Raw genomic sequence first — 72,089 nt, 5'->3', positions numbered from 1 at the left:
GCTTAAGAGCCTAGTGCCTCAAGTGTGACACCTCAAATGGTTCACACAACATCAAATACACTTAGAATAACTTAAGAGAAATGAGACACTTCATGAAATCGGCTAGCCCTCACCATTCCTTCATAAGATTCTTATATAGTGTGTCACAATTAGGGTTACACCATGTAAACCCTAATTGTCATGGCCTTTCATTTCCATGATCCATGGGTACAAAAACACCATGGAGCATCCTATGGGTTTTAGCCCAACTTGATAATCCATGGAGCATTAGCCCACTATACAAGTATGGATGATTTACACAATCAACCCATATATTTAATTAGTCTCCTTTTGATCACTTAATTAATTCCAAATTAATTCTTGATCAATACTAATTAAATAATCTTATTAATATATTAGAACTTATAATATATTAATAAACCTTAAGTGTTATTTCTCTCATTTTAGTCTATCCAAATGCATGATGCCATGCAACCCAAATGGACCATGCCAATCGGGTCAAGTACATACCAAATAAAGTTATGGACTTAGACACTAATCCAACACCTACGTCATTGATACCCGAGAGGAGGGCAAGGCGACTGTGAGTGATGTGCCAGTGGTGAGAGAGTACCCGGATGTGTTTCCAAAGGAGTTGCCTGGGATACCTCCGGAGAGGCAGGTGGAGTTTAGGATCGACCTGGTCCCCGGTGCGGCCCCGATAGCCAAGGCACCATATCGGTTGGCTCCTCCTGAGATGCAGGAGTTGTCTACATAGCTGCAGGAGCTGTTAGACAAGGGATTCATCAGACCGAGCAGTTCACCCTGGAGAGCCCCGATTTTGTTCGTGAAGAAGAAGGACGGGTCGCATCGTATGTGTATAGATTATCGGGAGCTGAACAGGGTAACAGTGAAGAACCGTTACCCACTCTCGAGGATTGATGATCTCTTTAACCAGCTACACGGGGCATCTTGGTTTTCCAATATAGATTTACATTCAGGCTACCATCATATGAGGGTCAGAGACGAGGATGTACAGAAGACGTCATTCTGAACTCGCTATGGCCACTACAAGTTCGTGGTGATGCCCTTCGGGCTCACCAATGCTCTTGCCACGTTCATGGATCTCATGAACCGCGTATGCAGACTGATCCTGGATCGGTCTGTGATAGTTTTCCTCGATGACATCATGATTTACTCCAAGACACAGGAGCAGCATGAGGATCACTTGCGGGAGGTGTTGGATACCCTGAGGATGGAGAGCTTGTATGCCAAGTTCTCCAAGTGCGAGTTTTGGTTGCGCGAGGTCCAGTTTCTGGGGCACCTTGTCAACCAGAACGGGAATTTGGTCGATCTGGCCAAAGTAGAGGCTGTAATGAGATGGGAGGTTCCGAAGTCTCCATCTGAGATTCGGATTTTCCTGGGATTGGAAGGCTATTACCGGAGATTCATTCAGGATTTCTCCAAGATAGTCGTACCCTTGACCCGACTGACGAAGAACGCCGTTGTATTTCGTTGGGGGCCTGAGCAACAGGTGGACTTCGAGACATTGAGGCAGAGGCTATGCGAGGCGCCGATCCTCGCCCTGCCAGAGGGCATGGAGGATTTTGTGGTATACTGCGATGCATCCATTTCGGGTTTGGGCGCAGTATTAATGCAGAGAGGGCATGTCATCGCCTACGCCTCGAGGCAGCTGAAGCCTCACGAGGCGAACTACCCGACACATGATTTGGAGATGGGGGCGGTCGTCTTCGCCCTAAATATATGGTGACATTACCTCTACAGGGTCCGTTGTACCATTTACACGGGTCACAAGAGTCTGAGATACCTCATGGATCGGCCGAATCAAAACATGAGGCATCCTCGGTGGCTAGACGTGGTGAAGGATTACGATTGTGAGATCCTCTACCACCCGGGGAAGGCCAATGTTGTGGTCGATGCTCTTAGCCGCAAGGCTGCCCCGATCAGAGACGTTTTCTTGCGGATGACAATGGTGACTCCGCTTCTGGAGCAGATCCGAGAGGCCCAGCAGGAGGCTATGAAGGAGGAACATCGGAAGAGCGAGCGTATAGTAGGACAGGTTTACTCTCTGGACTACCATAGCCGTTGGTTGTTGACACTACACCGTAGAGTGTGGGTTCCATATCATGGAGGGGTACACCAGATTTTGATGGAGGAGGCGCACAAATCCCGATTCTCGATTCATCCCAGGGCGACGAATATGTACAGAGAGCTTCGTCCTGATTACTGGTGGCCCTGCATAAAGCGAGATGTAGCCTGGTACGTCGAGAGGTGCCTGACTTGCAGGAAGGTCAAGGAGGAGCACCAGCGGCCTCACGGCAAGATGCAGCCGTTGGACATCCCCATATGGAAATGGGAAGATATTACCATGGATTTCATCACCAAGCTTCCCAGGACCACGTGGGGAGTGATTCCATACGGGTCATCGTGGATAGGTTAACCAAGTGTGCCCATTTCATACTGATTCCGGAGAGCATTTCGACTGAGAAGTTGGCCGACATCTATATTCGAGAGGTTGTAGCTCGACACGGAGTGCCAGCCTCCGTGATTTCTAACAGAGATATGCTGTGACAACCCGAAATTTCTATCTTGAATAGTTGTTCAAATCAATCAAGGTTGAACTCGTTTTGCTATCTTCTAGCATTGTTTAGAGTCAATTAGAGCGTTTTAAGCCTCGTACATCCAAGAAATGAGTGTTAGGAAATATCTGCTTGAGTCCATTGTGCACCAAGCAAGCCATAAACTTCATCATGTGGAGTTTACGGCCAATTAGAGCGTTTCAAGGTGGCCGTAAACTCATGCCATAAACATGATATTCCATCATTATTCTTCATTATTCACCATTGCAACCTCAAGAACTTGATTTGTCTCTCAAGTATCATAAGGATCTTCATTTTATTCTTCAAAAATGTAAGTGTTTCATCCTTTGTTTTGTTGATACATCTCATTATCTAGTATCACCCTTTGATTTCATCCATTAACTTCATCTTTTGGGTTTGATCTTCAATATCACCAAGAGCACCAAGAACACACACTAGTGTTTTGGGCCGAAATCAACTCTTTTTGCTTCCATATTGTAAGTACCCTATTCCTATACTTGTTATCTAGTAGGAACCCTTGATTTTCACCTTGAAAACATCCATTTCCCTAGAACAATAGGATTTTATGGCCAAGAGCATCTCCCTTGGCCGTAAACCCTTGTTAAAGGTGCATTTGTTGGCCACAAACTCCCTAAAGCTAAGCATTGAACCTAGAACACTTCCTTGATGCTTGAAAGGACTTTAAAACACTTTTTGGAACAAAACTTCATGATTTTACGGTCGTAAACTCATAGGGCCGTAAACCCTATGGCCGTAAACTCAAGGGTCGTGAACACCTTGGCCGTAAACACCATTGTGTGGCCATACACCCCTTAAATGCAACCCTTTGTATTTCTAGCACTTCAATCTAAGTGTTTTCTATGTCCTAGGGTGTGTTTCCTTACATGATTAGTTGTATAAACACTAATTATATACATATATGTGTCATTATATGCTTATTAGGATCCGTTGTGCTCAAGGTTTCACTTAGCACTTAGCATCCTAAAAACCGATCTTTCATTCATATCACTCACTGCAGGTGAGTTTATACCCCTTAATTTACCTTTTAAATGATTTTAAATGCTTTTATGGTGGGGGGGGGGGGCGGAATACAAGTACATACATAATTGTTATTATATCAATCACATGTGATTAATAACTATCAAACAAATGGATTTCTTATACTTCAAACTATGTTATCAATCAAATTGCTTCAAATCGTTTTACAAATTCTTTTATATGCAAAACTCTTTATCAAACTTTTTTAAACTTATATTTTGTCAAAAGCATATCTATATAGATATAGTTATATAAGTAGGATTGAAAGGACTTAGGACTGATAGCTCGCCTTACTTCCTGTTCCTTGTTTGGTTGTGGACTTAGGGTATCAGTTGTTTGTCCGAAGGTCGTTTGAATCTTAGTTATATATTATGTGTATATATATAGATATAAAAGTTTTTCATTCAGTTCCATACCTTTGGGTAGCAAAGGTGTACAACCATGTTCATACATGCAAACAACATTGCTAGTAAACTATAATAGGTATAGTTTAGGAAGTCACTAATACTATTACTAGAACAATGAAACATACAAAGAGTCAGTTCATACATGAGTCAGTACATACTATAACGAGAGACAATACTCACTATAAAGAGAAATAGATAGAGAATATTATAACGAGAGACAATACTCACTATAAAGAGAAATAGATAGAACATACTATAACGAAAGACAATACTCACTATAAAGAGAAACAGACATAGAATACTATAACGAGAAACAATACATACTACACACTATACACTAGAGAACATACTACATACTAGACAGAGAGAACACTACACTAGAACATACTATACAAATACAAGAATACTATAACATTAATGTGAGATTCTACTTCATGGATCGGCAAGATACTGCTGCGTCACGTTTTGTACCCAGAGTCTCCTAGAGGGAGAGCGTGAATTTGTGTATTGATCTATACGGGACTGACCCTCCTACACCTTGCTGCTAGCTACAGTGGGACCTGCAGGTCTACGGGTGACGAATGTCATATCAATTCGACGTCTCGAACGTCGTGGTATACTAGTCAATCAAGTATGGTTACAATCATATCACATTTTACCTTAATTAACTAACAAGTTTAAAGGTAGTTAGTACATTAGTAGTTACCTAGATAAAACTACAGTACATCTTTATTTTTTCCCAATTCATTCACATTGTGATCTTCTCACATAAACGGTAATGAAAAACTATATTTTGGTAATGATAGTCATATTTTGGGAAAACGCACACTTTTACAAAAGAACAAACATAGAGAACTGTTGACTCTTGGTAGAAGACTACTTTAGTGGAAATATAGGATTTTCTAGGAAGCTTTCAAACATTTACATCAAACACTTACAAACTTTTACATCAAACATTTACAAGCACTTCTTCAAACTTATACAAACAATGACACTAAAATACTTATGAACTCACCAGCTTTAATGTTGATCTACGCTTTCAAAATAACTTGTATTCTCAGGTCATCAGTAGACAGGTACATATGATCAGGCTTGAGAAGATGAAGCACATTCAAGACTCATTTCTTATTTTGATTATTCATTTTGGTGTCTTATAAACTTCAGAACACACTTGTATTAAAATTATACTATTAATGCAATGGATGATGTTGTTGCTTGTTTACTATTGTGCATTTTTGTGATACTGTACATGACGTCCTCCACCCCCAAACGTTTGCGCCGTTCCGGTTTTTGGGGTGTGACAGATTGGTATCAGAGCATTGTTTATAGTGAATTGAGTATATCAACCCATAAAAGATATACAACTATAAACACAACGTGATTAAATACTCTGACCAAGAGTTTATACTTTTAAATAATAAAATATTTAACCTAAGTATAATTACCTGCATTCATACAAAAATCAGTGTCACTAGGAAAGAACAAAAGTATTACGATTGTTGGACAGCACGAGTAGTCTTGGGGACATATAATCAGATATGGGAGTGATATAGCCTGATCAACTATATTTCTCCGAGAAGTGATTAGCATGTGTCCAGGAATGTTTGTGATGTTGCAGCAAGTCTAAAAACTTACCAACACTACTACAATGAAAACATTAGAACAGAACATCAACTTATAATACTATAGGAGTATTTTGTGTTACTATAATTACTTATGTGCAAACTAAAAAGGTCTTTATTAGTATGTCAATAGTTGCGGAGTGGATACGCTAATGTTATATGTGACTAGGGTGTTTTAGACTTAGAATCTATGATATTTGCTTTACTTCCTGTTCCTTGTTTGGTTGTGCACTTAGAGTTAGGGTCACTTATTCGAAGGTCTATCCTGTTTTGGTTACATATGACTGGTATGCACTACGCAAATGTTGGAGTAACTGGTAAGGATCATCTTATAATTATCTACATTATTACGTCTATTAATTATTTCTTTTACGCCTATTCTCACGTAGATAACATGGCTGGATTCCATATCCCCAGAGATCCGTACTTTCCCAACCAAGGAAACGGTGGATGGCTCGATGTTGAGCCAGAAGAGGAACCTGCAATCCCATTGGACGATGACTTCGCAGAGAACTTCCCGGAGGATTCTGACTCCGAGCCCGAAGTCAATGATCAACCCCTGGTGCCTCCAAACCCAAATCCTAACCCTCGTCCGGCTTTTCAAGGCCCGACGCCTCTGTGGGTGGAAAGTTTGGAGACATGGAGTCAGGAACAGGGTCAACCCATTCCATACAACGGAGACCGAAGCTTCTACAACATGAGTGAAGGAGGCTCAGCGGACAGATTCCTGCCTATTCTGGTCCGCAGGGTTGCTCGTAATGAGATACAGGGTAGGACAGCCCTCAACCGAATTGCAGAACTTGATGCCAATACAGGGATCAACACTATCCACATTCGTCGTCTGGAGGATGATCGCGATAGAACGGCGAGAGACCATGAGTCTCTTTTGCAAGAGCTAGCTATGACTCGAGCTGAAGTCATAGAACATCGTGTGCGCCAACGAGTGTACGAGCGACACCTTCTTGACTTGGAGCGTTAGATGGATGACTTAAGGGTTCGTCCAAGGGGTTCCCGTCGCCAGTAGGGAATGCTCTGCTCAAATTTCCTTCTTATCTAAGGATTAGCCTTCTTATCTACGCTCTAAGTATCACTTTTCCCTGTAATTTCCTGTTATCTTAAGACTTTGAACTTTCGACCGATAGGTCTTTATTCTGTCAAAATTTTCTTATCTTGGTTTGATGTAGGACCTACTTCTAGGTCATTTTCCCGAACATATTACATCTGTAATACCAAAATTATTGACAGATATCTAATTTCATGGAAATTATACAAATGCTTTCATCTTTCTAGTACTAGATTTCTATTCGATCGTACTTTCATCTGTGTTGTTGGGCTATGGAGAGTTAGTCCATGAGTCACTCTCATCATACTCTTTATTAAATTCTTACCAAAATCTTCATCTTCGTGATTTTATACCTTCAAGATGCCTCCGCGCAGATCGAACAGGCGCGCTACTCCAATAACTCTGAATCAAACTTCACCTCCTCCTCCTCCTCAATACAACCCAGCAGCTATCCAAGCTGCTGTGAATGCGGCTGTTACGGCAGCCCTAGCACAATTCAACTCAATCGGTACAAGCGGGAGTGGAACGAATGTGCCTCCCACCCCAGTTGAAACTCTAGTGCGCTCTAGGGAGTGCTCGTACAAGGACTTCACCAGCTGCAAACCCAGGGCCTTCAAAGGTACTGGCAGAATCATTGGCCTCTCACAATGGTTCGAGAAGACGGAGTCGATCTTTGAGATCTGCTCCTGTCCAGAAGGGAGCAAGGTAAAATTTGTCGCCTGCACCTTCGCGGACCGAGCCCTGACGTGGTGGAACAGCCATGTCAAGTCACTCTCCCTTATAGTGGCGAATGCTATCGGCTGGGAAGCTCTTAAGGAGCTCATGATCGAGGAATACTACCCGAGGGGCGAAGTTTAGAAGTTGGAGCAGGAGCTCTGGAGCCTAACCATGAAGGGCTCCGACATAGTTTCCTACACTGCCAGATTCAGCGATCTGGTGGCGCTATGTCCGGGAATGGTCCCTTCTGAAGCGAAGAAGGTGGAAAGGTACATTTGGGGGCTGGTGCCTCCATTTCAGGGGAATGCCCTGGCTTCAAACCCCACTACCTTCGATAGTGCCAAGCGATTGGCACAAAGGCTCATTGACCATGGGGTCCGAACCCCGTCAGCAACAACAACCCTAGCCATCTTAGAACCCTCCAAAGCCGCTGACAACAAGCGGAAATTATGGGATGACAAGAAGAAGAAAGCTTCCAAAAAGCAGCAGGTCGTAGCTGTTCATGTTGCGATAGCACCTACTGCTGCTGCACCGGCGAAGCAGTATGCTGGAAGCTTGCCAAAGTGAAACAAATGCAGCTTACACCACAATGTACCCTGCCGGGAAATGCAGTGCTCTAACTGCAACAGGAAGGGGCACACTGCCCGTTTCTACAAGGCTCCGACAAAGCCAATTACCCAATTCCCCGGCATTGGTGTGGGCCAGGCTTGCTACGCTTGTGGCGAGGTGGGCCACTACAAAAGGAACTGCCCGAAGGCAGGAAATGTCGGCAGAGTGGGAAGAGTTTTGGCTATAGGCCACGAGGAAGCGGTTGCCGACCCCACAGTGGTCACTGGTACGTTTCTCCTCGATAACTCATATACATGCATTCTGTTTGATAGTGGAGTGGAGAGGATTTTCGTGAACCAGAAATTTGCTCACTTGCTTAAACATAAATTGCATGCAACTAAAGAACCATTCATTGTAGAAATGGCTAATGGGAAGACAGAGAGTGCTAGCTGCAAATACATAGGACGTACACTAACACTAGATAGCCATTCATTCCCAATCGACCTCATGCTGGACTCAATTAAAAGTTTCGACGTCATTATCGGCATGGATTGGTTGAGTTCTCATCGTGCCGACATCATGTGTTATGAAAAGGTTGTTCACCTTAATCTGCCATCTAGCGAAACCCTAGTGAGCCAAGAGATTCTTGCGAAAGGAATTTCGTGCATTCCTTGCTCATGTTGTCGATGTGAGCCAAGAGACGAAGGACCTAAAGAACATTCAAGTGGTACGCTATTTTCCCGACATCTTTCCAGAAGAACTCCCAGGATTACCTCCGCAACGTCAAGTCGAGTTCAGAATCGACTTAGTTCTAGGGGCTACCCCAGTAACCAAATCGCCCTATCGTCTAGCAGCAGCTGAGATGCAGGAGCTATCCAGTCAACTTAACGAATTGCTCAGCAAGGGCTTTATCAGACCAAGCTTCTCACCCTGGGGAGCACCGGTCTTGTTCGTCAATAAGAAAGACGGATCGTTCCGTATATGCATCGACTACAGGGAACTTAACAAGATGACCGTTAAAAATCGTTACCCTCTGCCTCGCATAGACGATTTGTTTGACCAACTTCAAGGGGCGAACTTCTTTTCAAAAATTGGCCTAAGATCCGGGTATCACCAATTACGATTGCTTGGGGAGGATGTTCCGAAGACAGCCTTTCGAACTTGTTACGGACACTACGAGTTTGTAGTGATGCCGTTCGGATTGACTAATGCACCCGCAGTATTCATGGATTTAATTAATAGGGTGTGCCGTCCTTACTTGGATCAGTTCGTCATCGTCTTCATCGATGACATACTTATCTACTCTCGTAGTAAGGAAGAGCATAGTCAACATTTGCGACAGGTCTTGGAAACGCTGCGATCAGAGAAGCTTTATGAGAAGTTCTCGATGTGAATTTTGGATCCGAAGGGTCGAATTCTTAGGATACGTGGTTAGAGAAGAGGGAATACACGTAGACCCATCCAAAATCAAGGCCATTGAGAACTGGTCAGCACCGAAGACGCCTACAGAAATTCGTTAATTTCTAGGCCTCGCTGGCTACTATCGCATGTTCATTCAGAACTTCTCTCGGATTGCGAAGCCTCTTACAACATTGACCGAGACGGGCGTGGCCTTTGACTAGGAAGAGAAACAAGAGAAAGCGTTCCAAACGCTAAAGCGAGCCTTATGCACCGCACCGATATTGTCCCTCCCCGAAGGGATAGAAGACTTTGTGGTTTATTGTGATGCATCCAATCAAGGGCTCGGCTGTGTCCTGATGCAAAAAGGTAAGGTCATCGCCTATGCCTCAAGGCAGCTGAAGACACACGAGGTCAACTACACCACACATGATCTTGAGTTAGGAGCAGTAATGTTTGCTTTGAAGATCTGGAGACACTACCTGTATGGTACAAAAAGCACTATCTTTACAGACCACAAAAGCCTACAACATATATTCGACCAGAAGGAGTTCAACATGAGACAACGACGGTGGGTCGAGCTACTCAGTGATTACGAATGCGAAATTCGTTATCATCCCGGCAAGGCCAACGTAGTAGCTGACGCCCTAAGTCGGAAAGAATACTCTGGTCGTAGAGTCAAATCATTGACTATAACTATCCATTCACACTTATCCACAAAAATTAAGGAGGCTCAGCTCGAAGCTTTGAAAAACCTGAAAATGTGGCGGGTGAATCCCTGAGAGGGATGGATAAAAACTTGGAAGTCAAGGGTGGCGGAGCGTTATATCTCATGGATCGGATCTGGACACCGAAACACGGTGGATTCAGAGACTTGGTCATGACCGAAGCACACAACACTCGATATTTCGTCCACCCAGGTTCAGATAAGTTGTATCTGGATCTTAAAAAGTTATACTGGTGGCCTAACATGAAAGCAGAGATTGCTACCTTCGTTAGTAAATGCCTTACTTGCGCCAAGGTTAAGGTCGAATACCAGAAACCATCAGCTTTACTTCAGCAACCGGAGATACCTGAATGGAAGTGGGAGCGGATCATGATGGACTTCATAATCAAGTTGCCCAAGACTACGGGTGGTCTCGATACCATATGGGTGATCGTAGACAGGTTAACAAAGTCCGCACACTTCCTGCCGATCAAAGAAACTGACAAGATGGAGAAACTAACAAGAACATACATTAGGGAGATCGTACGACTACATGGTGTTCCCATATCCATTATCTCTGATAGAGATAGTAGATTCACTTCGAGGTTCTGGCAGTCGCTACAAAGTTCTCTAGGAACTAGGCGGGACATGAGTACACCCTACCATTCGCAAACCGACGGACAAAGTGAGAGGACTATTCAAACTTTGGAAGATATGTTGCAAGCCTGTGTGATAGACTTTAGGAAGGCATGGGATACTCATTTACCCCTTGTCGAGTTTTCCTACAACAATAGTTATCACACGAGCATAAAGGATGCTCCAATTGAAGCCCTCTATGGCCGTAAGTGTAGGTCCCCTCTGTGCTGGGCTAGGGTGGGCGACACGCAGTTAGCTAAAGGACGAGTTCCTGACAGCACTCTCACAGGTCCGGAGATCATTCGGGAAACGACAGAGAAGATCATTCAGATTCGTGAACGATTGAAAGCCTCTAGAGACTCGTTTTGCTATCTTCTAGCATTGTTTAGAGTCAATTAGAGTGTTTTAAGCCTCGTACATCCAAGAAATGAGTGTTAGGAAATATCTACTTGAGTCCATTGTGCACCAAGCAAGCCATAAACTTCATCATGTGGAGTTTACGGCCACATCACATGAGTTTACGGCCGTAAACTCAAGGTGGCCGTAAACTCATGCCATAAACATGATATTCCATCCTTATTCTTCATTATTCACCATTTGAACCTCAAGAACTTGATTTCTCTCTTAAGTATCATAAGGATCTTCATTTTATTCTTCAAAAATGTAAGTGTTTCATCCTTTGTTTTGTTGATACATCTCATTATCTACTATCCCCCTTTGATTTCATCCATTAACTTCAACTTTTGGGTTTGATCTTCAAGATCACCAACAACACCAAGAACACACACTAGTGTTTTGGGCCGAAATCAACTCTTTTTGCTTCCATATTGTAAGTACCCTATTCCTATACTTGTTATCTAGTAGGAACCCTTGATTTGCACCTTGAAAACATCCATTTCCCTAGAACAATAGGAGTTTATGGCCAAGAGCATCTCCCTTGGCCGTAAACCCTTGTTAAAGGTGCATTTGTTGGCCACAAACTCCCTAAAGCTAAGCATTGAACCTAGAACACTTCCTTGATGCTTGAAAGACCTTTAAAACACTTTTTGGCACAAAACTTCATGAGTTTACGGTCGTAAACTCATAGGGTCGAAAACCCTATGGCCGTAAACTCAAGGGCCGTGAACACCTTGGCCGTAAACACCATTGTGTGGCCATACACCCCTTAGATGCAACCCTTTATACTTCTAGCACTTCAATCAAAGTGTTTCCTAAGTCCTAGGGTGTTTTTCCTTACATGATTAGTTGTATAAACACTAATTATATACATATATGTGTCATTATATGCTTATTAGGATCCGTTGTGCTCAAGGTTTCACTTAGCACTTAGCATCATACAAACCGATCTTTCATTCGTATCACTCGCTGCAGGTGAGTTCATACCCCTTAATTTACCTTTTAAATGATTTTAAATGCTTTTATGGGGGGGGGGAATACAAGTACAAACATAATTGTTATTATATCAATCACATATTATTAATAACTATCAAACAAATGGATTTCTTATACTTCAAAGTGTGTTATCAATCAAATTGCTTCAAATCGTTTTACAAACTCTTTTATATGCAAAACTCTTTATCAAACTCTTTTAAACTTATATTTTATCAAAAGCATATCTATATAGATATAGTTATATAAGTAGGATTGAAAGGACTTAGGACTGATAGCTCGCCTTACTTCCTGTTCCTTGTTTGGTTGTGGACTTAGGGTATCGGTTGTTTTTCCGAAGGTCGTTTGAATCTTAGTTATATATTATGTGTATGTATATATATATATATATATATATATATATATATATATATATATATATATATATATATATATATATATAAGTTCTTCATTCAGTTCGATACCTTTGGGTAGCAAAGGGGTACAACCATGTTCATACATACAAACAACATTGCTAGTAAACTATAATAGGTATAGTTTAGAAAGTCACTAATACTATTACTAGAACAATGAAACATACAAAGAGTCAGTTCATACATGAGTCAGTACATACTATAACGAGAGACAATACTCACTATAAAGAGAAACAGATAGAGAATACTATAACGAGAGACAATACTCACTATAAAGAGAAACACATAGAACATACTATAATGAGAGACAATACTCAGTATAAAGAGAAACAGACAGAGAATACTATAACGAGAAACAATACATGCTACACAATATACACTAGAAAACATACTACATACTAGACAGAGAGAACACTACACTAGAACATACTATACAAATACAAGAATACTATAACATTAATATGAGATTCTACTTCATGGCTCAGCAAGATACTACTGCATCACGTTTTGTACCCAGAGTCTCCTGGAGGGAGAGCGTGAATTTGTGCATAGATCTATGCCGGACTGACCCTCCTACACCTTGCTGCTAGCTACAGTGGGACCTTCAGGTCTACGGGTGACGAATGTCATATGATTTCGACGTCTCGAACGTCGTGTTATACTAGTCAATCAAGTATGGTTACAATCATATTACATTTTACCTTAATTAACTAACAAGTTTAAAGGTAGTTAGTACATTAGTAGTTACCTAGATAAAACTACAGTACATCTTTATTTTTTCCCAATTCATTCACATTGTGATCTTCTCATATAAACGGTAATGAAAAACTATATTTTGGTAATGATAGTCATATTTTGGGAAAACGCACACTTTTACAAAAGAACAAACATAGAGAACAGTTGAGTCTTGGTAGAAGACCACTTTAGTAGGAAATATAGGATTTTCTAGGAAGCTTTCAAACATTTACATCAAACACTTCCAAACTTTTACATCAAACATTTACAAGCACTTCTTCAAACTTATACAAACAATGACACAAAAATACTTATGAACTCACCAGCTTTAATGTTGATCTACGCTTTCAAAATAACTTGTATTCTCAGGTCATCAGTAGACAGGTACAGATGATCAGGCTTGAGAAGATGAAGCACATTCAAGACTCATCTCTTATTTTGATTATTCATTTTGGTGTCTTATAAACTTCAGAATACACTTGTAATAAAATTATACTATTAATGCAATGGATGATGTTGTTGCTTGTTTACTATTGTGCATTGTTGTGATATTGTACATGACGTCCTCCACCCCCGAACGTTTCCGCTGTTCCGGTTTTGGGGTGTGACAGATTGGTATCTGAGCATTGTTTATAGTGAATTGAGTATATCAACCCATAAAAGATATACAACTATAAACACAACGTGATTAAATACTTTGAGCAAGAGTTTATACTTTTAAATAATAAAATATTTAACCTAAGTATACATACCTGCATTCATACAAAAATCAGTGTCACTAGGACAGAACAAAAGTATTACGATTGTTGGACAGCACGAGTAGTCTTGGGGACATATAATCAGATCTGGGAGTGATATAGCCTGATCAACTATATTTCTCCAAGAAGTGATTAGCACGAGTAGTCTTGGCGTTTTCATGATTTCGGAACTCGACGAGTTGTGGGGCCAACTTAGTGAGTTAAGTCATCTTGATGTTGACTTTAACCTAGAGTTGACTTTGACCAAGGTGTTGACCTTGACTTTGACTTTGACCTGAGTTGACCAGGAAATGGTAATTAAGGAAGATTGTTATGTGTAGGATCTGAGGGGGGTTGATTCCGGCAGCAAGGACAGTTTAGACACTTTACAACATTGAGGTGAGTTACCTTCGAGTAGGAGTGGGTCTACGGCCACAATGTCAGGCCACTAGTAGGAGTTGGTTGTTAGATGATTGTCTTTGTGATAATCATATTGGTTTGCTACTACCTTATATGTTTTATGCGATTAGCATGATATGATATATGTGATAGAGGTAGTGGCTATCGGTTGAAAGATACCGAAGGGGTCGTCAGAACCCATGCATGTCTAGTAGTATGTTCTTGATATGTTCTTATGTGGTTGTGGTAGGGGTGAAATAGTCCCCGGTTACCGGTTGAAAGATACCGAAGGGGAGGTCAGCTCCCGGTTACCGGTTGGAAGATACCGAAGGGGAGGTCAGCTCTCGGCTACCGGTTGAAAGATACCGAAGGGAAGTCCAGCTTCCGATTATCCCAGACAGATACCGGTTGAAAGATACCGAGGGATAGGCAGTATATGTTTATGTTATGTGGTATGATGGCGGAACTCACTAAGCTTCGTGCTTACAGTTTTCAGTTTTGTTTCAGGTACCTCTTCAGCGAAGGGGAAGGAGCCGGCACGGTAGCAGCGCATCGCACACATATGATTTCTGCATTTTGAGATCCATGGGATTGTACTCTGACATTATTACTATTTTGATGATATGGTTTGATACACGTAGCTATGATTTTATGAAACGATATGAACCAATGATGTTTATAAGTAAATTGTTTTATAAGTCTGTTAATTAAAAATGAAATTTTTGGCCTTGAAAATTGGGATGTTACAGTTCGATACCTAATTAATCTACTTTACTACTACATGACTAGATACACTTCCTATTGTATTTTAGTTGGTTAGAATAATAAAATTTATAAATTTAAAGCTTTTAGTGATATAAATAAAACACATCAGGTCGTGAAGTAGAAGACTTGTTTGGGTTTAGTGATAGTGATCATGGATGACAAGGTTAGTGGCAAGAGTATAAGTGAGTTGATTTTTAATCTATAAATAAATTCAATGACATGACAATCTTAAAAGGAAAGTATCGTTGCTTAGTCGACATACGAATCTGAGATCATGGCATCCATGACGGCTACATGTCAAGCCATTTGGCTTGGGAATCTTATGAAGGAGCTAATGGGACATCAAGTTATGCCTATTACTTTGTATGTTGAAAATAACTCAATGATTTAGTTGATGATGAATCTTGTGGTTCATAGTAGAAGTAAGCACACACAACAAGAAACAAGTCCTTTAGCGACGCCGTCTATAGTGACGACGCTACCCTTTAGGGATGAAGAATCTCGTTTGACTGGTTTTGAAGGGGGTGTGGAGGCAGCAGTGGCTCAAGCCCCTACGGGTATTGATCTGCAGCATTGGAATGCTGCTATTGACCACTTCTTAACAGAAAAGCTTCAAAAAGGATCCACTAGAAACAAAGAATGCCGGAAGAAGCAAGTAGTTAAGAATCGTGGAGGGACGTGCAGCTACGGTAGTGCTTGTTAGAACGTAAGTTATAATAATGTTTATTCATATTTAACATATTTTTTAATGTTTATTCAAGTGTAACATATTTTGTAATGTTAAATAGAATTTGATTAGACTTGAAGCATTTCATCGTGCACATGTGAATAATAAAGGGGAATTTGTTGATCGTTTGGTTGACGACCAATATGTAAGTTATTATTACTTAAAAATGAAGTAGATTTTTTTTGTGTTAGTTTAACGTATATTGACAATCTTTGTGAAATAAAGAATGCATTAGTTGCTGAGGTTGCTCTACAGACTCATCACATAACCGACTCCGATGGTGATCCAGACACCATTGATTGGTTCGCAATATTTGAGAAGGTGTTGGGTACTCATAGGGGGCATGTGAAAGGCATTGGGCCTAAACCTTCTTCAGCAGCGGGTACAAGTGCTTCATCTCAATGGCAGTCACAGTCACAAGCACCGCAACCAACACAGGTACTTGTTAAATTCTTAAAGAATTTTGTAGCTTTGCTATATTGTTAAGAACTTGATGCATTTATAGTAATTTTTGGTAGTGTGGTAGCTTGTTAAATTGTTAAATACTTAATTGATTTGGTGGTTTAAAAGTATTTTTAAATTATTACCGACTTAATTCATTTGATGGTTTGACAGTTTGTTAAATTGTTAATGACTTAATGTGCTTGTTACTTAATTCTAGGATGTTGATGTGAATGCTTTTCTTCAATACCCGGCGTTTGTGACGGCCATTGGAGACATTATCCGTTCGTTTAATAACCAAGTCAACAACGAGGAAAACAACGATGAGGAAGATGCAAACACATAGTATTTCTTGTTTTATGTTATGGATGATGTTATTTTGGATTTATTAGATAGTTTATGGATGACATATTAGATGTTTATTTGGGATTTATTAGATATTTTATGTAATGTGGTATATTTGATGTTTTATGTAATGTGGTATCTATTTTTATTTGTCGCTGAATTTTATAATATATACAAACTAATATCATAAATAAATTGTTTTTTTTTAAACCATTAGCAGCGACACCTTTAGGGACGACATTGACCAATTGCGACGACAACTGATTCCGGGAAGAGTAGGCGGAAAAACTCCGGCCGGTTGCCGGAAAGGTAATAGAGACGATTTCAACAACGACGACAATGACCCTTTAGCGACGACGGACATTAGAGTGGACTCTATTTGCGACGACAAAGGAGTATTAGCTACGAGGTAATAGTGACGACCCTTTAGTGTGACAACCTGAATCTTTATCCGTTAAAGTTAGCCATTTTCCGTTAAATGAATTTCGAATTTTATTTGTTCCGTCAAATTCTTATGGTTTGGAAAATCATATAAATTGTATAATTGAAATTTATATAAGTGTCGGGACCAAAAATCATGCGAAAAATCAAGTTTTCCTTTGAAAATCAGCCAAGTCTCGAGCAAACTCAGTGATTATGGCCGCAATCGTGTTCACGGCCGTGATTCCGATCACGGCCGTAAACCCGTTCACAGCTGGCCCCACCACCGACCATGAAAACCCCCCTATAAATATGTGCTCCTACCCCTTATTTACACTTTTATGGCCGCGAACACCCTCTCTCTCTCTAAAAATTGTCATCTGAAAACACTAGATTTCTCTTCATCTAGCACTTCATCCGCCTTAGAACTCGTTTTGGAGCATCAAAACATCCGTTTTTCATCAAATCAAGCTTTGTTGTTCTTGAGTTCACGGCCGTACACCCTTCAAATCTTCAAACCTTCAAGGGTCGCAATCTGTTCACGGCCGTGAACCCTTAAAACATTCATATTTCTTTCAAGAACACCGTTCACGGCCATAAACCATTCAAGGGGCTGTTCACGGCCGAGAACAGTTCACGGCCGCAAACCTTCCCAAGTCGTGAACTTGGCTGAAAACCTGCTTTCTCCGATTCAATCGAGTCCTGGTAACATTCTTAAACCAAAAGGCAAGTGTTTTTCCAACACTATAAATAATGGTTTCGCTAATAAATGCATATGTGTATTTAATTGATATTAGGATCCCGTTAAGTGCCGCGTACATCAACCCGAGGGTCTTCAATCCCAGTTTCGTTGTCCGACGCTTTCACGCAACTAACAGTGAGTTCATACCCCTATGATTTTATGATTTTAATGTTTTCAGGGTGAGAATACAAGCCAAACACAAATGATTTTGTGAATTTATACAAAAAAGGACTTTAACACACTTAAAACTGATGCAAATGATACAACCTTACGTTTTCCACATTTTTATAAAATATTTATAGATATTTTATCCTTTTGTAACATGCTGAGTATAAGGGAAGTTTTCAACTTACAAGCGTAATTACATAGTTTTTCAGATCAATAAATAACATACATACAAACTATAATAGGTATAGTTTGGGAATTCAATACACGGTTTTCCATATACAGGCATATAAACTATTATAAGAATATAGTTTAGGGAATTAACATATCTTTTTATAAACTTATCCGTTATATATAAAAAGGGTATTTCAAATTATTACTTGTAAAGTCGTTTATCTAGTTTGAGAGACACGTATTTGGGTACAATTACATGTACTAGTGGAAGACTACCCTTATGAACCAGAGTCTCCTCGAGGGAGAGCGTGAGTTTGTGTATAGATATATACGAGACTGACAATCCCGCACCTTGCTGTTAGCTACAGTAGGACCGGCAGGTCTACTGGTGACAAAGTCATAAAGGATATTGGCGTCCGATTCACGTCGTATCAGTTAGTATGGTCATAAAACTCACAAGTAGAGAGCAACGATATATTTACGTAGTAATATACTTTTCATGAACAATGCTTTAATAATATAAGTATGGAAAATACTTGTATTTTTCAGTTATGGAACAATTAAAGCAACAACATACATTCAGGGGCAAAATATAGGATTTTCCCGGACAAACATCCATATTTTTCAAACAATCAGTCTATCATTCAAGCATCGAATATTCATTGTTAATTCTATATTCCCTTAGTTTATACATTTGGGTCACGTATGAAGAATATCCGATAGATCGTGGAATGTGTGGTTTCCGCTCCATCTCCTGTTCCACGTTTGGTTGTGGGTTTGGGGTAGATCCATACAATTAACTGTCTGTTCGATATTGGTTTACACATAGCTAGTATGCATTAAGAGATTATAGAAGAAACTGGTATTATCATACTTATCTTGACTTTCATTATATCAATAATTATAAGGTTTTTCTTAAGAAACATAACACACTTGTCAACGAACTCAGAACCTGTTTTTCTAAATCAAAACGCTTATGAACTCACCAGCTTAAATGCTGATCTACTCTTTCAAAATAACTTGTATTCTCAGGAAATCAATAAACATGTACTCCCGCAGCTTTTGAGAAGACGGAGCATATAGAGTCACGTCTTTATATTTTTGCTACTTTTGATGTATATGTATATGAATCAAACAGATGTAAATACCTTTTATATATTCAATGTAATGGTTGTGTTTACTTTGATTACTATGATGCAATTGTTGTGATACTACACATGACGTCCTCCACCCCCGAACGTTTCTGCCGTTTCGGTTTGGGGGTGTGACAAATTGGTATCAGAGCTATTGTTTATAGTGAACTAAGTATACCGAACCTTGCATGGTATACAACTATAAACACTAAAGGGGCCGAAGCTCTCTGAAACTAAAAGTATACTTTAAAATTTAAGTATTTTACAATAGTATACAAGTATACATATGTACAAGAAGCTATAACATAGTAAGAACTATATAAAAGTATTTAGGACAAGTTGGACACTACGGTTAAACCTGAAGAGTTATATAGTCATATGTGTGGCCAATATAACCTGATCAACTATATTTGTCCGAGATATGACCAACATGTGTTTGGGAGTGACTGTGGTGTTGCGACAACTCTAAAACTCACCAAATCATATACTAATGAAGCACATAGTTAAAATAATATAGGAGTATTTTATGGTTCTCTAACACTGCACAAGTAGTACTAATCCTCACAAATGAAAGGCCGACAATTCCTTGTTTATGTTAGTAAACTTTTATTGTAGGTCTCTGTTATCGTTGTAGGATTAAAATATATCTTGTTCGAAAGTATCCGACTCATGATCAGTGTAGAAGGCTTATCGTCATTTTTCCCTTGTATCTTTTAGAGAAAGATGCCTGCCAAGAAGAGAGCCAATAGGAAGAACAATGATCCACCACCGCCACCACCTCCTCAGTTCAATCCTGTCATGTTCCAGGTGTTGGATAAGATGTCTAAGTCCATAACTTATTTGGTATATACTTGACCCGACATTGCACTTCACCCAAACTAGTTATGGATAATTTTATGAGAGTTGTATACTTACGATTTATTAATATATTATAAGTTATAATATATTAATATAAAGTCATGTTACTTAATTAGTTTTAATCTTGAATTAATTATGAATTAATTTAGTGATTAAAAGGAAGACTAATTAAATCATGGGCTATTATATTTATATAGTGTGGGCTAACACTCATTTGGGAATGGGCTAAGCTTATATGGAAGTCCATGGATGATCCATGGAGCTTTTACCCATGGATCCTTGGAAGAGGAAAAGACATGGGTTATTAGGGTTTCACCCTAACCATGTACACTATATAAACAAGCTTATGTTGCATGAAAAAACACTAATGTGTGTGTAAGTGTGGTGGCCAAAATCAAGAGTTAGTATACTCTCTCATACATTTTCCAAGTTTGTGGTGATTTGTGATTTCCATTTGAGGCATTCACATTATTGGTGCTTGGCTCTCAAACTCCAAGGAATCAACAATCAACAAAAGGTATGTAATTCATCTAGTTCTTTTATGGTTAAAAGTACCCCATGCCATGCTAGATAGGTTATAAACCTTGAAAATAATATTTTGCATGTATCTTAGACAAACATAGATCCAAGGTTTAATAGGGTTGCATGTACACTTAGGAAGTGTTAGAATGCTCAAAACCCAACAGTGGTATCAGAGCCTAGGCTTGTTTGTTTGATACTTGATGCAAAATAGTGATAAAAAGTCGATTTTTTGCTGTCTGACTGATGAACTCGCCGAGTCCATGGGGGGACTCGCCGAGTTCACGTGTAAACTCATCCTACTCGCCGAGTAGGTTCGTGCACTCGGCGAGTAGGAGCCTCAGAATGCAGATTTTCGACTTTTGCTGCTGGAAATGGACTAGAAACATTACCCTAAACTGTTTTGGTGTTTTAAAACTTGTTTTAGTTGGTGTAATGGTTGTTCTAATCCATTTACAATAGCTTATATCAAAATTTCATGCTTTGTATGTGTTCATATAATTCTTGAAACTTTGATGATCATGTTCATGTTCTTATGAATTTAGAAGATGATAGGAATTATTTGCTGAATTGTTTAGGATTAACTCTTGATCATTTATGTGTTTTAATGGAGTCCATAATTTGTCCTCAAGTTATGGATATCCAAAGGTCACTTCTTTTAAATACATACTTAAAACACATAAGTTACATGGAAATGAAGAGTCTTCATTTTTATGAACCTTTAATTCATAAGTTATGAAATGAAAAGTTTTGAATAGTTTCAAAACTTGTCCTCAAGTTTTGGAATTTGTATAGTTACACACACTTTAATATACTTTAATTCCAAACCCTTAGAGTTTTAAAAGTTAAAATTCAACCCTTATACTATTTATAACATTAATGGTTAATTATTATATATATGTATAAGTTCAAAGTCGTCTTACCGCTAGTACGCCTCATTCATGAAGCCAGTCTATAAGGTGGGTATAAGGTTGTTGCCTATAAAATGGCAACTTAATGGGTGTCCACTCTCACCCACCGCTTGCTTGACTGGTGGAGGGTCGTTAGCCGAACGGGTAGGACAAGGACTTATAAATTCTCATTAAAAGTATGATGAATATTATAAAGTAACTAAGCCTTTTATAAATTCCCAATCTTAGTTACTATAGTAAAATGTGAATATGGTGCTAACCCATGAAATTCACACTTTGTACCTTACCAAGTCGTTGGTGGAGCGTGTGTGGTTAACCGGCACACTAACTTGGACTAGTAAGGATCACGAAGGGTGACTTAATGTTTATCATAGATCGGTGGAGCGTGTGTGGTTAACCGGCACATTGATTAGGTGATAATATTAAGGGTACCAAGTGAATTTGCATGGTTATTCACACCTTGTTTTGTGATCCTCGGCATCCCAGTCACAAAACTTGAAGGGCACAATCGAGATTGAAACATGCCATTGAAAAGTTCAATGAATCTCAAAGGAATCTAGGAATTTCAAAACCAATTAAACCTAATAATTCATTTCGTTTTCATGGTGGAAATTGGTGAATCGTCATTCACCTACCTTCAAATATATTATAGCTTAGATTACGACATCCCTCTTCTAAGTTATAATATATTGTGTTGGATCCTAGCCTTAATATTACATTTGGGTGTATTATTAAGGATTCGATATATCTAATCTAAACTTGTTTTCTTCTTTTCAGATGTCTTCCAACAACAAAGCTTCGGGCTCTAACCCTACTGGCTCCTTTTCCCTCATGAACCTTTGTGGGAGGGTCATCTTTGATGGTTCCAACTTCATGGATTGGATCCGGAACATCAGGATGGTTACTCGTTACGAGGACAAGGAATATGTCCTCGATAAGGAGCTAAAGGAGCTTGATGAGTCCACTGCTACTCCTGAGGAGGTCGCTGAGTATCAGGCACATGAAAGAGATGCAACCAAGGTGGCATGCATCATGATGGCCACCATGACAGCTGAACTCCAAAAGTCCTATGAGGACTATTACCCTTTTGAGATGCATCAGGATCTGATGGAAAGGTACCATCAGAGTGCTCGTCAAGAGCGGTATGAAATAATCTCCTCCATGATCACTACCCGTATGAAGGATAGCGAACCAATCACGAGCCACATGCAGAAAATGCAAAGGTATGTGGACCGTCTAATGAAACTGAATGTGAACTTCCCTGAGGAGTTGGCAATTGATATCATTTTGCACTCCTTGCCATCGTGTTATGATCAATTTCGTATGACATACCACATGAACAAGGAGGAAGTCACACTCAGTAAGCTTCAAGGACTTCTGAAGACTGCCGAAAGTGGTCTTAAGAGTAAGTCGGCTGCTACTCCTACTCCTACTACTACCCCTGTTTTGGCTATCGGGCAAGGCAAAGGGAAAAAGAGGAAGCACCCTTCGAAGGGTACCGAGGGAAAGTCCCTTGAAGGCTCCTCATCTGGAACCAAAGGTGGTTCTATCACTCCTTCTGCCATCCCTAAGGATGTTGAATGCTTCTACTGCCAAATAAGGGGCACTGGAAGCGAAACTGCCCAAAGTACTTGCAGGATGTCAAGGATGGGAAAGTGAAACCATCCCATGCAGGTATTTACACTATATTGTCTAATAACTCACCATATTCTAATTCTTGGGTTCTTGATACAGGTTGTGGTATTCACATCTGTTGTGACTTGCAGGGCCTAAGAAGAAGTGAGGATGTGGAGCACGGAAAGATAAACTTAATCATGGGGAACAAGAAGGTTGCACCTGTTACCAAGATTGGAGTTTATACTTTGTTGCTAGATAGTGGGTTAAAGTTAGATTTGAATAAATGTGTGTACTCGTCTGAAATGGCGAGGAATATTATTTCCTTTCATGCTTTGTACAAACAAGGTTTTACCTTTTCATTTGATAATGAAGTTGGTAGTATTAATGCTTTCTTTAATAATGTTCTTTATTTTAAAGCATTACCTTGTGATGGTGTGTATGAAGCTGTATCGGTTGTAGATAATTTAGGAAATAATGTATTATGTATTGATTCTTCTACTAGCTTGGATAAAGCATCTTTGTGGCATTGTCGTCTTGGACATGTAAGCAAGAAACACATAGGCCAGCTCCAAAAGGATGGAGTCTTGGAGTCGTTCGACCTCAAGTCGGATGATAGTTGTGAGTCTTGTCTACTTGGAAAAATGACAAAATCACCCTTCACTGGTACTTGTGCAAGGGGTGAGGGTTTGTTGGACCTTATACATACTGATGTATGTGGACCATTCAAAACAGCCACAAGGGATGCTAATCGCTATTATGTGACTTTTATTGATGATTTTAGTAGATATGGTTATGTCTACTTAATCAAACATAAGTCAGAAACTTTTGAAAGGTTTAAAGAGTTTAAACAGGAAGTAGAAAATCAATTGGGCAGGAACATTAAGATGCTTCGATCCGATCGAGGTGGTGAGTATCTTAGTACTGAGTTCCTCGACTATCTTAAGGAGTGTGGGATTGTCTCACAATTGACACCTCCCAGGACACCACAGCTGAATGGTGTAGCTGAGAGGCGCAATCGAACTTTGTTGGACATGGTTCGCTCTATGATGAGTCGAGCTTCGCTACCAATCTCTTTTTGGGGGTATGCCTTAGAGACTGCCGCCCACATCCTTAATCTAGTCCCTACAAAGAAGATTGCCAAAACACCTCATGAGATGTGGACTGGGAAAGTTCCCAATTTGGACCACATCAAGATTTGGGGTTGCGAGGCTTTCGTGAGGCGCGAGACTCATGACAAGCTCGAACCTCGAAGTGAAAGGTGTATTTTCATCGGCTACCCACAAAAATACTTTGGTTACCTCTTCTACAGACCCAGTGAGAATGTGGTCTTTGTGGCTAGGAGAGGGGTCTTTCGAGAGAGAGAATTTATAAGCCAAGGAGACAGTGGGAGGCAAATTGACCTTGAAGAAATTCAAGACTCGATTGGTGAAGGAACCTCAGACACTAGCAATCAACTTGAGGAGGAAATTCCTGTTGATCCAGCTGACGAGTCTATACTTCCGAGGCGTTCCACAAGGGTTAGGAACACACCTGAGTTTTATTATGGATTTCATATTACTACGGAAGGTGATACATTTATCAGTGACAGTACACTGGTAAATCTAGATGAACTTACAGTGTTAAGGAAGCCATGGCAGGCCCAGAGTCTGCTAAATGGAAGGAGGCTATGGACAGCGAGATACAGTCCATGTATGACAATCAAGTTTGGAACTTGGTTGACAATGTACCAGGCCGTAAGACAGTCGGGTGCAAATGGATCTTCAAGAAGAAGACCGACATGGATGGGAAGGTGCACACTTATAAGGCTCGACTGGTTGCGAAGGGGTTTACTCAGACTCAGGGAATTGATTATGATGAAACCTTTTCACCAGTAGCAAAGATTAAGTTTATTAGGGTTATGCTAGCCATTGCTGCATTTCATGATTATGAAATATGGCAAATGGATGTCAAAACCGCTTTCCTTAACGGAAAGTTGGCTGAGGATGTTTACATGAATCAGCCAGAAGGTTTTGTCAGTGCAGAGTACCCCAATAGAGTGTGCAAGCTTGAGAAATCCATTTATGGATTGAAACAAGCATCTCGAAGTTGGAATCTTTGTTTCGATGAGAAGGTCAAAGAGTTTGGTTTCTCAAGAAGTGAAGATGAGTCATGCGTGTATGTCAGAGCTAGTGGGAGTATAGTTAGTTTTTTGGTACTGTATGTGGATGACATACTACTCATAGGAAATGACATCCCAACCTTGCAGGAGGTTAAGTCCTGGCTTGGGAAGTGCTTTGCTATGAAGGACCTTGGAGAAGCTACATATATCCTAAGGATAAGGATATTAAGAGAAAGGAGTAAAAGACTAATTGGACTTAGTCAGAGTATCTACTTGGATAAGGTGTTGAAAAGGTTCAACATGCAGAATTCCAAGAAAGGAGAATTACCGATCCAAAGCAATGCCAAACTGAGCAAGGCTCAGAGCCCGAGTACAGAAGATGAGATAGCTGAGATGAGTCGATTACCTTATGCTTCCGCTGTTGGTTCGATCATGTATGCTATGACTTGTACTCGTCCTGATGTGGCCTTCGCTTTGAGCATGGTCAGCAGATATCAGGGGAACCCTGGCAAGGCTCATTGGACTGCGGTAAAGAATATTCTCAAGTACCTGCGGAGGACTAAGGATTGGATCCTTACCCTTGGTGGGAGTGATGACTTGAGAGTAGTAGGGTATAGTGATGCTAGCTTTCAGACTGATAGGGATAACTTCCGCTCTCAGTCGGGTTGGGTCTTTACCTTAAATGGAGGGGCAATCACTTGGAAGAGTTCCAAACAGGAGACTGTAGTTGATTCGACTTGTGAATCAGAGTACATAGCAGCGAGTGAAGCGGCAAAGGAGGCGATATGGCTGAGGAACTTCATCGGAGACCTTGGAGTTGTACCAGCTATTAAGAAGCCTATGGAGATTTTCTGTGACAGCAATAGTGCGTTTGCCTTAGCCAAGGAACCAAGAGATCATGGCAGATCCCGACACATTGACAGAAAATATCACTTCTTAAGACACAAGATAGAAGAGGGACTCCTCGTGGCAAAGAGGGTATCGTCAGATGAGAACCCTGCGGATCCCCTTACGAAGGGACTGACGAGGGTGAAGCATTTGCAGCATGCGAGGCGCATCGGGCTGAGGGACGATATTAGTTTTATAGATTAGATAGCCTTTTTCTGAAACTTGTAAAATGTAATCGACGTTTGATGATGAATAAAATTTGTGATTTATTTATGAGCAAAGTGTTGCTATCATTGTCAATTATTTACTATTGTTTCAGTTTTGCATGTTTTGACTTCCAGAATAATTAATTTATTCAAACTCTCCACAGTCGGTCATATGTCGGAAGTAGGTATGAATCAAGACTGTCATGAATTGGGATTGTAGATGACTAAAGGTGTTTAGCCATAGAAATGGTTGCTACAACATTCATGAGTACTCATAAGTTATGAGTATTGGAATAAACCCACGCTCACTTGTATCACTTCATGGAATTTATCTCGAGTGATCGTGAGACGGTAATATCATATAAGTCTTCAAACCTAGAGATATGAGTTGTTACCTATGAGTTGGTTGTGCATTGATTGCATGTAAACGCATCAGTAACTTGATGTTATAAAACGTGCCTTTGTGTGCAATTCAATAAGTAGTAGAACAAGCATATGAGTCGAAGTTTATCTGTTCCTTCTAGAAATAGAAGCGATATCTGGGCCCCTCGATGATTTTGTGTTGACCCATGTACCGGGCCCGGTCAGAACTAAATTGATGTGTTCAGTTAAGTTCTTTGTCAAACAAATCGGAAATAGAGAAACAACTGCTAGACAATAAGTAAGACATTGTTCCATGTATTTGTCCGGCTGATATCATGAGAGCAGAGGATTATATGATCACTTATCTAAAATGGTGCTTCATAGTTCACAAGAGTTTTCGAGAGCTACGATTGCCGGTTGGTTCCTGAAGTAATATAGGCAAATACAGTTATTAGACTTATCCAAGTGGGAGTCTGTTGGATAAGATGTCTAAGTCCATAACTTATTTGGTATATACTTGACCCGACCCGACATGGTCCATTTGGGTTGCACTTCACCCAAACTAGTTATGGATAATTTTATGAGAGTTGTATACTTACGATTTATTAATATATTATAAGTTATAATATATTAATATAAAGTCATGTTACTTAATTAGTTTTAATCTTGAATTAATTATGAATTCATTTAGTGATTAAAAGGAAGACTAATTAAATCATGGGCTATTATATTTATATAGTGTGGGCTAACACTCATTTGGGAATGGGCTAAGCTTATATGGAAGTCCATGGATGATCCATGGAGCTTTTACCCATGGATCCTTGGAAGAGGAAAAGACATGGGTTATTAGGGTTTCACCCTAACCATGTACACTATATAAACAAGCTTATGTTGCATGAAAAAACACTAATGTGTGTGTAAGTGTGGTGGCCAAAATCAAGAGTTAGTATACTCTCTCATATATTTTCCAAGTTTGTGGTGATTTGTGATTTCCATTTGAGGCATTCACATTATTGGTGCTTGGCTCTCAAACTCCAAGGAATCAACAAACAACAAAAGGTATGTAATTCATCTAGTTCTTTTATGGTTAAAAGTACCCCATGCCATGCTAGATAGGTTATAAACCTTGGAAAATAATATTTTGCATGTATCTTAGACAAACATAGATCCAAGGTTTAATAGGGTTGCATGTACACTTAGGAAGTGTTAGAATGCTCAAAACCCAACACCAGGCAGCAGTTACAGCCGTTGTGGCTGCTGCAATGTCACAGATGAATCCTGGTGGCTCTAGCGGACCAGGAAGTGGTACCCATCCCCAAAATCTTGATGGTGGTTAGGGATACCAGAAGGAGTGTTCCTACAAAGATTTCATGAATGCGAAGCCCAAATCCTTCGACGACAATGGAGGAGTCATTGCCCTAACCCGGTGGTTCGAGAAAATCGAATCAATTTTCGATATTTGTGCATGTTCTGAGGAAAGCAAGGTGAATTTTGCCGCCTGCACCTTCACTGATAGAGCATTGACTTGGTGGAATAGCCGGGTCAAATCCTTAACTCTGCTGGTAGTCAATGCCATGGGTTGGGAGAGTTTAAAAGAGATAATGTTTGCTGAGTACCGCCCAAGGGGCGAGATGTAGAAGTTGGAGCATGAGCTCTGGAACCTAAAGGTGAAGGGTTCCGACATTGCTACTTATACAGCTAGATTATGCGATCTGACTCTTCTATGTCCGGGGATGGTCACCCCGGAAAGCAAGAAAATAAAGAGGTACATTTGGGGATTGACACCCCCAACTCAAGGAAATGTTTTGGCTGCTAAACCTCTCACATTCGACAGTGCCAAGTGTTTGGCGCAAACTCTTATAGATCACGGGGTTGATCTTGATGAAGTGACAGTCGTTTCCGAACCACCAAAGGCGAGTGGTGGGAAGAAAAAGTTTTTGAAAAAGCGTAAGGGCCAGTCTTCGCAGGAGCCCTCCAAGACACAACAAGTAGTAGCAGTTCATGTTGCTACCACTCCTGTCGCTGTTCCTGCAACTCAAGCACCAACCAGTAGATATGCTAGTACCCTTCCAAAGTGTGACAAGTGAAACTTTCATCATCATGGGCAGTGCCACGAGATGTTGTGCAATAGTTGTGGTAAGAAGGGACACACAACTCGATTTTGCAAGACACCAGCCCAACCAACCAATCAGGCTCCTAGAGCGGGCGTTGGTCAAACCTGTTATGGCTGTGGGGAGATCGGGCACTTCAAGAGAAATTACCCCAATGCAACAACTGCTGGCAACATAGGAAGAGTACTAGCCATGGGGCAAGAAGAAGCGGTCGCTGATCCCACATTGTTACGGGTGCGATCCTCCTCGACAACTTTTATGCATGCATTCTTTTCGATTATGGTGCGGAGAGAAGTTTTGTTAGTCGTGCATTTAAGCATCTTCTCAAGCATGAATCCCAACCTTTAACCGAAACGTTTATCATCGAGATGGCTAACGGAAAGAAAGAGAGCACTAACGACGTATTCATAGGTTGTACCCTTACCCTAAACGACCATTCCTTTCCAATCAACCTTATGCAAGTTTCCATAAAAATATTCGACGTCATCATCGGCATGGATTGGTTGAGCCCCAATTGTGCTGATATCCTTTGTTATCAAAAAGCCATTCGCCTCAATCTGCCATCTGGCGAGGCCCTTATAATCTATGCTGATAAACTCAGCTCAAACCTTCGTATCATTTCATGCATCAAAGCCCAGAAGTATCTGTGAAAGGAGTGCCATGCATTCCTAGCCCATGTCATCAATGAGAAGAAGGAAGTTAAAGACCTCGAGAGAATCCCCGAAGTCTGCAAATTTCCTGATGTCTTCCCCGAAGATCTCCCCGGAATCCCTCCCGAGCGCCAAGTCGAGTTCCGAATCGACTTAATCCCCGGAGCTACCCCCGTAGCTAAATCCCCATACCGTCTAGGGGCGGAAGAAATGGAAGAGTTATCCAGCCAGAACAATGTGCTACTCAGCAAGGGATTCATCAGACCAAGTTCCTCACCCTGGGGAGCCCCGGTCTTGTTTGTGAAAAAGAAAGATGGATCCTTTCGAATGTGCATAGATTATCGTGAACTGAACAAGCTTACCATCAAAAACCGTTATCCCCTACCCAGAATCGACGACCTCTTCGATCAACTTCAGGGAGCCATTTACTTCTCAAAGATAGACCTGAGATCAGGGTACCATCAGTTGCGATTCCATGGGAGTGATGCTCCCAAGACAACATTCCAAACTCCCTTTGGTCATTACGAGTTTGTAGTAATGCCCTTTGGTCTAACCAACACACCCGCAGTATTCATGGATCTGATGAATCGGGTGTGCCGCCCTTTCCTAGACAAGTTTTTGATAGTGTTCATAGATGATATACTTGTCTATTCTCGGAGTGAGGTATATCACATACATCACTTGAGGCTAGTGCTAGAAACCCTAAGGGCGTAGAAATTATATGAAAATTTTCTAAGTGCGAATTCTGGATCAGAAAGGTAACTTTCCTCGGTCACGTGGTTAGCGAGGAAGGCATACACGTGGACCCAACCAAAATCAAGGCGATTGAGAATTGGTCAGCACCAAAGACACCTACAGAAATCCGTCAATTCTTGGGTCTCGCTGGCTATTATCGCAGGTTTATCCATAATTTCTCCAGGATTGCTAAACCTTTAACCACTCTAACGCAGAAGGGTGTACCCTTTAGTTGGGGAGAAAAGCAAGACATTGCGTTTCAAACATTAAAGCAGACCCTATGTAGCGCACCTATCTTTTCTCTGCCTGAAGGGACGGAGGACTTAATAGTCCACTGCGATGCATCCAATCAGGGCTAGGCTGTATGCTCATGCAGCGAGAAAATGTTATTGCCTATGCCTCGAGACAGCTGAAAGCACATGAAGTCAACTATACAACTCACGATTTTGGAATTGGGAGCAGTGGTATTTGCGTTAAAGATCTGGAGACATTATCTCTACGGAACTAAGTGTACTGTCTTCACCGACCGCAAGATCCTACAGCATATCTTCGATCAGAAAGAGTTGAACATGAGGCAACGGCGATGGGTGGAGCTACTCAGTGATTATGAGTGTGAAATGCGCTATCATCCCGACAAGGCCAATCTGATAGCGGATTCCCTCAGCCGGAAAGAGTATTCAGGTCGTAGAGTGAAGGCACTAACAATGACCATCCATTCCCATCTTTCCGCTCAAATCAGAGAGGCTCAACTGTAAGCCTTAAAACCAGAGAACATGTTAGATGAAGCCTTGAGAGGAATGGAAAAGAACCTAGAGATCAAGGGAGACGGAGTTTACTATTTCACGAACCGGATCTGGATCCCAAAGTTTGGCGGTTACAGAGAGGTTGTTATGAACGAAGCTCACAAAACTAAATACTCCATTCACCCAGGTTCGGATAAGATGTATCTGGATCTCAAAAAGCTATATTGGTGGCCGAACATGAAAGCAGAGATCGCTACCTTCGTGGGCAAGTGCCTGACTTGCGCCAAGGTGAAGGTAGAATATCAAAAGCCCTTAGTTCTACTTCAGCAGCCAGAAATACCTGAGTGGAAGTGGGAAAGGATTACGATGGATTTCATCACTAAATTGCCCAAGTCTCCGAGTGGGTACGATACCATCTGGGTAATTGTCGACCGATTGACTAAATCCGCCCACTTCCTGCCAATCAAAGAAACGTTCAAGATGGAGAGACTAACATGAATCTACATCCAAGACATAGTTCGTCTGCATGGTGTGCATGTGTCCATTATCTCCGATCGGGATAGCAGATTTACCTCGAGATTTTCGCAGTCACTGCAGAAGGCTCTTGGAACTAAGCTGGATATGAGCACAGCTTACCATCCACAGACCGATGGGCAAAGTGAGAGGACCATTCATACATTTGAAGACATGTTGAGAGCATGCGTCATAGACTTTGGTAAGTCATGGGATACCCATCTGCCCTTGGTCAAGTTCTCCTACAACAACAGCTACCATACCAGCATCAAGGTTGCGCCATTTGAAGCCCTCTATGGTCGTCGTAAGTGCTGATCCCCTTTGTGCTGGGCTGAGGTGGGTGCCTCGCAGCTAGCTAAAGGTCAAGTCCCCGATAGCACTCTCACAGGCCCAGAACTCATCCGTGAAACCACAGAAAAGATCGTATAAATCTGGGAACAACTAAAAGCTTCAAGAGATAGACAAAAGAGCTACGCCGATAAGAGATGAAAACCTTTGGAATTCCAGGTTGGTGATCGCGTCTTGTTGAAGGTCTCAACCTGGAAGGGTATGATACGCTTTGGAAAGCATGGAAAGCTAAATCCGAGATACATAGGACCATTCGAGATCCTCGCTAGGATCGGTTCCATAGCATACAAACTTCGTTTACCCCCAAGAGCTTAGTAATATTCATCCCGTCTTCCACGTCTCGAACCTTAAAAAGTGTTTATCCGACGAAACCCTAGTTATCCCTCTTGATGAGATCGAGATCAACGAGAACCTTAATTTCGTGGAAGAACCAGTCGAAATCATGGATCAGGAAGTCAAATGAACGAAACAAAGTCGCATACCGATAGTGAAGGTCCGCTGGAATTCCAAACGGGGACTTGAATTCACTTGGGAGCGCGAAGATCAAATGAAACAGAAATACTCGTATCTTTTTCTGAGTCCATAATTGTATTCTACATTTGAATTTCGGGATGAAATTCCCTCTATCGAGGGGATGATGTGACAACCCGAATCTTTATCCGCTAAAGTTAGCCGTTTTCCGTTAAATAAATTTCGAATTTTATTTGTTCCGTCAAATTCTTATGGTTTGGAAAATCACAGAAATTGTATAATTGAAATTTATATAAGTGTCGGGTCCAAAAATCATGCGAAAAATCAAGTTTTCCTTTGAAAATCAGCCAAGTCTCGAGCAAACTCAGTTATCACGGTCGCAATCGTGTTCACGGCTGTGAACCCGATCACGGCCGTAAACGCGTTCACGGATGGCCCCTGTTGGATTAGTGTCTAAGACCGTAACTCTATTTGGTAAGTACTTGACCCGGTTGTGCATGGTCCTTTTGGGTTGCCTTCACTAAAGCAACTAGATAGGATGATTTATGAAGAGAGAGGTTATTATGGTTTAATAATATATTATGAGAATAATATATTAAAGGAGAAATCATATGGTTTAATTAATATTAGACAAGAATTAATTAAGAATTAATTTTGTGGCTAAAAGACATTAATTAAATAAAGGGGACTGAAACTGTCAATTGTGTGATAGTTGAATATTGGGCTGAGAATCCTTATGGAATAATGGCATGGACGAAATTGAGATGGAGCCCATCTTGAATTCGTCCAAGGAGGCCTTATTCCAGAAGGTTCATTGGACTGCTTAAGGCCTAAGCTGTCCATTAGGGTTTTGACTGAAACCCTAGCAGCACAAGTATAAATAGAACCCCTAGGGCATTAGTTTTCGGCCACTTGAAACCCTAGAAGAGTTCATAGCCGAATTGTGCCTCTCCTTCTCTCCAATATCATCCTCTTGCTTGTGTGGTGTTTGTAATCCATTAGAGGAGTGACATTTGTGACTCTAAGCTCCAAGACAAGAAGATTCAAGCCATTGTTGAAGAGGTAATCTTCTAGATCTGTTTTCATATGTTATTTTCGAAATATACATGATAGATCTACGGTTCTTAAGTCTTGGATGAATTGCATGTACAATAGAGAAACCTAGATCCAAGCTTTAGGGTTTGCATGAGCACATAAGATGTTCTTTTGTATAAAACCATCGGTGGTATCAAAGCCTTGATTGTTTTCTATTGTATTGATGCTTTGTGTTTCATTCTTGCTGAAAATCGTTTTTCTGCCCTCTGCCCGACCTGACTCGGCGAGTCACTTGCCCAAATCGGCGAGTCGGCCCAACTCGGCGAGTCCAGTGAGTGACTCTGCAAGTCGGGGAGTCAGACAGAGGGAAAATCGGGATTTCTTGCTGTTTTGCTGAAGGATAATTACCAAAACCGTTTTTAACTAATAAAATCCGAATTTTATTATTATTATGTGATTATCCTTACCAAAACAAAAGATAATTACCAATTATTTGAATAATAAATTCCTTATATGATAAAATTTGATTATTTGAATATTTGATGAATTATCTTGTGAATAAAATGGAATAGGTCAAATTTAGATAATCATTAAATTAAATGTTTGATTTAAATTATTTGCTATTTGATCCTATGTGTTTTGAAAAGTTCAAAACTTGCCCTCAAGTTTTGGAAATTAAATTTTTTAATTAAAAGTTTAATTTGAATTATTTAAATTCCAAACCCTAGAATTTTACAAGTTTAAAATTCACCCTATACTATTATAATATTATAAGAATAATTATTATATATGTATAACTTAAATGCTAGTCTTATCGTTAGTAGACCTCATTCACGAAGCCGATCTATAAGGGGGGGTATAAGGTTATGGCCTATAAAATGGTCGTTTAATGGGTGTCCACTCTCACCCACCGCTTCCTTGATTGGTGGACGGTCGTTAGCCGAACGGGTAGGATAGAGCAAAACTTTCCTCATTAAAAGTATAATCAATTTATAAAGTAACTAAATGTTTTTCAAAAAATTCCCAATCTTAGTTACTTTAGGTAAGAGTGAATTGATGCAATTCCATGAAATTACACTTTGTACCCTTGCTAAGACGTTAGTGGAGCGCGTGTGGTTAACCGACACACTAATTGGGCTCTAAGCAAAGGTAGCAAAGGGTGAGTCGATGTTTGTCATAGTTCGATGGAGCGTGTGTCGTTAACCGGCACGTCGAATAGTTGACTGTAACATTGGGGGCACCATGTACATTTGCATGGTTATTCACACCCGCTTTGTGATCCTTGGCATCACAGTCACAAACTTGAGGGGCATATCGAGATTAAAACATGCCATTGAAAAGTTCAATGAATCTCAAAAGATCTAGGAGTTTTGAATACATTTAAAACTTAATTTTAATTTGTTTTTCATTGGTGGAAATTAATGAATCGTCATTCACTTACCTTCAAATGATTTGCAATTTACATTACGCATCCCTCTTTTAAGTTGTAAATAATGTTGTTGGATCCTAGCCCTAATTTCTCATTTGGGCGTTTAATTGGGGATTCTTATCTAATCAAACCTTGTCTCTTTTCTATTTCAGATGTCAAACGTGAACAACGCTTCCGGCTCAAGTTCCTCTGGCTTGTTCTCACTCATGATCTTGTGTGGGAGGGTGATCTTTGACGGGTCCAATTTCATTGATTGGATCCGCAACATCCGAATGGTCACTCGTTACGAGGACAAAGAGTATGTCCTCGATGAGAAGCTGAAGGAAATCAACATCAACACTACCTCTGCTGAAGAGATCACTGCCTTTGAGGCCCATGAGCGTGATGCTACAAAAGTCCATTGCATCATGCTGGCGACTATGACTGCAGAACTCCAAAAGTCCTATGAGGACATGTACCCCTATGAGATGCATCAAGATCTGCTGGACCGGTACCACCAAAGCGCTAAGAAAGAAAGGTACGAGATCATCACTTCGATGATCACTGCCAAAATGGGTAATGGAGAGTCCCTTACTGCCCATCTGCAAAAGATGCAGAGATATGTTGATCGCCTGCTAAAGTTAAATGTTAACTTTGATGAAGAGGTGGAAATTGACATTATCCTTCACTCCTTGCCTCCCTGCTACAACCAGTTCCACATGACCTACCACATGAATAATGAGGAGGTCTCTTTGAGCAAACTTCAGGGCTTACTAAGGACTGCTGAGAGCAACCTCAAAGACAAATTTGTTGCATCGACTCCAACTCCTGCTGCTGCCCAGTCTTGGCAATTGGGCAAGGAAGGGGTAAGAAGAGGAAGGATCCCTCAAAGAGGCACCATAAGGGAAAGTCCCATGATGGTACCTCTTCTAGTGGAACCAAAGTTGGTTCTGCTAAACCGAACTCCAACCCGAGGGAGGCAGAGTGCCACCACTGCCACGAAATAGGGCATTGGAAACGAAGCTGTCCAAAATATCTGCAAGATATCAGGGATGGAAAGATCAAGCCGTCCTACGTAGGTATTTACACTATTAAATCTAATGATTCATCACATGCTATTTCTTGGGTACTTGATACATGATGAGGTTTTCACATTTGATCTGATTTGCAGGTCCTAATAAGAAATAGGGATGTGGAGTATGGGAAGATAAACTTGATCATGGGGAACAGAAGATCGTCGACTGTCACCAAGATTGGAGTTTACTCTTTAGTGCTTAGTAATGGATTAGGATTAGATTTAAATAATTGTTGCTATTCGCCAGATATGGCAAGAAACATCATTTCTTTTCATGGTTTGTATAGACAAGGTTTTAGATAATCATTTGATAATGAAAAGGTTTCTATTAATGCTTATCTTAATGGTGTTTTCTATTTTGAAGCATTACCTTGTAATGGAATATATGAAAATGAGATGGTTGTAGACAATTTAGGAAATGATGTGTGGTGTATTGATTCTTCCAATGATTTGGATAAAGCATGTTTGTGGCATTGTCGTCTTGGACATGTCAACAAGAAACGCATAGCCCAACTCCAAAAGGATGGAGTGTTGGAGTCATTCGACCTTAGGGATGATGACGTGTGCGAGTCTTGTTTACTTGGAAAGATGACCAAGTCACACTTCACTGGCACTTGTGCGGGGGGGGGGGGGGGTGAGGGTTTATTGGATCTCATACATACCGATGTATGTGGTCCCTTTAGATCCACCACAAGGGATGCGTGCTGCTTCTACGTGACTTTTACCAACGATTATAGCAGATATGGCTATATCTACTTAATCAGGCATAAGTCAGAAACCTTTGAAAAGTTCAAAGAGTTTAAACAAGAAGTGGATAATCAGTTGGGCAGGAAAATCAAGATGCTTCGATCCGATCGAGGTGGAGAGTACCTAAGTCTTGAATTCCACGACTACCTCAAGTAATGCGGAATTGTTTCGTAATTAACGCCACCTAGGACACCGCCGTTGAATGGTGTGGCTGAGAGGAATAATTGAACCTTGTTGGACATGGTTCGTTCCATGATGAGTTGTGCTTCGCTACCTATCTCATTCTGGGTGTATGCCTTAGAGACTTCCGGCATATCCTTAACTTAGTCCCTACCAAGAAGGTTGCCAAAACACCTCACGATATGTGGACAGGGAAAGGTCCCTCGTTGACACATATCAAAGTTTGGGGTTGCAAGGCTTTCGTAAGACGAGAGACTCACGGCAAGCTCGAACCTCGTAGTGAGCGGTGTATTTTCATCGGCTACCTGCAGAAGTCCTCTGGATATCTCTTATATAGACCGAGTGACAATGTTGTCTTCGTTGCGAGGAGAGGGGTTTTCCGAGAACGAGAACTCATAAGCCAAGGGGACAGTGGGAGGCAAATCGATCTTGAAGAGATTCAAGAGTCGAGCAATGAAGGAACCTCTAACGCTGGCGCTCAACCCGAGGAGGAAACTCCGGTTGAACAAATTAACGAGTCCTTACCTCTTAGACGTTCCGATAGAGTTAGGGTTCAAACCCAGTTTTATGGTTTTCATATTACTACAGAAGGGGATACGTTCATTAGTGATAGTACACTAGTGAATTTAGACGAATCTAGCAGCTACAAGGAAGCCATGGCAGGCCCGGAGTCTGTGAAATGGAAAGAGGCTATGGACAGCGAGATTCAGTCCATGTATGACAACCAAGTTTAGAATTTGGTTGACAATGTGTCAGGTCATAAGAAGGTTGGGTGAAAGTGAATCTTCAAGAAGAAGACCGACATGGATGGCATTGTTCATACTTATAAAGCGCGATTGGTTGCGAAGGGCTTTACTCAAACTCCAGGAGTTGACTATGATGAGACCTTCTCACCAGATGCGAAGATAAAGTCTATTAGGGTGATGCTAGCCATTGCTGCATTTCATGACTATGAGATATGGAAAATGGATGTCAAAACTGCTTTCCTTAATGGGAAGTTGGCTGAGGATGTTTACATGAGTCAGCCAGAAGGTTTTGTCAATGTGAAGCATCCCAATAGAGTGTGAAGCTTGAGAAGTATATTTATGGACTAAAACAAGCATCTCGCAGATGGAATCTTTGTTTCGATGAGAAAGTCCAAGAGTTTGGTTTTCTGCGAAGCGAGGATGAATCATGTGTATATGTCAAAGCCAGTGGGAGTATAGTGAGCTTCCTCGTATTGTATGTCAATGACATACTACTCATAGGAAACGATGTCCCAACCCTGCAAGAAGTCAAGTCTTGGCTTGGGAAGTGCTTCGCTATGAAGGACCTCGGAGAGGCTGCCTATATTTTGGGTATAAGGATAGTGAGAAACAAAAGTAAGAGACTAATAGGAATTAGTCAGAATACTTACTTGGACAAGGTACTAAAGCGTTTTAGTATGGAGAATTGTAAGAAGGGGGAGTTACCGATCCAAAGTAATGCCAAGTTGAGTAAGACTCAAAGCCCGAGTACCGAAGCCGAGATAGCAGAGATGAGCCAAGTACCATACGTTTCCGCAGTTAGCTCGATTATGTATGCTATTACTTGTACTCGCCCTGATGTGGCCTTCGCTTTGAGCATGGTCAGCAGATATCAGGGGAACCCTGGCAAAGCACATTGGACCGCACTTAAGAATACTCTTAAGTACCTTCGGAGGACCAAGGAATGGTTTCTAGTCCTCGGTGGGAGTGATGACTTAAGGGTGCGAGGGTATAGTGACGCCAGTTTTCAGACCGACAGGGACAACTACCGTTCGAAGTCGGGCTGGTCCTTTACCCTTAATGGAGGAGCATTAACTTGGAAAAGTTCCAAGCAGGAGACCATAGCTAATTCAACGTGCAAATCAGAGTATATAGCGGCGAGCGAAGTGTCAAAGGAGGCGATATGGTTGAAGAACTTCATTGGAGACCTTGGAGAGCCCATGGAAATTTTCTGTGATAATGAAGGAGCGGTTGCCTTGACCAAGGAACCGAGGGATCATGGCAGATCTCGACATATCGACAGGAAATATCATTTCATCAAACATCGGGTAGAAGAAGGAATCCTCGTAGTGAAGAGGGTATCGTCAGAAGATAACCCACCAGATCCCCTTACGAAGGGACTGAGTAGGGTTAAGCACTTGCAGCACGCTAGGAGCATCGGGCTGAAGGACGATATTAGTTTAGATTAGATAGCTTCGAAACGTGTAATAGATAAATATAATTAACATTTGATCATTAAATAAAAGAGTATTATTTATGAGTAAAGTTACTGTCTTATGTTGATTTTTTACCTATTGTTTCATTTTGCATGTTTTGACTTCCTGAATAATAAGATTATTCGAACAGTCCACAGTCGTTCATATGTTGGAAGTAGGTATGAAAGAAGAATGTCATGAATTGGTGTGTAGATTGTCTAAAGTGTATTAGACATAGCAAAAGTGTGCTACAACGTTCATGAGTGCTTATGAATTTGATTTGAGCATTGGATTAGACCCGCGCTTGCTGGAATCAATTCATGGAATTTATCTCGAGTGATCGCAATACGATAATATCATATGGTCTTAAAACCTACATATATGGTTTATTATTTGCAACATGGTTGTGCATTGATAATGCGTAAACGCATCAGTAACTTGATGTTATAAAACGCATTGTTGTGCATGATTTGATGAGTGAATGGTAAATGCATATAAGTCGAAGTTTATCTGTTCCTTTTATCCTAAGAGGGTAAAAGCGATATCTGGGCCCCTTGATGATTTGGTTTGACTTATGTGTCAGGCCCGGTCAGGACTGAATTGATGTGTTCAATTAAGTTCTATGTCAGACGAATCAGAGATTGAGAAACAAACTGCTGGACAATAAGTATGACTATGTTCCATGTATTTGTCCGCACGATATCTAGAACAGAGGACTATACGATCCCTTATCTAAAGGACAGGTTACTGATATGATCAGAGTTCGACAGCGTCTTTGAGAGCTACGATTGCTAATCGGATTGTGCTTTCATTTATAGTTAGTAGACTTATCCAAGTGGGAGACTGTTGGATTAGTGTCTAAGCCCGTAACTATATTTGGTAAGTACTTGACCCGGTTGTGCATGGTCCTTTTGGGTTGCCTTCACCAAAGCAACTAGATAAGATGATTTATGAAGAGAGAGAGGTTATTATGGTTTAATAATATATTATGAGAATAATATATTAAAGGATAAATCATATAGTTTAATTAATATTAGACAAGAATTAATTAAGAATTAATTCTGTGGCTAAATGACATTAATTAAATAAAGGGGATTGAAACTGTCAATTGTGTGATAGTTGAATATTCGGCTGAGAATCCTTATGGAATAATGGCATGGACGAAATTGAGATGGAGCCCAACTTGAATTCGTCCAAGGAGGCCTTATTCCAGAAGTTTCCTTCGACTGCTTAAGGCCTAAGTTGTCCATTAGGGTTTTGACTGAAACCCTAGCAGCACAAGTATAAATAGAACCCCTAGGGCATTAGTTTTCGGCCACTTGAAACCCTAGAAGAGTTCATAGCTGAATTGTGCCTCTCCCCTCTCTCCAATATCATCCTCTTGCTTGTGTGGTGTTTGTAAGCCATTAGAGGAGTGGCATTTTAGACTCTAAGCTCCAAGACAAGAAGATTCAAGCCATTGTTGAATAGGTAATCTTCTAGATCTGTTTTCATATGTTATTTTCGAAATATACATGCTAGATCTAGGGTTCTTAAGTCTTGGATGAATTGCATGTACAATAGAGAAACCTAGATCCAAGCTTTAGGGTTTGCATGAGCACATAGGATGTTCTTTTGTATAAAACCATCACAGCCCCACCACCGACCATGAAAACCCCCTATAAATATGTGCTCCTACCCCTCATTTACACTTTTCTGGCCGCAAACACCCTCTCTCTCTCTAAACAATGTCACCTGAAAACACTAGATTTCTCTTCATCTAGCAGTCCATCCGCATTAGAACTCATTTTGGAGCATCAAAACATCCGTTTTTCATCAAATCGAGCTTTGATGTTCTTGAGTTCACGGCCGTACACCCTTCAAATCTTCAAACCTTCAAGGGCCGCAATCCGTTCACGGCCGTGAACCCTTCAAACATTCATATATTCTTAAAGAACACCGTTCACGGCCGTAAACCATTCAAGGGGCTGTTGACGGCCGAGAACAGTTCACGGCCGAGAACAGTTCACGATCAAGAACAGTTCACGGTCGCAAACCTTCCCAAGTCGTGAACTTGGCTGAAAACCCCCTTTCTCCGATTCAATCGAGTCCTGGTAACATTCTTAAACAAAAATCAAGTGTTTTTCCAACACTATAAATAATGGTTTCACTAATAAATGAATATGTGTATGTAATTGATATTAGGATCCCGTTAAGTGCCGCGTACATCAACCCGAGGGTCTTCACTCCCAGTTTCGTTGTTGGACACTTTCACGCAACTAACAGTGAGTTCATACCCCTATGCTTTTATGATTTTAATGTTTTCAGGGGGAGAATACAAGCCAAACACAAATGATTTTGTGAATTTATACAAAAAGGACTTTAACACACTTAAAACTGTTGCAATTGATACAACCTTACATTTTCCACATTTTTATAGAATATTTATAGATATTTTATCCCTTTTGTAACATGCTGAGCATAAGGGACGTTTTCAACTTACAAGCGTAATTACAAAGTTTTTCAGATCAATACATAACATACATAAAAACTATAATAGGTATAGTTTGGGAATTCAGTACACGGTTTTTCATATACAGGCATATAAACTATTATAAGAATATAGTTTAGGGAACGAACATATCTTTTTATAAACTTATCCGTTATTTATAAAAAGGGTTTTTCGAATTATTACTTGTAAAGTCGTTTATCTAGTTTGAGAGACACGTTTTTAGGTACAATTAGATGTACTAGTGGAAGACTACCCTTATGAACCAGAGTCTCCTCGAGTAAGAGCGTGAGTGTGGGTATAGATCTATACGGGACTGACAATCCTGCACCTTGTTGTTAGCTACAGTAGGACCGGCAGGTCTACGGGTGACAAAGTCATAAAGGATATTGGCGTCCGATTCACGTCGTATCAGTTAGTATGGTCATAAAACTCGCAAGTAGATAGCAACGATATATTTACGTAGTAATATACTTTTCCTGAACAATGCTTTAATAATATAAGTATGGAAAATACTTGTATTTTTCAGTTATGGAACAATTAAAGCGACAACATACATTCAGGGGGAAAATATAGGATTTTCTCGGACAAACATCAGTATTTTTCAAACAATCAGTCTATCATTCAAGCATCGAATATTCATTGTTAATTCTATAATCTCTTAGTTTATACATCCGGGTCACGTATGAAGAATATTTGATAGACCGTGGAATGTGTGGTTTCCGCTCCATCTCATGTTCCTTGTTTGGTTGTGGGTTTAGGGCAGATCCATACAATTAAATGTCTGTTCGATATTGGTTTACACGTAGCTAGTATGAGTTAAGAGATTATAGAAGAAACTGGTATTATCATACTTATCTTGACTTTCATTATATCAGTAATTATAAGGCTTTTTTGAAGAAACATATCACACTTGTCAACGAACTCAGAACCTGTTTTTCTAAATCAAAACGCTTATGAACTCACCAGCTTAAATGTTGATCTACTCTTTCAAAATAACTTGTATTCTCAGGAAATCAGTAGACAGATACTCCCGCAGCTTTTGAGAAGACGGAGCATATAGAGTCACGTCTTTATAGTTTTGCTACTTTTGATGTATATGTATCTGAATCAAACAGATGTAAATACCTTTTATATATTCAATGTAATGATTGTGTTTACTTTGATTACTATGATGCAATTGTTGTGATACTACACATGACATCCTCCACCCCTGAACGTTTCCGCTGTTTCGGTTTGGGGGTGTGACATTTAGCGACGACATGTCGTCGCTAAATGTAATAGCGACGACACGTGGCACCAATTGCGACGATTTATGTTGTCGCTAAAGGGTACCTTTTTTGTTGTGACATTGACATTCTCTATCATTTCATAAGAGAATGGGCTGAGGAAGGATAAACTGTAGTAGAACATGTAGACTCAAAGTATCAACGAATGGGCATCTTTACAAAAGCATTGGCACATGTGAAGCATGGCGAAATGTTAAAAATATGCTCGGGGTGATGGATACCGAGATTGGTCCTGTTTAATGGGGAAAATGTGATGTTAAACCAGATAATATTAATTAGAATTGCCGGATAGCACGTGTCATTATTTTTATTGAATTAATAGATATTCTAGATACTTTTCAGGATTTGTGAGATTTGTCTGGATATGGATAGATTACTTTTAGTACCATAATATTATAATATTAGTCTTGTTAGACTGTATATTTGAGTGGTGCTCAACGTTTGAATGCATTCGGTTATGTAACCGTCTATCTTTATTTAGTAAACTCAAAAAACTTGTAGAAATCCTTATGTCTTACTTATTTTCTCTTCCGCTTTCATTATATTTTGGTAGCTCATATTTTGAATAGTAACTCACCTTTAACATAGCATACAATTTGGTAAGATATAATTTAAGCAAGCACATCGATTTTTTTTGGGTACAAATTATTGGATTTCCGCGCTGGTAACATATAATTTAAGCAAACACATCGATTTATTTTGGGTACAAATTATTGGATTTCCGCGCATTAGAAGCGCTAAGGGGTTGATCTATTTGTTGATGAAATTGATACAAATCCAAGTTGATTTGATTAATTCATAATTTGACTATTATTTGATCGTGTTTGCATGCTATTATTGTGTCATTTTGGGATATAACAATGTTAGGTTTCTCATGAACTTCATAGTGCTCCTTTGTAGTACAATAGTGGTTACTTATCCTTTCAACCTTTCATCCATGAATATTTTCTCATTTTTTTTTTGTTGGTTCTTCGTCTGAGTTTGCTGGTTTATTTGTTTACAGCTATGCCAAGTATAGACAATATATAGGTGTTAAAAATCTATTGCAAAATTTTTCTAAAGCTAGCCCTTTAAGGCAGATAGAAAGGAGGTAGTTCCCTAAAGCTACTTTGGCTTTGTGAACATTAAGATGACAAGTATTCACCTGCAGGCTGCATTAATACTCTCTCACTGCTAGAATTTTTCGTGGCTGATGAGGAAGTGTCATGTGTAGGCCTTTTACGAGGTGACCAAAAACGTTTAGGGGGAACTTTCAACGATTCAAGGCTTCCTTCCAACATCTCCACAACATTAGTGATGGATGGCCGATCCGATGGATCAGACTGGATGCACCACAAGCTTACTATCACCATCTTCCTCACTAATTGTTCTTCCTCTTCAGTTGTCACTCCATCAACCCCTAGATTCTCTCCACCTTCTACATGCTTGTATATCCAATCCGGAAAATATGCTTCACTAGTGCTTGTCGTGTTGGAGCTTTTCTTTTTACGTACACCCGTCATTTCAAAAACCATCATCCCATAACTATACACATCAGATTTATGAGACGCCCCACCAAAACTCTTGAAAAATACTTCAGGGGCCATATATCCAGCGGTACCTCTGGCACCTGTTACAGACACAATATTTTGTTTCCTCTTGGACAGCTTAGCCAACCCGAAATCAGATATTTTTGGGATAAATTCTTCGTCCAATAGAATGTTGTGTGGCTTTATGTCAAAGTGTACAATCCTTGTGTTACAATGTTCATGTAGGTATTCTAGACCTCGTGCAATCCCTTTTGCAATTCGGAATAATGTGTTCCAGTCAAGATGAGATCCATCATCACGTAGAAACTTATCCAAGGACCCATTTGGCATGAACTCATACATGAGGGCTCTTTTCTTTCCCTCAAAGCAGAAACCCAAGAGTGTAACTATGTTGACATGAGAAGTTCTACCGATGCTAGCAACTTCATTAATGAAATCTTCTCCATCTCCCATGGGTTTACCCAGGAGCTTTACAGCAACTAGCTGACCATCGGGCAATTGTCCTCTGTAGACACTTCCATACCCTCCTTGCCCTAGTTTTTCTCGGAATGTGTTTGTAATTTTCTTGATTTCTGAATACGTATATCTTTTCGGGGACATAGATCCGAAGTTCTTGATGAATATTTCTACTTGATGATTTTTGATGGTTTCCTGTTGTCGATACCCGATGCTACATTACGTTAGGAAGCTGATAGAAATTCAAATGAAAATTCTTACGCAAATGTTATTGTGAAGATTCAGATTCTTACACTCCGTAGAGCAGCTTGAGTTTCTGAGAAAATCTTTTTACGACAGAGTATCAGAAACAATATGAGCATGATTCCTGAGATACCGCATGAAATACCTACAGTTTTTACTTGATGGTTAAATGTACATTTAACAAAAGAAATGAGGAAATTTTCCAAAAGAGAGGTACATTTTGTGCTTTACAAAGATTTGGTAATCTCTCAAGATTAAACTAGTGGATATATAAAAGTTGGTGTACATACCAATTATAAGCTTCAACGCATGTCCCTTGGTTCCTGGTTCTGGAAGTAGGTAAAAGCTAGGTAAGCTTATTGATGGAGATGAGAACATGAATAATATGGATATATAACTCAATTAAAAGTGTTACAGTGACTTTGTTGGATTAATCGGTTGTTTAAGTGTAATTTGAGTCCATAATTTTCTTTATGCACAATTTGAATAAGGAAATGTAGGATAAGGTTAATTGACTAATTCTTAATGGGCACATTGGGTTTAAGAATATGGGTCAATCCTTGTACTGGTTCTTTAGGTAGCAATGGCTTAGTAGATAGTATTTTATTGCTTGTTTTATGTTGTGCTTATCTGTTGTTAGTTTGTAAGCATATATAAGGCATATCTTTGATTTAATTAAAGTAACCCCAAGAAAAGCACCTTCAGTGCACATCGTGAGTTTTGAGTAGTGTGTGTTGTGTGTGTTTTCAAGGACCTGTACCAACAGACTTGACCTTTACACTATATGATATGCTGAGCCAAAGTTAAGCAAGAAAGAAACATAATTAATTTAATCTGGTGATAGTCAGCATATTGATATTTGTTTGTGGTGTGTGGGAGTGTGTCGATTGTTAAGTAATTCTTAACTGTGTAGGGAAACATTAGATTAGTAGGTTTAAGTAGGTTGAATGTCCTAGCCAAAAATATAAACTTAGCACCAGTTGTTAAAAAAACAGATCAGAAGACAATTAAAATGATCTTATAAAAAAGAATTACCTACGTCTGCATGTGGATCATTGAAGAATTTATGTTTAGAATACCTAAAGAAACACCCTGCATTCATAATACTTCCTTCAAAACATCTCACGACTTCCAATTTTGCCTTATTCAAACAAACTCTACACTGTGACTGATTCAAACTCTCCCAACACTGCGCCAATCCATAAATACCATTCATTTCCATTACCCCAAACCCATTGTTTAATAATGCTGATTGCGTAAGATTTCCAACCAAATTGGCAACACGTCTATCAAATTCCGAACCACCTTCAACAAAACTGGGCCAACTTGGACTCAAAGAACAGTGTTTATAATCAATTGCAGCATTAACAGCTTCTTGAAAAAAGCTATAGTTATCGTAACGTAGAAAGCATCCGTCCAGGAAGACCAGGCCCCAGGTGCTGGGAACGCAAGTGGCAAGGTCGTTACGGCTGGCCGCATAACAAACAAAACAATCAGTACGGGAAAGATCTTGGTGGCATTGAGCTAAGGCATAAAAAGGTGGTAGATTAGGATTGGTGAGGCTTGTGACAGCGAAGTTGTTATTTGAGTTGCTAAGATTGATTAATAATTTTTCCATTGCTTGTACGAATAATGGGATGAAACTTTCTGTAGTTGCTTGGTCCATGCCGCATAAAGTTTTGCCCATCAAGCTTAAACGAGGATCGGAATTGACGGTGGGAAATGAAAGATTTAGGAAAAATAGGATTAACCATGTGGAAAAATCGATTGAGAAAAACATAAGTCTGTTTTTACGTTTTATTGATGAAGACGTTGTATTCATATCAAGTGGGGTGCTTATTTGGCATGTATAAATGTCTAAGGTATGAATGGAGAGAAGAAGTTGAAGAAAGGGTTTATGCTATCCGAGAGAAAGGATTCTATGTACATTGAAAGGTCAAAGAAATGAGAACCACGCTTTCGTTACACTACAAGTACAAGAAAACAAAAAACTTTAGAGAGTTTGATACTGTTGTTCCTCTTGTACTCCTTAGCAATCACGTTCATTATAAATGTTGTCCCTATAATTTTGGTGCATCTAGCATAACTAAGGACGATGTAATAAATGTTGTCCGTATAGTTTGGTGCATCTACCTTGACTACGACGACCTAATAGCTATCCCTATTGTTTGGTGCATCTAGCATAACTTTAGGCTAAAAGGTACAGTTTTGAGATTATTACGCATTTAAAGGAAGGCCGACAATCCAAATAACCACTCTACTACATGTCTACTAGCATTAGAGATGGTGTTAGTAGTGAACATCAGCTTTTGAACATCAGGCGTAAAAACCCAACCATACCTCAAGGCCTAAAGTTGGTTGTTCTGAGAATAACTAAGGACGATCATAGTTTTTATTTATTTATTTATTTATCATAAGACATAATGTATGTATTTGTTGGTCAAATAATTCAAGCATTTAATATGAACTAAATGTTATTGTAGGTTTGTCTTTGATACAACTAATTCCTTTTTTAATCAATAATATTTCATTTTAAATTTAGCTGTGACAATTAGGTCGGGTTCAGGTTGGCGAATCAGAATACATCATCCCAACCCAACCCAACCCATATATGTTTTTAGGTTCGCGGGTGAGAAAACTGATATATATATATATATATATATATATATATATATATATATATATATATATATATATATATATATATATATATATATATATATATATATATATATATGTGTGTGTGTGTGTGTGTGTGTGTGTGTGTGTGTGTGTGTGTGTGTGTGTGTGTGTGTGTGTGTGTGTGTGTGTGTGTGCTCATTCTAGATAGATATTGTTATATAATATATGATCTTAAAAGTTCATAATAACAACATGTTGATACAAATATATTATTTAGGTCATGCTTGATAAATGTCTTTCCAGCCCAAAAAAGATCTTTCCGGCTGAATGGGCCGGAAAGACCGTTTGATTTGCACAAAAAACTCCGTCTTTCCCGGTAAGATTGGACTTTCCCACAAAACCACAAAAGAAGTCTGAATGCAAAAAAAAGGAAGTGTTGGACATTTGTGCCCTAACAAAAAAACGCATACACATCCGTCTCCTCCATCTTCGATCACCCCATCATCGGCTCTACCCACCTTCCATCGCCTCCATCTTCTGTCGCCGGCCAACCTCCTCCTGCCAAGCAGCCCATCTCCGCCCCACAGGTTTCATCTTCTCCTTTTGTCAATCCATCAACAAGTTTCTCATCCTTTTTTTTCGATCCATCAGCAAGGGTTTTCAATTAATCTTTCTTTTTTCCTGATTTCGAAACGAGTGAAATTAAAATCAAAACTTGTTTTTGTGAACAAGTTTTTTTTTTCCAGAATTTCTTATTTTTCAGAATTTGTGCATTATACTTGTTTTTGTGGTTAAAATCAAAATTAGAACATGTTTTTGTCGTTATTGAAGTATACATTCATGTTGTGGGTTGTTCAAACATGTTGATTTTTGTTCAAATATGCTAATTTTTATGAACATATATGCTGTTTTTTGAACATACATGCTCAACTAATGAATATATATGTTGTTTTTTTGTATATATATGTAAAATTTTGATTATAAATGATGTTTTTTGTATATACATGCAGAACTTTAGTTATAAATATGCTTGTAACGCCCCGATTCTCAGGTATTGTTTAAATAAGAATTTAATTGGTTTCAAGTCCTACTCGACGAGTTGGTTGCCCTACTCATCGAGTAGCAACGGGCTTGGTACGCGTGTTTAGTGACCTACTCGCCGAGTCCGTGAAGGGACTCGACGAGTAGGAGCTAGCAGATGAAACCCTAAATCTCGGGGTTTTGCACCCTATTTAAGGAAGCATAAGCCTCCTTTGGCCTCCTTGCAGTCCATTGAGAGCCTAGAAAACCCTAATTCGTGTGGTGTTCATTCCTTGTGTGTTTAAAGCTTGGAGAGGAGATCTTTTGAGAAGAGGAACTTGGAAGGCAAGGGAATTAGAGCAAGGAGAGTGTGGGAACCAGAATCTACCTCAGTTAGTATCTTCCAGAGGTATCTAATCGCCACCCTTACCTCTTTTCCCTTCTAGATCTCTTTTTGGGTTGAGTTTGGGGTTTTTATGGATCTTTGAATTGATATGGTGAGCTATGATCTAGATTTGAAGTTGTAACTTCAGATCTGGACCCTTCTTAAGTCCTAGAGTCATAAAGCCTCTCGTTTGGGCGTGAATGAAACCCTCCTTGAGTAAGAAACCCCATTGTGAGCTTAGATTTGATATTTGGAACCTTTGTAGCTATGCATGCACGTAAAGTTTGCAACTTTACGTGAAAAGCATGCCTTAAAAGCTTGGATCTGTAGTTTGGAGCCGCTGCATGGCTCAAATGAGTCTGTATGGCAAAAAGGACTGAAGGAACTCGGCGAGTCGCATAGTCGACTCGGCGAGTCATATGAAGATAGGCATTGAACTCGACGAGTTGGATGAACAACTCGGCTAGTCCGATGAAGATTTCCGTAGACTCGACGAGTGGATGAACAACTCGGCGAGTCGGTTGAGGTTTCCTCAACTTATGTACACGTGTGTAACCGTCGAGTGGCAAGGAGGAAACCCGGCGAGTGGTCCTAGGGTTCGATCGTAAACCGAAGGAACTCGACGAGTCACCAAGGTAACTCGGCGGGTGGGTTAGTACTTCAAGGAACTCGACGAGTAGCCGAGGGTACTCGGCGAGTCAAGGTCAACATGGACTGTTGACCTTGACTGATGACTTTGACTTTGACCAAGGTTTGATCAGTTGGCTTATGGGGGTACCTTGAAGGGTTGGAAACTCATGGGTATGATTATACTATAGTAATAGGTGGTGGAGTTTTGTGGCAGTGATTCGAGGGTTGAAGTTTATCTACCAAGTCGACATCTGCAAGGTGAGTTATCCTCACTATATCGATAGGGTCTAAGGCACCAAGGCCGACCCTTTTAGTTGTTATTGTTACGGTATGCTACATGTGGATATGATCTGTTAGATCAGAATCAGGATAGACAGTATGTTATGCTCTTATAATCCATAGGGATTGATATGTTAGTGACCTGCTAGGTCAGTGCTCTAATTATGAGAGATTGCTATGTTTGGTGATCAGTGAGATAGATATGCTTGGTATTTGTATATGTCAGTATATGTTAGTTATGCGCACATGGTTATTTGCTTGTTGCTTGGGTTGAGGTGATCCTGCTTTGTGCTGAAGGCCAACACACCCTATGAGCGGTCCGGGGAGACTGTAGGCCCTCGTGGCGGTCCAGTTATGCCGAAGGCTCGGGACAGATTCAGATAGACTGTAGGCCCTGTAGGGTGGTCTAGTCAGGCCGATGGCCCAGTATGTATGTTGAATGATTGATTATTACGGATATGGTATTATCAGTGTGGTATTGGTATTTTGGGGGTAGCTCACTAAGCCCTCGGGCTTACACTTTTCAGTTTATTGTTTCAGGTACTTCAGGAGTTCATGGCAAGGCGAAGGCGTGACCGTACCGCTCCTCATCCTTATTATTTGGTTTTTGGGACACTCTGATTGAATAATGAATTGGAAACATTTTTGTAAACAATACTATTGGGTTTTATTTATGCTTGAAAAGTTTAAATTTGGCGTAAATTTTTGGATGTTACAATGCTGTTTTTTTGAACGTACATGCTGAAATTATGAGCATATATGTATCAAGCTTGGATGAAACTTAAAAGCAAAACCGGAAATATATATGATCCTTTAACAAATAAATTTAGTTTGACTAACGAACAATGGGATACGGAGACAAAGGTAATATATACTCGTCTAATTTTAAAACAAATAGTATAAATATGATTATTTTCTTTTAATGGTTTGATAATTTTAAAATTTTAAACAGCTGAACAAGATTGTAGGAGCTTTGAAAACTGTGCCCCTCCTTTATCCTGATCTGTGCACCTAATTATTTGAAGGATCAACCTCTACCGGCTTTGATAGTTGGAGGCCATCTTCTACATTTCCTCGTCTTACTCCTGAATACACTTACTGAGCATGACTTTGATGAGGTTCATTGCACCCAAACGGAAACCCCTGACTCAGTCCAACACGTAGCTGCAAGTGAAGAATCCTCCGAATATTCGAAAAATAGGAGAGTAGGTGGAAATAAAAGAGCTGGTGGAAACAAGAGAAACGCAAGGGACTAGAAGTTGAGGAGGAAATCATCAAGTTTGCAAGGACGCTTGTGGAACAAAATCAAAGAAGTGAAATGGATAAGGACATAGATGCATGTATGGAGAAATTGGCAAAAATGGGATGGGGAGAAGAAGATGAAAGACACAAAACCGCTCTTTTGTTATTTGCTGAAAGTGCCGATGTTAGGAAAGTTTGGTTATGAATTACGCCAAGTACTTGTGACTTGTGGGTGAGGAGTGCAGGAATGAAGTTTGGTTACCTTTGACGACTATTTAGATGTTACATTTGATTAATTTTACTAGTTCTTTGTTGCATGACTTTTGGATGTTAGGTTTGATGAATTTTTCAATGACTTTTGTTATGTTACGTTTGATGAATTTTATATGCATGAGTTTTGTTATTGGATAATTTTTGGTGTATCACTTTTGTTATTAGATAAATATTTTTCTTGTTATTTACTTTATATTTGACATGTTATAAATATTTTGGTTGTTGTTTATTTTATATTTGACATGTTATATGTAATTCTTTTTTACAGGTCAAGTATGATTTCTAATGGTGAAGCTTTAGCTTTTCTTTTACTTGTCTTGTATTGGTTGAGGTTAAACCGGCTAAGGCTAAAAAAATTCATAGAATAAGAGATAACGATTCGAGCGGGTATGTGTATACGCAAGATTTGATACACAGGAACCCTACCGAATGTTACGATATGATGCGTCTTACACAAGTGGCATTTGTATTATTATGCAATCATTTTAAGCAAAGCAGATGGTTGCCATCTAGTAGGACAATAAGCATTAAAGAGAAGATGGCTATGTTTTTACATGTTATAGGACATAATGAACGTTTTCGAGCGGTTAAAGGAAGATTTCATCACTCCACACAAACCATTCATCAATGTTTTCATGAGGTCTTAAATGCAATGATGTGTTTTGCAAAAGAAATTATAGTACCAACAAATCCTAATCCAACAAGACATGCCTCAGAACGACAAAGACAATTAAAAGCTATATTTTCCGGAGTAATAGGTTCACTTGATGGAACTATTGTACATGCAGTTTTGCCCGTTGAATAACAAACGCGGTATAGGGAAGAGGAAAAGGTGAATGTTATCAAAATGTATTAGGAATTTGTGATTTTGATATGATATTCACTTTTGTATGGGCTGGATGGGAGGGCATAGCACATGATTCAAGAGTTTTGAAAGAAGTTGCATTCAATCCGACTTCCGGATTTCCATTCCCTCCACCAGGTTTCTAATCTTTATATAAGTTTGTCTATACTCTTTATATAAGTTTTATTATCTATATTCTTTATATAGTAAATGTCACTCACCTACAGATAAATATTACATTTGTGACGCCGCATATACCAACACTCGCGGGTTCATGGCTCCGTATCGTGGCACTAGGTATTGGTTAGCCGATTTTCGAGGTTGTCGACCTTTAACTAAAGAAGAAAGGTTCAATCTTGCTCATGCACAACTTAGAAATGTTATTGACCGTGCTTATGGTGTATTGAAGGCGAGATTCCCAATCTTAAAACAAATGGCTCCTTATCCTTTTCCGATACAAAGAGACATAGTCATTGCTTGTGTCGTGGTCCATAATTTTATAAGGAAATACAATATCCAAGATGAGTTATTTGTAAATTTTGAAGAGAATTTTATGCCGATCAAGCTTACACGAGGATCGAAATTGACGGTGGGAAATGAAAGATTTAGGAAAAAGAGGATTAACCATGTGGAAAAATCGAGGGAGAAAAACATAAGTCTGTTTTTACGTTTTATTGATGAAGACGTTGTATTCATATCAAGTGGGGTGCTTATTTGGCATGTATAAATGTCTAAGGTATGAATGGAGAGAAGAAGTTGAAGAAAGGGTTTATGCTATCCGAGAGAAAGGATTCTATGTACATTGAAAGGTCAAAGAAATGAGAACCACGCTTTCGTTACACTACAAGTACAAGAAAACAAAAAACTTTAGAGAGTTTGATACTGTTGTTCCTCTTGTACTCCTTAACAATCACGTTCATTATAAATGTTGTCCCTATAATTTTGGTGCATCTAGCATAACTAAGGACGATTTAATAAATGTTGTCCGTATAGTTTGGTGCATCTACCTTGACTACGACGACCTAATAGCTATCCCTATTGTTTGGTGCATCTAGCATAACTTTAGGCTAAAAGGTACAGTTTTGAGATTATTACGCATTTAAAGGAAGGCCGACAATCCAAATAACCACTCTACTACATGTCTACTAGCATTAGAGATGGTGTTAGTAGTGAACATCAGCTTTTGAACATCAGGCGTAAAAACCCAACCATACCTCAAGGCCTAAAGTTGGTTGTTCTGAGAATAACTAAGGACGATTATAGTTTTTATTTATTTATTTATTTATCATAAGACATAATGTGTGTATTTGTTGGTCAAATAATTCAAGCATTTAATATGAACTAAATGTTATTGTAGGTTTGTCTTTGATACAACTAATTCCTTTTTTAATCAATAATATTTCATTTTAAATTTAGCTGTGACAATTACGTCGGGTTCAGGTTGGCGAATCAGAATACATCATCCCAACCCAACCCAACCCATATATGTTTTTAGGTTCGCGGGTGAGAAAACTGATATATATATATATATATATATATATATATATATATATATATATATATATATATATATATATATATATATATATATATATATATATGGAGAGAAGTATAAAGGTATGAATGGAGAGAAGAAGTTGAAGAAAGGGTTTATGCTATCCGAGAGAAAGGATTCTATGTACATTGAAAGGTCAAAGACATGAGAACCCTGTTTTCGTTACACTACAAGTACAAGAAAACAAAAAACTTTAGAGAGTTTGATACTGTTGTTCCTCTTTTAGCTCTTTAGTAATCACGTTCATTATAAATGTTAGTCCCTCTTCTCGCTCTTGTCCCTCTTGTAGATAGGGGTGTTCGATTGGATGGATCGGTTTGATCCGATCCGATCAAATAAATCAAAATAGATTTCGATTTTTAAAACATCGATCCGAATAGTCCAAACTAAATTATAATCCTATTCGATCCAACCAAATTACAATTCGGTTGCATCGGTTTTTACAATTCAGCTTTTAAGAGGCGAGACATTTAAAAGATATATATATATATATATATATATATATATATATATATATATATATATATATATATATATATAACTTAAATATTAGTCAACTCTATAAAAGAATCTAAAAAAACTTTTAATTATGAATTACAGTTTATAAACAACTATTAAGAAACATTGATTATAGTTAATAGTTTAATTGACAAAAAAAACTTTTGATAAGAAGTAAATATTAAGACATTATATTGAATGAAAGTTTCTAATAATTAAAAAAATAATTTAGTAAATTTATAAATGATTAAAGATATATATTAAAAATAAATAATAAGTTGTTATTCGGTTTTTTTTGGACTATTCGGTTCATATTTTATAAACCAAAATCAATCCGAAATCCAAGATAGTAATTCGGTTTAGCTTAAAATCAATCCAAAAATCTGAATATCCGAACCAAATAGTCCGATCCAATTCGATTTAACAAAATAATGAACAACCCTATTTATATGTCTTTAGTCGCTATAATTTGGTGCATCTAGGATAAATGGTTTAAATTGCTAAATCAATTCCTTTAAATAATTAAAGGACATTGTTTTCCGGAAAAAAGAGTTTATTAAAAAAGTTCAATCATTTTCTTAACATTAATTATTAATACAAATACTTTTCAAATAAAATTTTAAACCATTTATTAGCAAATAATAAAATATTTAGAATGTTTATTATACTTATTTATTTTCAAAGCATTTTTTTTTCTATTAGAGTTTCTCCAACCATAAACACAAAAATGATGATAGTTTAACATAAAAATGATAACTTCACTCCAACCAACCTTTAAGATAGTATTTTTTTAAAAGTTTTTCGTTTTTGGCCTCTATATTTGGTGTAAAAAATAAACCAACACAAAAATGGTGTGATATTTGAAGGTTAATTAGAATGAAAATAGCCTTTAAACTTATGTTTTAAAGGTCCATTGGAGTTAGTCTTATAACAACGTCAACCAATATTTTTCTGTTTTTTAGTATTCTTTTATGTTACACTACTATTATTTTTAAATGTTTATTCAAATGCATTTTTGTCTTATTATTATATTGAAAAAAAAGTAAGAAACAACACATTAATTAAACATGTTATTAAAGGCTATAACTCAAATTGGATTAATATAAAAGACGTATATTTCGGTAAAAAATAATTTAATTTAAGAACCATTTTTTAAACTAGCTTTAAAAATAAAAGAAAATTAGTAGTCTCATTTGTAGATGGTGGTGGCAGTACCAAGGGATAGTTCGGATAGTTCGATACGTCGGACACAATGCATCACTCATCCTTTCTTTTTCAAATGTGACGTACAAACTCACCTCATTTTCTTCTAATTTAAGTGGTATTTATACAAGTAGTCCGTATCTTTTTGATAAGTTGCTAGTTCTAATTTTCTACCAGGAAAGTTTGTAACAAATTTCATATGATATTAAAAGTTACGAAAATGATCCTATAGTTTATATGATTTGACAGTTTCCATTTTTCCTAAACTAAACTCATGTTTTCTTTTAAACGTGGAAACTTAAACTACACAAACGGTCCCAACTATTTTCAAAATTTTTAATTCAAAATTTTTAATTAATAGTATTTTCAATTATTGTTATTTTGTGATTTACTTGTTTTAACATTTGAGTATTAGTTTATAAAGGTAAAATCTTATCAATATGGGGATTTAAGAAAAAATTAAATATTTTTATAAAAATAATTACGAATGTTGCAATTAACGTAATTGAATGATTATTAGTTGGCCGAATGAGACACGTGGATAGTTGAACAAAAATGAACTCATATGACGTTTTCTAAGATGTTGTCTTAGAAAAATTTGTTGGTGGAATATAGGGTGCAGGTTAGCAACAAAGCTTCGGTTAGAACTTATCGGTTACGAGGTGAGTTTTTCGTGTTCTGTGGTTGCTCACACATAAATGTTGATCATGTGGTTTATATGTGGTTTTTCAATTATTTATTCACGGTATATATTGTGACAACCCGAAATTTCCAACTTGTACAAATCCTTCATTTTATCAAAAATAGCATCGTGTTGCTATTATGTTATGAAGTTTTAGGTCTATATAAGTGCTTTAGGCTTAATACAATCGAGATATGAGTCTTAAGGAGGGTTAGAATGCGTGAAACATCACAAAATCGGGCCAAACACACCATGCAAGGTGTGTGCGGCCGCACACCCGAGTGTGCGGCCAGCCAGCCGCACACAGCCAACCGCACACCCTCCCAGCCTCACTCTCTAGCCTATATAAAGGACCCCAAGTCAACCTTACACCCTTTTCACACTCCTTGAAGCTAGAACAATTCTCTCTCAAGAGTTCTTCAAAGTTCCCCCTCCAATAATCAAAACAAGTAAGTAAACACCCTTAGATCCTTATTACAACACATTAGAACACCTTTCTCTCGAGTTTGATCCATGAAATCATCGTCCTAGATGATCTTCATGTGTGTACGACCGCACACACATCATGTGTGGCCGCACACACATCTTTTGGTCCTAAAATGGGCTTAAACACTCAACAAAGCTTAGCATCGACCAAAACACCTTCTTAGGATCATCACAAGGCCTTGGAAAATCGATTTGGGCACGTTTGTAGGAGTGTGTACGGCCGCACACAGGCCTGGCCGCACACACCTGGCTGCACATGACATGTGCAACCGCTCACACCCTTTTAAGGGCCCAAAGTGGCCACAAACTCCCAATCCGGCTAAGCAATGGTCGAAACACCTTCACTAGAACATCCCAAAGGCTTGGAACCACGTTTTGACACACTCCATAGGGAGTGTGCGGCCGCACACAGGCTTGGCCGCACACTCTGGCCGCACACACACAAAATCCATGTTTTTGTAGCCTTACACCCCAATGTAGGGCCATACACTCCTTATGTGCAACCATATGAGTTGGTAACACTTAATTCTAAGTGTTTTTATGTCCTTAAGGCATGTCCCTATCACCATTAGTGGTTATATACATTAATGTATTCATATATGTGTAATTATATGTTAAATAGGATTCGTTTGTGCTCGAGACTCCATTTGACACCCAACGATCCTACATCGACCTTCCATTCGAATTACTCACTACAGGTAAGTTCATACCCCTTAATTAACCTTTTAAATGATTTTAAATGTTTTTATGGGGGGGATACAAGTTGAATATTTCTAGTTATTGTTTTAATCGCATGTGATTAATAACTAGAATAAACAGAAAGATTTACTATTACTTTCAAATTGTTATCAAACTTATGGATTTTCAAGCTGTCAGACCTTTTTATTAAACTCTTTTGATGCTAAAACTGTTTTCAAACTCCTTTATACTTACAATATTTTCAAATCCATATCTACACCAATATATTTATATAAGTAAGACTTGAAGGACTTAGGACTGATAGCTCACCTTACTTCCTGTTCCTTGTTTGGTTGTGGACTTAGGGTATCCTGTTATTTGTCCGAATGTCGTTGAGTTCTTAGTTATATATCATATATATACGTGTGGATATAAAAGCTTACTTCAGTACAGTACCTTTGTGTAACAAAGGCATCCAAACAACATTACTATTTAACTATAATAGGTATAGTTAAGGGTTACTACTCAATACTACTACTACAATGGCATCTACCAGAGTCGGTATAGTTATGAGTCAATACATGCTATACACTATACAAAGAGAACACTATGTGCTATACAAAGAGAATACTATACACTATACAAAGAGAACACTATGTGATATACAAAGAGAATATTATACACTATACAAAGAGAATACTATACAAGAGAATACTATACACTATACAAGAGAACATACTATACACTACTGAATACAATAACAGGATGTAACATACTACTTCTCGATACGACACTTCATAGTGGTATCACCATGTAACCAGAGTCTCCTGGAGGGAGAGCGGGCATTATGTGTATAGATCTATACGGTACAGACACTCCCACATCCCGACTGCTAGCTACAGTCCGAGCCGGTAAGGCCCAGGGGTGACAGAATGTCACATTACTTCATATGACCTGGAGGGTCATCAGTTATTCAGCCGTCGATCAGCATGAGTGAAGTCTAAAACTATATTTTTATACTGGTAGCTTCACTAAGGAAAAACTCTTACATTTTACAAAAGAACAATTATCCAAACTATCGGGTCTTGGTAGAAGACTACCTTTTTACTAGAAAACATAGGGTTTTCTAGGGAGTATACTATTTACAAAACATTCGGAAACAATTACTGAACTACATGGTCACTAACATTTTTATACAAGCAATGACACTAAATACTTATGAACTCACCAGCTTTATGCTGATACTCGCTTTCAAAATAACTTGTATTCTCAGGTCATCAGTAGACAGGTATAGATGAAGCTTTTGAGAAGATGGAGCACATACAAGACCCATCTTTTATTTTGATTATACTTTTGGTGTCTTACAAACTATACAGAACACGCTTGTATTACAATTATTATACTAATGCAATGGATGTGGTTGCTTGTCTTTACTATTATGCATTGTTATGATACTGTACATGACGTCCTCCACCCCAGAACGTATTCCGCCGTTCTTGGTTTTGGGGTGTGACAGATTGGTATCAGAGAACTGTTTATAGTGAATCAAGTATATCAACCCATAAAAGATATACGAACTATAAACACATCGGGATTAAAACACTCTGACCAAGAATATATAGTTTTAAATAATAAAATATTTAACGAAGTATATAGATGTATACATCTATTCATACCAGGGTCAGTATCATACTAGAACAGAACAAAATTATTATGATTGTTGGACAACACAATTAGACTTAGAGACATATGGTCAAGTCTGGGAAGATATAGCTTGATCAACTATATTATCCGAGAAGTGACTAGCATGTGCCTAAGGGTAGTTGTGGGGTTGCAACAAGTCTAAAAACTTACCAACACTACTACAACCAGAGCATTAGAACAAGAATACTATGGGAGTATTCTGTGTTACGGTAATTTACGTATGTGAGAAATAAAAAGGTCGTTACTAGTAGGGCAATAGTTCCTAAGTAGATACCCCAAGGTTACATGTAACTAAGGCGCTATAGACTCAGAATCTGTGATCTTTTCTTTATTTCCTGTTCCTTGTTTGGTTGTGGATTTAGAGTTAGGGTCACTTATTCGAAGGTCTATCTTGTTTCGATTGCATGTAATTGGTATGCACTATGCAAGTATTGAATTAACTAATAACGATCATCTTATAATTATCCTAGATTAGTACGTCTATTAACTATTCTTTCCCCTATTCTCGCGTAGATATCATGGCTGGCTTCCATCCTCCCGGCGATCTGTACTACCCCAACCAAGGAAACGGTGGGTGGATCGGTAATGAGCCCGAAGTCGATCACCCAATCCATATGGATGATCACCAAGCGGAAGGCTCTTCAAATAGCTCTGACTCCGAACCAGAAGTCAACAACATACCCCCAGTAGCTCCAAACCCTAACCAACGCCCAGTTTTTCGAGGCCCAACACCTCTGTGGGTGGAGAGTTTGGAGGCTTGGAGTCAGGAGCTAGACCAACCCATCCCCTACAATAGAGACCAAGGGTTCTACAACGTGAACGAAGGAAGCACTGCGGACAGAGTCCTGCCTATTCTAGTTCGCAGGGTTGCTCGGAACGAGATTCAGGGGAGAACCGCCATTAACCGAATTGCTGAAATAGTCACCCACACAAGGATGAGTGACATCCACATCCTCCGTCTTCAAGATGCTAATGAAAGGACTCAGAATGACCGCGAGTCTCTACTTCGGGCACTAGCTGAAACTAGGGCGGAAGTCATAGAGCATCGCGTACGCCAACGAGTGTACGAGCAGCGCCTACTCGACATGGAACGCCAACTAGCAGACCTAAGGATTCGCCCGAGGAATAACCGCCGTCGTTAGAAGATGTCGACTCATCTTTTCTTTTGGATTAAGGAATAGCCTTTCTTTCTGTGCCCTATGGAGCACATGTCTGTAAAATATTCCTAGCTTTTAAAATACTCTAACTAGGCTTCTAAGTTGCCAACATTTTCCCTTTTATGGTTTGATGTAAGACCTTCTGTTAGGTCGTTTTTCCCGAACTCTTTGACATTTGTAATACCAGTAATATTGGAAGTTATCTAACCTATGGGAAATCCTTACACTTGTGTTTTACTACTCTATTGTGACGACCCTATCTGATTTTTGGACTATGGCGATTTAGTCCATGAAACACTCTCATCATACTCACAATTGAGTCTCACTATTATCATCATCCCTATCAACGTTCAGTAAAAGATGTCGCCTCGTCCGCGTCCGACCCGGGGCAGACCTGCAACTCAAACTCCACAACCACCACCTCCTCCGCAGTTCGATGCGGTTATGTTCCAAGCAGCTGTGACCATAGGTGTAAATGCGGCCATGGCTCAAGTAAATTCTGGTGGCGCCAGTGGAGGTGGAATGGGCACTATCTCTAGCCATGGTGAAACCCAACCACGTGCGCGGGAGTGCACCTATAAGGATTTCATCAGCTGTAAACTGACATACTTCAACGGAACCGGAGGGATAATTGCGCTGTCCCAATGGGTCGAAAGAACCGAAGCAATCTTCGAGATGTGCTCATGCCCCGAAGGAAGCAAGATAAAGTTCGCTGCTTGCACCTTCACCCAAAGGGCCCTGACGTGGTGGAATGGCCATGTCAAATCACTCTCACTAGTAACAGCCAACGCCATGGGCTGGGACACACTGAAGGACCTTATGACAAGGGAGTATTGCCCGAGGGGCGAAATCCAGAAGCTCGAGGAGGAACTCGGGAACCTCAAAATGCAGGGTTCCGACATAGCGGCTTATACAGCCAGGTTCTGCGACCTGGTGGCTCTATGTGCTAACATGGTCCCCACCGAAAGCAAGAGGATTGAAAGATACATCTGGGGCTTAGTGCCCCCGTATCGAGGGAATGTTCTAGCATCACACCCTGCGACCTTTGATAGTGCCAAGGAATTTGCCCAAAGGCTGATTGATCATGAAGTTCCCTCTACTCCGACAACGACCACAACCACTGCCCCCGCACCAACCAACGCAGCTGACAACAAGAAGAGGCGTTGGGACCGAAAGAAAGGCAAATCAAATCAACACCCTTCCAAGAAACAACAAACGGTGGCTGTCCATGCTGCCACTACTCCTACTGCCCCTGTTCCAGCCAAAACATATGCAGGGAACCTACCCAAGTGCACCAAGTGCTCTTTCCATCACAACGGCCCCTGCCGGGAAATGCACTGCACTAACTGCGACCGGAAGGGCCATACCGCCCGGTTTTGTCGGACGCCGCCCAAACCCATTTCCCAGGTCCCTAGTACCGAAGTGAGTCAAGCCTGCTACGGTTGTGGCGAGGTAGGGCATTTCCAAAGACACTGCCCAAAGGCTGGGAATGCGGGCGGAGCAGGGAGACTACTTGCTATTGGTCACACTGAAGCAGTAGCGGATCCCACAGTAGTCACAGGTACGTTCCTTCTAGATAACTCTTATGCTTGTATCCTATTCGATAGTGGGGCAGAGAGGAGCTTCGTAAACCAAAACTTTAAACACTTACTTAAACAATCACTGCAACCACTAAAAGAAACCTTCGTCGTAGAAATGGCAAACGGAAAGACAGAGAGTTCTAACGAGATTTACATAGGTTGTACCCTCACACTAGATAATCATTCGTTCCCTATCGACCTCATACTAGTAACTATCCAGAGTTTCGACGTCATCATAGGCATGGACTGGTTGAGTCTTTATCGTGCCGACATTCTGTGTTTCGACAAAGCAATCCGTCTAAACCTACCGAATAGCGAAACCTTGTTGATATACGGAGACAAATCCAGTACGAGCCTTCGTATCATCTCAAGTATTCAAGCCCAGAAGTACCTGCGTAAGGAATATCGTGCATTCCTGGCGCACATTATAGATACGAGTCAGAAAACAAAAGACCTGAAAGACCTCCCCGTAGTACGCGATTTTCCCGACGTCTTTCCGGAAGAACTCCCGGGATTACCCCCGCAACGTCAAGTCGAGTTCCGAATCGACTTAATCCCAGGAGCGACTCCCGTAGCCAAATCGCCCTATCGTCTAGCACCTGCTGAGATGCAAGAACTGTCCATTCAACTTACCGGACTGCTCAGCAAGGGCTTTATAAGACCAAGCTTCTCACCCTGGGGAGCACCAGTCTTATTCGTAAAGAAGAAAGATGGATCGTTCCGTATGTGCATCGATTACAGGGAACTCAACAAGCTCACAGTCAAAAATCGGTACCCTCTTCCTCGTATAGACGATTTATTCGACCAGCTGCAAGGGGCGAGCTATTTCTCCAAGATCGACCTGAGATCCGGGTATCACGAGTTGCGAGTGCTGGAGGAGGATGTTCCGAAGACAGCCTTCCGAACTCGTTACGGACACTACGAGTTCGTAGTGATGCCATTCAGACTGACCAACGCACCCGCAGTATTCATGGACTTGATGAATAGAGTATGTCATCCTTACTTGGATCAGTTCGTCATCGTTTTCATTGATTATATACTTATCTACTCTCGAAGTAAGGAGGAGCATAACGATCATTTATGACAAGTCCTAGGAACCTTACGATCGGAGAAGCTATATGCTAAGTTCTCTAAATGCGAATTTTGGATCCGAAGAGTCGAACTCTTAGGACACGTGGTTAGCGAAGAAGGAATCCATGTGGATCCATCCAAAATCAAGGCTATTGAGAACTGGTCAGCACCGAAGACGCCTACAGAAATTCGTCAGTTTCTAGGTCTCGCTGGCTACTACCGCAGGTTCATACAGAACTTCTATCGAATCGAAAACCCCTTACGACATTGACCCAGAAAGGCATGGCCTTTGACTGGGAAGAGAAGCAAGAGAGGGCATTTCAAACCCTGAAGCGAGCCTTATGCACCGCACCGATACTATCCCTCCCCGAAGGGATAGAAGACTTCGTGGTATACTGCGATGCATCCAACCAGGGGCTCGGCTGTGTCCTGATGCAACGAGGTAAGGTCATCGCCTACGCCTCAAGACAGCTAAAGACACACGAGGTCAACTACACCACACACGATCTCGAATTAAGAGCGGTTGTATTCTCCCTAAAGATCTGGAGACACTACCTGTTGATGGGTTTTGAGCATTCTAACACTTCCTAAGTGTACATGCAACCCTAATAACCTTGGATCTATGTTTGTCTAATAATCATGCAAAGTTGAATTCCAAGGTTATATTCCTATCTAGCATACATGGGGAACATTTTTAACTTGAATGAAAGATAGAATAACTTACCTTGTTGTTGATTATGATCCTTGAAACCTTGTGAGCCTAGCACCCCAAGTGTGATGCCTCAAATGCTTCACACAACACCAAATGCAAAGGAGTAAACTTTGAGAGAATCTTACACTTGCAAAATCGGCTCTAGCCCTCTTGTTTCTTAGTGTAGCCTATTTTGGTGGAGAATGGGTTTCTTATATAGTGTTGACACATCTAGGGTTACACCATGTAGGCCCTAATGTGTCATGACTCTTCATTTCCATGACCCATGGGTTTGTAACTCCCATGGAGCATCCATGGAGCATCCATGGAGCATCCTATGGGTGGAACCCAACTTGATAATCCATGGAGCCTCTTAGCCCACTATATAAGATATGGAAGATTTACATAATCTACCCATATATTTAATTAGTTATCTTTTGATCACTTAATTAATTCTAAATTAATTCTTGATCAAACTAATTAAATAATATTATTAATATATTAGAACTTATAATATATTAATAAACCTAGTGTTATTTCTCTTATTTTAGTTTATCCAATTTCATGGTGCCATGCAACCCAAATGGACCATGTCAGGCCGGGTCAAGTACATACCAGAAATAGTTATGGACTTAGACACCTTATCCAACAGTCTCCCACTTGGATAAGTCTAATAACTATAACTGCAATACTTCAGGAACCGATCGGCAATCGTAGCTCTTTCAAGGTCTCTCGGAACTGAGAAGATGATGATACGCCATTTAAGATAAGTGATCATATAATCCTCTGTTCTAGATATCAGTCGGACAAATACATGGAACAGTGTCTTACTTTGTGTCCAGCAGTTTGTTTCCCGATTTCCGATTTGTTTGACAAAGAACTTAATTGAACACATCAACTTAGTTCTGACCGGGCCCGATACATAGGTCAAAACAAAATCATCGAGGGGCCCAGATATCAGCTTCTAATCCAAGAAGGAACAGATAAACTTCGACTCATATGTTTGTTCTACCACTCATTGAATTATACACAAAAGCACGTTTTATAACATCGAGTTACCAATGCGTTAACGTACAATCAATGCATAACCAACTCATAAGTAACAAATCATATCTCTAGGTTTGAAGACTTATATGATATTACCGTCTCACGATCACTCGAGATAAATTCCATGAAGTGATTCCAGTGAGCGTGGGTTGAGTCCAATGCTCAGAACTTATGAGCACTCATGAGTGTTGTAGCCATGTCCAACAACTTAGACCTCTGCAACCAATCATGACAGTCTTGATTCATACCTACTTCCAACATATGACCGACTGTGGAGGTTCGAATAATATGATATACCAAACATAATTATTCTGGAAGTCAAAACATGCAAAAGAAATATAGTAAACGATCGACAAGAGATAGCAACACTTTACTCATAAATAAAACACCTTTTATTCATCATCTAATGTCAATTACACTTTACAAATTTCAAGGTTATCTAACTACTAAATCTAATATCATCCTTCAGCCCTATGCTCCGAGCATGCTGGAGATGCTTAACCCGAGTCAGTCCCTTCGTGAGGGGATCTGCTGGATTCTCATCCGATGATACCCTCTTTGCCACGAGGAGTCCTTCTTCTATTCGATGTCTGATGAAATGGTATTTTCTGTCGATGTGTCTGGATCTCCCGTGATCCCTTGGTTCCTTGGCTAAGGCAACTGCACTTTCACTATCACAGAAAATTCCCATTGGCTCTTTAATAGCTGGTACAACTCCAAGGTCTCCAATGAAGTTCTTCAGCCATATCGCCTCTTTTGCTGCCTCGCTAGCTGCTATATACTCTGATTCGCAAGTTGAATCAGCCACTGTCTCTTGCTTGGAACTCTTCCAAGAAATTGCTCCTCCATTGAAGGTAAAGACCCAGCCTGACTGAGAGCAGACATTATCCCTATCAGTCTGAAAGCTAGCATCACTATACCCTACAACTCTCAAGTCTTCACTCCCACCGAGGGTAAGGACCCAGTCCTTAGTCCTCCGTAGGTACTTGAGGATATTCTTTACCGCAGTCCAGTGTGCCTTGCCAGGGTTCCCCTGATACCTGCTAACCATGCTCAAAGAAAAGGCTACATCAGGTCGAGTACACGTCATAGCATACATGATCGATCCTACAGCCGAAGCATAAGGTATTCGACTCATTTCTGCTATCTCAGCCTCAGTACTAGGGCTTTGTGTCTTACTCAATCTGGCGTTACTCTGGATGGGTAACTCTCCTTTCTTGGAGTCCTGCATGCCAAACCTCTTCAGCACCTTATCCAAGTAGGTACTCTGACTAAGTCCAATTAGTCTTTTACTCCGGTCTCTCAAGATCCTTATCCCTAGAATATAGGCAGCTTCTCCTAGGTCCTTCATAGAGAAACACTTCCCAAGCCAGGACTTAACTTCCTGCAGAGTTGGGATGTCATTTCCTATGAGTAGTATGTCATCCACATACAATACCAAAAAGCCAACTATACTCCCACTAGCCTTGACATATACACAAGATTCATCTTCACTCCTAGAAAATCCAAATTCTTTGACTTTCTCATCAAAGCAAAGATTCCATCTGCGAGGTGCTTGCTTTAACCCATAAATGGATTTCTCAAGCTTACACACTTTATTAGGGTACTCTGTATTGACAAAACCCTCTGGCTGACTCATGTAAACATCATCAGCCAACTTTCCATTAAGGAAAGCGGTTTTGACATCCATTTGCCATATTTCATAGTCATGAAATGCAGCTATGGCTAACAGAACCCTAATAGACTTAATCTTGGCCACTGGAGAAAAGGTCTCATCATAATCAACTCCTGGAGTTTGTGAGAAACCCTTTGCAACCAGTCGTGCCTTATAAGTGTGTACATTACCATCCATGTCGGTCTTCTTCTTGAAGATCCATTTGCACCCTATAGTCTTACGACCTGGTACATTCTCAACCAAGTTCCAAACTTGATTGTCATACATGGACTGTATCTCGCTGTCCATTGCCTCTTTCCACTTGGCTGACTCAGGGCCTGCCATGGCTTCCGCGTAACTGTTAGGTTTATCCAGACCTATCAGTGTCTCATCACTGATAAGTGTATCACCTTCCGCAGTAATATGGAATCCATAGTAATGCTCAGGTGCATTCCTAACCCTTGTGGAACGCCTCAGAGGTACAGACTTGTCAATTGGCTCAACAGGAGTTTCCTCCTCAAGTTGAGTGCTAGGGTTTGAAGTTCCTTCACCACTTGACTCTTGAATTTCTTCAAGGTCAACTTGCCTCCCACTGTCTCCTTGGCTTATGAACTCTCTCTCTCAAAAGAAAGCCCTCCTAGCTACAAAGACCACATTCTCACTAGGTCTGTAGAAGAGGTAACCAAAGGATTTATGTGGGTAGCCGATGAAAATACACCTCTCACTTCGAGGTTCGAGCTTATCATGAGTCTCGCGTCTCACGAAAGCCTCGCAGCGCCAAATCTTAATGTGGTCTAGTTTGGGTACTTTGCCAGTCCACATCTCATGAGGAGTTTTGGCAACTTTCTTTGTGGGAACTAGATTAAGGATATGGGCGGCAGTCTCTAAGGCATACCCCCAAAATGAGATTGGTAGCGAAGCTCGACTCATGATGGAACGAACCATATCCAACAAGGTTCGATTACGCCTCTCAGCTACACCATTCAACGGCGGTGTCCTAGGAGGTGTCAATTGTGAGACAATCCCACATTCCCTAAGATAGTCGAGGAACTCTGAACTAAGATACTCACCACCTCGATCGGATCGAAGCATCTTAATGTTCCTGCCCAATTGATTCTCAACTTCCTGTTTAAACTCTTTAAACCTCTCAAAAGTCTCTGACTTATGCTTGATTAAGTAGACATATCCATATCTACTGTAATCATCAGTAAAAGTCAAATAATAACGATTAGCATCCCTTGTGGCATGTTTGAAGGGCCCACACACATCTGTGTGTATAAGATCCAACAAACCTTCACCCCTCTCACAAGAACCTGTGAAGGGTGACTTTGTCATTTTTCCAAGTAAGCATGATTCGCAACTATCATCTGACTTTAGGTCAAATGACTCCAATACTCCATCCTTTTGGAGTTGGCCTATGCGTTTCTTGCTTATATGTCCAAGACGACAATGCCATAATGATGCTTTATCCAAGTTATTATTATTAACAGAATCAATACACAATACATTATTTCCTAAGTTATCAACCACAGATACAGTTTCATACACGCCATCATAAGGTAATGCTTTAAAATAAAGAACATTATTAAAGAAAGCATTAATCGAACCAACTTCATTATCAAATGAAAAGGTGAAACCTTGTTTATACAATGCATGAAAGGAAATAATGTTTCTTGCCATTTCTGGCGAATAACAACACTTATTCAAATCTAAACTAAACCCACTACTTAGCAATAAAGTATAAACTCCAATCTTGGTGACAGGTAAAGCTTTCCTATTCCCCATGATTAAGTTTATTCTTCCATGCTCCACATTCTCACTTCTTCTTAGTCCCTGCAAATCAGAACAGATATGAATACCACAACCGGTATCAAGGACCCAAGAGTTAGAATGGGGTGAGTTATTAGATAAGATAGTGTAAATACCTGCATGGTTGGGTTTAACTTTCCCATCCTTCACATCTTGCTGGTATTTTGGGCAGTTCCGCTTCCAATGTGACTTTTCATGGCAATAGAAGCATTCAGACTCTTTTGGGTCAGAAGAAGGAGTGACGAAACCTTTCTTGGTTCCACTTGAAGAAGAGCCATCAAGGGTCCTAGCCTTGGTACCCTTCGAAGAGCTCTTCCTCTTCTTCCCTCTACCTTTCCCGATTGCCAAAACCGGGGCGGAGTTTGGAGTAGGAGTGTTAACAACCGACTTACCCTTAAGACCTGTTTCTGCGGTCTTGAGGAGTCCCTGAAGTTTGCTGAGTGTGACCTCTTCCTTATTCATGTGATATGTAATGCGGAATTGATCATAGCACAATGGTAAGGAGTGCAAAATGATATCTATTGCAAGCTCCTCAGGGAAGTTCACATTAAGCTTCAGCAACCGATCCACATACCTTTGCATTTTCTGCATGTGGCTCGTGACGGATTCCCCGTCCTTCATCATGGTTGTTATGATAGAGCATATGATTTCATACCTCTCTTGTCGTGCACTTTGATGGTATCTTTCCATCAGATCTTGGTGCATTTCTAAAGGGTAGAAGTCCTCATAGGACTTTTGGAGTTCCGCTGTCATGGTGGCCAACATGATGCATGCCACTTTTGTAGCATCCATTTCATGTGCCCGGAAGTCAGCGATCTCCTTGGGAGTTGTAGTGGTCTCATCAATCTCCTTAAGCTCCTTGTCAAGGACATATTCTTTGTCCTCGTAGCGGGTAATCTTCCTGATGTTTCTGATCCATTCATTGAAGTTGGATCCATCAAAAGTGACTTTCCCACACAAGTTCATAAGGGTAAAGGAGCCATTAGGATTAGAGCCAGAAGCAGCATTGTTTGAAGACATCTGAAAGAAGAGAACAAGATTAGTTTAGATATTAAGAGAGTCCTTAATAAAACACCCAAATGTAATATTAAGGCTAGGATCCAATCACAATATATTATAACTTAGAAGAGGTATGCCGTAATCCAAGCTATAACATATTTGAAAGGTAGGTGAATGACGATTCACCAATTTCCACCATGAAAAACGAAATATAAATATTAGGTTTTTAATTGGTTCTTAGAAATTCCTAGATTCTTTTGAGATTCAATGAACTTTTCAAAGGCATGTTTCAATCTCGAGTGTGCCCTCCAAGTTAGTGTGCCGGTTAACCACACACGCTCCACCAACGACTTAAACAAAGTGTAAAGTGTAATTTCATGGATTAGCACCTTATTCACATTTTCCTAAAGTAACTAAGATTGAGAATTTAATAAAAGCATTTAGTTACTTTATAATATTCATCATACTTTTAATGAGAATTTATAAGTCCTTGTCTTACCCGTTCGGCTAACGACCCTCCACCGATCAAGGAAGCGGTGGGTGAGAGTGGACACCCATTAAGTTGCCATTTTATAGGCAACAACCTTATACCCCCCTTATAAACCGGCTTCGTGAATGAGGCGTACTAGCGGTAAGACGACTTGTTGTTATACATATATGTATTAGTAACTTATAAATTTATAAAGTATAAGGGTTGAATTTTAACTTTTAAAATTCTAAGGGTTGGAACTAAAGTTTTAATCAAGACTTTACATGTTCCAAAACTTGAGAGCAAGTTTTGTAAACTTCCAAAACTTTTCATTTCTTATAACTTATGAATTAATTGAGTAATAAAAATGAAGACTCTTCATTTTTATAACTCTTGTGTTCTTTTAATGGCTTTAATAAAAGTGAGACTTTTGGTTTTCCATAACTTGAGGACAAGTTATGGACTCCATTAAAACACATTATGATCATGAATTAAACTACCATGAAGGTTACAAACAATTCCTATGATCATCTAATCTTCATAAGTTCAAGAACATGAATATGAACACTTTCAAGAATCAAAAATTACACTTAAAAAAAACTTGTAATTTTAATAATTGCCATTGTAAATGGATTAGCATAAACATTACACCATCTAAAACAAGCTTTAAAACATCAAAACAGTTTAGGGTAATGTTTCTAGTCCATTTCCAGCAACAAATGTGCAAACTTTCATACGAGCAGAAAACAAAAAAACGATTTTTTTTTCAAGCTGTTTGCACACAAAAAAAACAACAAACAAACCTAGGCTCTGATACCACTGATGGGTTTTGAGCATTCTAACACTTCCTAAGTGTGCATGCAACCCTAATAACCTTGGATCTATGTTTGTCTAATAATCATGCAAAGTTGAATTCCAAGGTTATATTCCTATCTAGCATACATGGGGAACATTTTTAACTTGAATGAAAGATAGAATAACTTACCTTGTTGTTGATTATGATCCTTGAAACCTTGTGAGCCTAGCACCCCAAGTGTGATGCCTCAAATGCTTCACACAACACCAAATGCAAAGGAGTAAACTTTGAGAGAATCTTACACTTGCAAAATCGACTCTAGCCCTCTTGTTTCTTAGTGTAGCCTATTTTGGTGGAGAATGGGTTTCTTATATAGTGTTGACACATCTAGGGTTACACCATGTAGGCCCTAATGTGTCATGACTCTTCATTTCCATGACCCATGGGTTTGTAACTCCCATGGAGCATCCATGGAGCATCCTATGGGTGGAACCCAACTTGATAATCCATGGAGCCTCTTAGCCCACTATATAAGATATGGAAGATTTACATAATCTACCCATATATTTAATTAGTTATCTTTTGATCACTTAATTAATTCTAAATTAATTCTTGATCAAACTAATTAAATAATATTATTAATATATTAGAACTTATAATATATTAATAAACCATAAGTGTTATTTCTCTCATTTTAGTTTATCCAATTGCATGGTGCCATGCAACCCAAATGGACCATGCCGGGTCGGGTCAAGTACATACCAGAAATAGTTATGGACTTAGACACCTTATCCAACACCTGTATGGTACGAAGAGCACTATCTTTACAGATCATAAAAGTCTACAACACATATTCAACCAGAAGGAGCTCAATATGAGACAACGACGGTGGGTCGAACTACTCAATGACTACGAATGCGAAATTCGTTATCATCCGGGTAAAGCCAACGTAGTAGCAGACGCCCTAAGTCAGAAAGAATATTCTGGTCGGAGGGTCAAGTCATTGACCATGACTATCCATTCACATCTATCCGCACAAATTAAGGAGGCTCAGCTCGAAGCCTTGAAAACTGAAAATGTAGCGGGAGAATCCCTGCGAGGAATGGATAAGAACCTAGAAGCCAAAGGTGACGGAGCCTTATACCTCATGGACCGGATCTGGACACCGAAACACGGTGGCTTCAGAGACTTGGTCATGAAGGAAGCGCACAACACTAGATATTCCGTCCACCCAGGTTCAGATAAAATGTATCTGGATCTCAAGAAGTCATACTGGTGTCCTAACATGAAAGCGGAGATCGCTACCTTCGTAAGTAAATGCCTTACTTGGGCCAAGGTCAAGGTTGAATACCAGAAACCATCCGGTCTACTTCAACAACCCAAGACAACGGGTGGACTTGATACTATATGGGTCATCGTCGACAGATTGACCAAATCCGCAAACTTCCTGCCTATCAAAGAAATAGACAAGATGGAGAAGCTTACAAGAACCTACATTAGGGAGATCGTACGACTGCATGGTGTTCCTATATCTATTATCTCTGATAGAGATAGTAGATTCACTTCGAGGTTCTGGCAGTCACTACAAAGATCCTTAGGAACTAGGCTAGACATGAGTACAGCCTACCATCCACAGACCGACGGACAAAGTGAGAGAACTATCCAAACCTTGGAAGATATGCTGCGAGCCTGTGTGATTGACTTTGGGAAGGC

The 72,089-nt window shown here is 39.7% G+C and overlaps 1 protein-coding gene across 1 annotated transcript; it reads right to left on the bottom strand.

Annotated features, from left to right (window-relative positions):
- Positions 1-43,620: 43,620 nt before the first annotated feature.
- Positions 43,621-46,936, bottom strand: LOC145109005 (LEAF RUST 10 DISEASE-RESISTANCE LOCUS RECEPTOR-LIKE PROTEIN KINASE-like 2.2). Its single transcript, XM_079046106.1, has 4 exons — positions 46,038-46,936; positions 45,293-45,331; positions 45,053-45,147; positions 43,621-44,954 (listed from the first exon to the last, which is right to left on the bottom strand). The coding sequence occupies exons 1-4, from the start codon at positions 46,822-46,824 to the stop codon at positions 43,899-43,901; spliced, it is 1,977 nt and encodes a 658-aa protein (XP_078902232.1). The 5' UTR covers positions 46,825-46,936; the 3' UTR covers positions 43,621-43,898.
- Between the last annotated feature and the right edge of the window lie 25,153 nt (positions 46,937-72,089).

This window comes from Lactuca virosa, chromosome 4 (assembly GCF_052849685.1).
Source record: "Lactuca virosa cultivar CGN04683 chromosome 4, Lactuca_virosa_CGN04683_v6, whole genome shotgun sequence".
Taxonomy (NCBI): Eukaryota; Viridiplantae; Streptophyta; class Magnoliopsida; order Asterales; family Asteraceae; genus Lactuca; species Lactuca virosa.
This window is presented reverse-complemented; position numbering and strand designations above follow the sequence as displayed.

What these genes read in the sequence shown, in the direction of transcription:
- LOC145109005 (XM_079046106.1), bottom strand. Translation starts at nt 46,824, where the DNA reads ATGAATACAACGTCTTCATCAATAAAACGTAAAAACAGACTTATGTTT. An exon ending in TGCGTTGAAGCTTATAATTG is followed by an intron (nt 45,148 to 45,292) that starts GTATGTACACCA and finishes TAAAAACTGTAG; the next exon opens with GTATTTCATGCGGTATCTCA. An exon ending in CTCAAGCTGCTCTACGGAGT is followed by an intron (nt 44,955 to 45,052) that starts GTAAGAATCTGA and finishes TATCGACAACAG; the next exon opens with GAAACCATCAAAAATCATCA.